The sequence below is a fragment of the Salvelinus alpinus genome, chromosome 20, assembly GCF_045679555.1.
Source record: "Salvelinus alpinus chromosome 20, SLU_Salpinus.1, whole genome shotgun sequence".
NCBI classification, from domain to species: Eukaryota; Metazoa; Chordata; class Actinopteri; order Salmoniformes; family Salmonidae; genus Salvelinus; species Salvelinus alpinus.
The window spans coordinates 7,178,708-7,250,796 of record NC_092105.1 but is presented as its reverse complement, the minus strand read 5'-3'; the positions used below and the strand labels follow the sequence as shown (position 1 = coordinate 7,250,796).

The following is a 72,089-nucleotide window of genomic DNA, read 5'->3' as shown; positions in this document are numbered from 1 at the left end:
ACCGGCTGATATCCCAGTACACACTGGAAGGGGGAGAGGTTAGTGGAAGAGTGGCGGAGCAAGTTCTGGGCAATCTCTGCCCAGGGCACGAATGGCGCCCACTTCCCCGGCCGGTCCTGGCAAGAAGACCTCAGAAACCTACCCACATCCGGGTTTACTCTCTCCACCTGCCCATTACTCTCGGGTGAAAACCCGAGGTAAGGCTGATCGAGACCCCCAGACATTCCATGAACACCCTCCAGAGCATCGACGTGAACTGGGGACCCCGATCAGACACTATGTCCTCATGCACCCCGTAGTGCCGGAAGACATGCGTTAACAAGGCCTCTGCAGTCTGTAGGGCCGTAGGGAGACTGGGCAGAGGGAGGAGACAGCAACTACCAGGATCGTGGTGTTACCCTGTTAGGGAGGAAGATCCGTAAGGAAATCCACCGACAGGTGCAACCAAGGCCGTTGTGGAACGGGTAAGGGGTGTAACTTACCTCTGGGCAGTTGCCTAGGAGCCTTACACTGGGTTCACACCGAACAGGAGGAAACATAAACCCTCACGTCCTTAGCCAAAGTGGGCCAACAGTACTTCCCACTCAGACAGTGCATCGTCCGACAGATACCTGGATGACCAGAGGAGGGTGACGTGTGGGCCCAATAGATCAGCCGGTCACGGACAGCAGCCTAACGTACAGACGCCCAGCGGGACACTTGAGGGGAGTGTGCTCTGCATGTAGCACTTGCTCAATGTCCGCGTCCAGCTCCCACACTACCGGCGCCACCAGGCAGGAGACCGGGAGTATGGGGGTGGGATCCATGGGCCGCTCCGTTGTGCCATACAGCCGGGACAATGCGTCTGCCTTCATGTTCTGGGAACCTGGTCTGTAAGAAAGGGTAAAAACAAAACGGGTGAAAAACGTGGCCCACCTTGCCTGGCAAAGGTTCAGTCTCCTCGCCGCCCGGATGTACTTTAGATTGCGGTGGTCAGTCCAGATGAGAAAGGGTGTTTAGCCCCCTCAAACCAATGCCTCCACGCCTTCAAAGCCTTGACAACCTCCAACAGCTCCCGGTCCCCCACGTCATAGTTTCGCTCCGCCGGGCTGAGCATCCTCGTGAGGAAGGCACAGGGGCGTAGCATCGGCTGAGAGAGCAACGGGTCCTTTCCCAGCGTCGGACGCATCCATCTCCACTATGAATACCAAATAGGGATTTGGATGGGCCAGCACGGGAGCCGAGGTAAACAGAGCCCTCAGGTGACCAAAAGCCCTGTCCGCCTCAGCCGACCACTGCAACCGTACCGGTCCCCCCTTCAGCAGTGAGGTAATGGGAGCCACTACCTGACCAAAACCCTGGTTAAACCTCCGTTAGTAATTGGCAAACCCTAGAAAATGCTGCACCTCCTTTACCGTGGTGGGAGTCGGCCAATTACGCACGGCTGAAATGCGGTCACTCTCCATCTCCACCCCTGAGATGGAAATGCGGTACCCTAGGAAGGAGACGGACTGTTGGAAGAACAGGCATTTCTCAGCCTTGATGTACAGGTCATGCTCCAACAGTCAACCAAGCACCCTGCGTACCAGGGACACATGCTCGGCGCGTGTAGCGGAGTATATCAGAATGTCATCGATATACACCACTACACCCTGCCCGTGCAGGTCCCTGAAGATCTCATCTACAAAGGCTTGGAAGACTGATGGAGCATTCATCAACCCGTACGGCATGACGAGGTACTCATAAGGCCCTGAGGTTATACTGAACGCCGTCTTCCACTCTTCTCCCTCCCGGATAAGCACCAGGTTGTAAGCACTCCTGATATCTAGTTTGGTGAAGAAGCGCACCCTGTGGCGATAAGAGGTAGCGGGTAACTGTACCTCACAGTTATCTGATTTAGGCCTCGATAGTCAATACAAAGGCGCAGACCTCCCTCCTTCTTCTTCGCAAAAAAGAAACTCGAGGAGGCGGGATTGTGAGGCCATTTAAAGTCCTAAGGAGAGTGAACTAGGCTTGTTATAGGTTACAGCTTCCCCCCGATTACCGTATTAACACCTCTTTCCATGTGTCTCTCCTCAGGCCGGTGGTGGCTGGCCCGCTCCAGGAGTCTGAGGTGCAGAAGGTTCCTCCGGCCCCTCTGGACATCGAGGGGGCCCCGGTGTTCTCCGTTCGCTCCATATTGGATTCGAGGTGTCGGGCGAGGGGCCTTCACTATCTCGTGGTGTGGGAGGGGTACGGTCCGGAGGAAAGGTGCTGGGTTCTGGTCGAGGACGTGTTGGACCCTTCAATGCCGTCCTCGTCCGGATCGCCCTGCACCTCACCCTCCAGGTCGTCCCCGAGGCCGACAAGGGGGGGGGGGGTCCTGTCACGACTTCCGCCGAAGTTGGTTCCTCTCCTTGTTTGGGAGGCGTTCGGCGGTCGGCATCGCCGACATCATTGATCCACTTTTCATTTTCCATTTGTTTTGTCTTGTCTTACCCCACACCTGGTTTCAATTCCATCATTACATGTTGTGTATTTAACCCTCTGTTCCCCCCATGTCCTTGTCTGGAATTGTTTTTTGTAAGTGCTTGTGCACATTATGTCTGGTGTGCGACAGTTTTTGTACCCATTGTATTGTTTACTTTGTTTACAGTGATTTTTATTATTAAAACTTCTTATGGCTGCAGGGGCAGTATTGAGTAGCCTGGATAAAAGGTGCCCATTTCAAACGGCCTCGTACTCAATTCTTGCTCGTACAATATGCATATTATTATTACTATTGGATAGAAAACACTCTCTAGTTTCTAAAACCGTTTGAATTATATCTGTGAGTAAAACAGAACTCATTTTGCAGCAAACTTCCTGACAGGAAGTGGAAAATCTGAAATCGATGCTCTGTTCTAGGGCCTGCCTATAAATGTGCTTGATATGTATTAGTATATATGCACTTCATACGCCTTCCACTAGATGTCAATAGGGAGTGAGAGAAGAAATGGAGTGTATAACTTGATCTGAGGTCGAATAAAAGCTCTTGGCATGACGTGACACCAATTTCCTTTTTTCTGGAAGGCGTGTTAGGCGTGTTGCGTTGTCTGAGTTTGTTGATGATGGAGAGCTTCGCGCCACTTCACTAGTGTGCTTGCTAATTCAAGAGAGAAAAATGCCATTCTAAAACCAAACAACGATTGTTCTGGACAAAGGACCCCTTGTACAACATTCTGATGGAAGATCATCAAAAGTAGGACCCATTTTATGATGTTATTTCATATATCTGTCGTACATGTGTACTATTAGTTTGCGCCCAGATTTTGGGCACTCTCTCGCCATAACGTAAGCTGGATGTCGTAATGAAGTTATTTTTAGAATTCTAACACGGCGATTGCATTAAGAACTAGTGTATCTATCATTTCCTATACAACATGTATTTTTTATTAAAATTATGTTATTTAGTTATGAATAGTTATTTGGTCAGAATAGGTGAGTGTCATAAAAATATCCGGACTTTCTGGGAAAAAGCTGCTACGTTAGCACAATGTATAACCACAGATTTCAGCTCTAAATATGCACATTTTCGAACAAAACATAAGTGTATGTATAACCTGATGTTATAGGACTGTCATCTGATGAAGCTTATCAAGGTTAGTCAAAAATTATATATCTTTTGCTGGTTTGTTACGATCGCTAACTTTTGCTGCTGGTAAATGACTTGTGTTTCTGGCTATTGTGGTAAGCTAATATAACGCTATATTGTGTTTTCGCTGTAAAACACTTAAGAAATCGGAAATATTGGCTGGATTCACAAGATGCTTGTCTTTCATTTGCTGTACACCATGTATTTTTCACAAATGTTTTATGATGAGTATTTAGTTATTTCACGTTGCTGTCTGTAATTACTCTGGCTGCTTCGGTGCTATTTGTGACGGTAGCTGTGATGGTAGATGCAATGTAAAACTGATTTATACCTCAAATATGCACATTTTTCGAACAAAACATAGATTTATTGTATAACATGTTACAAGACTGTCATCTGATGAAGTTGTTTCTTGGTTAGTTTGGTTGGTTCTTGGTTAGTTAGGTTGGTTTTGTGCATGCTACCTGTGCTGCGAAAAATGTCTGTCCTTTTTTGTATTTGGTGGTGAGCTAACGTAAATATACGTGGTGTTTTCGCTGTAAAACATTTTAAAAATCGGACATGTTGGCTGGATTCACAAGATGTTTATCTTTCATTTGCTGTATTGGACTTGTTAATGTGTGAAAGTTAAATATTTCTAAAAAATATATTTTGAATTTCGCGCCCTGCACTTGAAGTGGCTGTTGTCATATTGTGCCCGGCTTCGGGCTTGCAGCTCAAAGAAGTTAAACTGCGCCGTTGTAACACAGTTTTTGCTCTCCTGCGCCTGACTTCTCCGCCGCCAGTACGCACCCCTTACACTTAATGTGAGTAGGGAAGGAGAGTTTACAGTCTAACCAGACACCTAGGTATTTGTAGTTGTCCACGTATTCAGAACCTTCCAGAGTAGTGATGCTGGACGGGCAGGCAGGTGCTGGCAGCGATCGGTTGAAGAGCATGCATTTAGTTTTACTTGCATTTAAAAGGAGTTGGAGGCCACGGAAGGAGTGTTGTATGGCATTGATTCTCGTCTGGAGGTTAGTTATCACAGTGTCCAAAGAAGGGCCAGAAGTATACAGAATGGTATCATCTGCATAAAGGTGGATCAGAGAATCACCAGCAGCAAGAGCGACATCATTGATATATACATAAAAAAGAGTCGGCCCGAGAATTGAACCCTGTGACACCCCCATAGAGACAGAGGTCCGCCAGAGGTCCGGACAACAGGCCCTCCGATTTGAACGACTGAACTCTGTCTTAGAAATAATTGGTGAACCAGACGAGGCAGTCATTTGAGAAACCAAGAGTGATGAGTCTGCAGATAAGAATGTGGTGATTGACAGAGTCGAAAGCCTTGGCCAGGTCGATGAATACGGCTGCACAGAATTGTCTTTTATGGATGGCGGTTATGATATTGCTTAGGACCTTGAGCGTGGCTGAGGTGCACCCATGATCAGCTCAGAAACCATATTGCATAGCGGAGAAGGTACGGTGGAATTCGAAATGGTCGGTGATCTGCTTGTTAACTTGGCTATCGAAGACCTTGAAAGACAGGGTAGGATAGATATAGGTCTGTAACATTTTGGGACCTAGAGTGTCTCCCCCTTTGAAGAAGGGGATGACCGCAGCAGCTTTCCAATCTTTGGGAATCTCAGATGATACGAAAGACAGGTTGAACAGGCTAGTAATAGGAGTTGCAACAATTGCGGCGGATCATTTTAGAAAGAGAGGGTCTAGATTGTCTACACCAGCTGACTTGTAGGGGTCCAGATTGTGCAACTCTTTCAAAACATCAGCTATCTGGATTTGGGTGAAGGAGAAATGGGGGACGCTTGGGCAAGTTGCTGTGGGGGTTGCAGGGTAGGGGTAACCAGGTGGAAAGCATGGCCAGCCACAGAAAAATGCTTATTGAAATTCTCAATTATCATGAATTTATCAGTGGTGACAGTGTTTCCTAGCCTCAGTGCAGTGGGCAGCTGGGAGGAGGTGCTCTTATTTTCCATGGACTTTACAGTGTCCAGGAGCTTTTTGGGAGTTATTGCTACAGGATGCAAATTTCTGTTAAAAAATGCTAGCCTTTGCTTTCCTAACTGCCTGTGTATATTGGTTCTTAACTTCCCTGAAAAGTTGTGTATCGCGGGGGCTATTCAATGCTTTTTCAGTATGCCACAGGATGTTTTGTGCTGGTCAAAGGCAGTCAGGTCTAGAGTGAACCAAGGGCTAAATCTGCTCCTGGTTCTAAATGTTTTTATTGGGGCATGCTTATTTAAGATGGTGACAAAAGCACTTTTAAAGAATAACCAGGCATCCTCTAATGACGGAATGAGGTCAATATCCTTCCAGGATACCTGGGGCAGGTCGATTAGAAAAGCCTGCTCGCTGAAGTGTTTTAGGGAGCGTTTGACAGTGATGAGGGGTGGTGGTTTTACCGCAGAACAATTACGGACGCAGGCATTGAGGCAGTGATCGCTGAGATCCTGGTTGAAGACAGCAGTGGTTTATTTAGAGGGCAGGTTGGTCAGGATTATATCTATGTTAACAAATTTGGGGTTGTACCTGGTTGGTTCATTGATCATATGTGTAAGATTGAGGGCATCTACCTTAGATTGCAGGACGGCTGGGGTGTTAACTTCTTGTGAATAGGGGGGCGCTGTTTTCACTTTGGAAAAAATCGTGCCCAAATTAAACGGCCTCGTACTCTGTTCTAGATCATACAATATGCATATTATTATTACTATTGGATAGAAAACACTCTGAAGTTTCTAAAACTGTTTGAATTATATCTGTGAGTAAAACAGAACTAATTTGGCAGCAAACTTCCATATAGGAAGTGAAAATTCTGAAAATGAGGCTCTGTCACGGCCTGCCTATTCAACTGGCTTTTATTTATGGATCTGTATGCACTTCATACGCCTTCCACTAGATGTCAACAGGCAGTAGAAGGTTGAATGGGGTGTCTAGCTTGATGTGAGGCCGAATAAGAGCTTTTGGAGTGACAGGTCCGGTCTTTTGTCAGTTTTCAACTACGCGCCGGGGAACCTCACATTGTCTTCTGAAAAGCGTTCGGTATACACGACGAATTGCTCCGGCTCTGATTTTATTCGATTCATATGAGAAGAACATCATAAAGTAGGATTTTCAACCGAGTTTGACCAGTTTATTCGACATTTATTGGGAATTTTGGAATTTTTCGTTCCAGGCGCCAAGAGTTGATGGGCATGTTCGCGCCACAATGCTAGCCAAAGTTGCTAATTCGACAGAAGAAATGGACATTCTAAAACCAAACAACGATTTATTCTGGAAATAGGACTCCTTGCACAACATTCTGATGGAAGATCAGCATAAGTAAGAGAATATTTATGATGTTATTTCGTATTTTTGTGTAATATGTTGGCTCCAACACGGCGGAGAATAGGTGAGCGCTGTCTCACAATAATGCATGCTGTATGTTGTAGTAAAGTTATTTTTTTTTAAATCTAACACAGCGGTTGCATTAAGAACCAGTGTATCTTTCATTTGCTGTACAACATGTATTTTTTAGTAAAGTTTATGATGAGTTCTTTGGTCAGATTAGGTGACTGTCCAAAATATCTCCGGACATTTTGGTGAATTGTTGCTACGTATTCACAATGTATAACCACAATTTGCAGCTCTAAATATGCACATTTTCGAACAAAACATAAATGTATTGCATAACATGATGTTATAAGACTGTCATCTGATGAAGTTGTCCAAAGGTTAGTGATTCATTTGATCTCTAATGCTGGTTTTTGTGAAAGCTATGTTGGCGGTGAATAAATGGCTTTGTGTGTTTGGCTATTGTGGTAAGCTAATATAATTCTATATTGTGTTTTCGCTGTAAAACACTTAAAAAATCGGAAATATTGGCTGGATTCCCAAGATGTTTATCTTTCATTTTCTGTACACCATGTATTTTTCATAAATGTTTTATGATGAGTATTTATTTATTTCACATTGCTCTCTGTAATTATTCTGGCTGCTTTGGTGCTATTTGTGATGGTGGCTGCAATGTAAAACTCTGGTTTATACCTCAAATATGCACATTTTCGAACAAAACATAAATGTATTGTATAACATGATGTTATAAGACTGTCATCTGATGAAGTTGTTCAAGGTTAGTGATTCATTTGATCTCTATTTCTGGGTTTTGTGAAAGGTACCTATGCGGTGGAAACATGGTGAAAACATGTTGTTGTGTGTTTGGCTATTGTGGTTAGCTAATATAAATACATATTGTGTTTTCGCTGTAAAACATTTTAAAAATCAGAAATGATGGCTGGATTCACAAGATGTTTATCTTTCATTTGTTGTATTGGACTTGTGATTTCATGAAATTATATTATATGATATCCCTGTCCCGTTAGGCTAGGCTATGCTAGTCAGCTTTTTTGATGAGGAGGATCCCGGATCTGGGAGGGAGACTCATTAGATTAAGCATGTCCCAGTTTAGGTCACCTAACAGTACGAGCTCTGAAGATAGATGGGGGCAATCAATTCAAATTTAGTGTCCCAGGCACAGCTGGGGGCGAAAGGTGGTCTATAACAAGCGGCAACGGTGAGAGATTAGTTTCTGGAAAGGTGGATTTTTAGAAGTAGAAGCTCGAATTGTTTGGGCACAGACCTGGATAGTATGACAACACTCTGCAGACTTTCTCTGTTGTAGATTGCAACTCCGCCCCCTTTGGCAGTTCTATCTTGTCGGAAAATGTTATAGTTAGGATGGAATTTTCAGGAGAGCGCCTGGGGAATGGGAGTGGAGCTAGGTGCTGCAGGGCCTGGTTTAACCTCTACATAACCAGAGGAACAGAGGAGGAGTAGGATAAGGGTACGGCTAAAGGCTATAAGAACTAGTTGTATAGTGCGTTCGGGAACAGAGAGTAAAAGGAGCATGTTTCTGGGCGCGGAAGAATACATTCAAGGCATAATGTACAGACAAGGATATGGTAGGATGTGAATACAGTGGAGGTATACCTAGGCATTGAGTGACGATGAGAGAGGTTTTGTCTCTAGAGACACCATTTAAACCAGGTGAGGTCACCGCATGTGTGGGAGGTGGAACAAACGGGCTAGCTAAGGTATATTGAGCAGGACTGGAGGCTCTACAGTGAAACAAGACAATATCCACTAAACAAAACAGCAATATACAAGGCAAATTGACATTAGGGAGAGGCATGCGAAGCCGAGTGATCATAGGGACCAGTGAGTAGCTAGGCAAGACTTGGCGATTTAGACAGCTAGTGGGCGGGGCTAGCAAGCTAGCAAAAGGGCCTTAGGGGACGTCGTAATGGAAGAGTCTGTTGTAGCCCCCTCGGACGGTTACGTCGGCAGACCAGTCGTGATGGATCGGCAGGGCTCCGTGTAGGCAGTAAAAGGGTCCAGGCCAATTGGCAAAATAGGTATTGTAGCCCAACTTATTGGCTGGCTAGCTGCGATGATCCAGGTGAAAAGGTTCAGAGCTTGCGGTAGGAATCCAGAGATTTGAAGAATTAGTGGAGAAAATGCAGTCCGGTATGCTCTGGGTTGAATCGCTCTGTGCAGACTGGCAGTAGTTGACCGGGCTAAGGTTAGCTGATGACCGCTAGCAGTGGCTAACTGACTTCTAGCTATTAGCTAGTTAGCTGGCTAGCCTCCGTTGGGGGTTCCATTTCTAAAGTATAGAAAATAGCAGATCCATACCACATTAGGTGAGGCGGGTTGCAGGAGAGTATGTTGAAATTGAGGTTAAAAATATAAAAAATGTGTACGAAATATATACAACGAAAAAAAAGATATATACACGGGACATGACAAGACAAAGACAAAGACGTCTGAACTGCTACGCCATCTTGGATACAAATAGCCTCAAGTGGTTTGTGGTCAGATTGAACTCTGACCGGAACCCCATAGACATACTGATGAAACCTCTTCAGGGCGAACATGATTGCCGGGAGTTATTTTTCTATTTGGGCACAATTTTGTCTGCCCCAGACAGAACTCTGGATCCACTGTATTACCTTGTCCAGGTCCTTAGGATCCACTGTCTGGCCTTGTTCATGTCCTTAGGTTCCACTGTCTGTCTTTGTTCAGGCTGGCTTTGTTCAGGTCCTTAGGATCCAAAGTATGGCCTTGTTCATGTCCTGAGGTTCCACTTTCTGGCTTGTTCACGTCCTTAGGATCCACTGTATGAATGTATCGTCATTCATTACAGGAATCAGGCCAGCAGTTTTAAATCTGGCATTCCGGAATCAGATGTTTGTACTACTGTACATGTGTCTGACAACATGGCTATACTCATAATCATATCCGTAAATTGACTGTCACGCTCTGACCATTGAGAGCCCTTGTTTCTCTATGGTGTAGTAGGTCAGGGCGTGACTAGGAGGGTGTTCTAGTTGACATTTTCTATGTTGGTGTTTTGAATGGTTCCCAATTAGAGGCAGCTGGTAATCGTTGCCTCTAATTGGGGATCACATTTAAGTAGCCAGTTTTCCCACCTGTGTTTGTGGGATAATGTTTTGTGTTTGTGCATGTGCACCACGTAGTCATGTTTAGTTGTTAGTTTATTGATTTATTGTTTTTCATTAAGTTTCACTTTGCAATAAATATGTGGAACTCAACATCCGCTGCGCCTTGGTCCCGTTCTTACGACAACCGTGACATTGACAGTTGATATCGAATTGGATCGGATGATATTCGTGATCGGAAAAAAGGAAGTTTTTTAAAATGCCTAAATAGATGTTGGCAGAATACCTCCCTGCACACTGAAACAAAAAGCTGCAGACTAGGAGCCCAGCGCTGAGGGATGAGTGTGTCCTCAACTTGCAGCCAAATTTGCTTTTACAGTCAGAATGCACATCAGCGTTTCATATTTTTTTCCTTACCTTTGCCCCACTTGTTAGATATTAAGCACATTGATAGCTTGATAGCAAACGTCCTCGCCATGTGTTTTATCATAGTAGCAGGCAGCAGGAACCTAAATGATCTGACTGAAAACATGCGAGGAAAACTGATTGGGTGAAATTATGAAGCCAGTGGATGGAGAAATACAGCTTCACTCTATCCAATCAGAGCAGCGGGAACAACATACAGCCCGCCCTTCTCTTTACAGAGTTATTTAGACAAGGTAGAACCTCGTGCATGACTGACTGACATGAGAAAGATACGTGATGGCACCTGACTATTGGGAGGGGATCACGGAAAATTACCAAAAATACTCTGATCTTAATCGTATCCAGAAAATGTAGTATATCCGTTACGATACTCGTTTTGATTGGCTACTCGGCACACCCTTAATTTAAACAATCACCTGAGAGGAACTTTCTCTGAACAACACACGATGAACCGCTGAGTCTTACCTCTCCCAGAAGAGCCCCAAACTTTATATCGAACCACTGAACAAACTTTATTCATGTGAACTGAACCGAGAAAGAACAGAGCCTATACTTGAGCTCCGACGAGTGAGAAGCTTCTTCAATCGAAAGCTCCAAACGTGGGGACCACAGACCTTTTTCCTGGCCTGCCACTCTGCCATCTCTCCCAACTGGACCAGCCAACACTAAAATGCATGTAAATATATCTTATTGCAATGAATTCCCCTTTTGTGTGACACTGTCTGTGTAAACGTGTATTGTAAAAGACAGTAAGTCTTAATTATATATCACAGTGAATATTGCATTGTAACCATTCGTATGCGAACAGATAGCCTAGCCAATGACGACCCCTGGTGTAACCTGACTAATGTAGCCTCTCTTTAAAAACTCCTGTTTGCACAAACAAGAATTTCCCATTCTTCTAAAATCCAGTTACAGTGTCAAATCTGCAGATGAGTCCGTAAGTCTATTCAGTTGATCTATAGTGTTTCCCATGCCAATGATTGCACTGCATTACATTTGTATCTTGTCTAATAAGAGAACTGTCACTAGGGGAGAGCCGGGACGAAAGTAACAGGGCGATTGTAACACGCTGTAACGAAAGTCATTTTCTTCCTCCTCCTCGGACGAGGAGAGGCGAGAAGGATCGGACCAACACGCAGAGTGGTTAGTTTCCATAGTGATTTAATATATAACAAAACAATATGCGATACAAAATAACAAAATAACTACCGTGACAGTCCCGTGTGACACAACTACTGACACGGAAAACAAACACCCACAAAACACATGTGAAACCCCGGCTGCCTAAGTATGATTCTCAATCAGGGACAACGATTGACAGCTGCCTCTGATTGAGAATCATACCAGGCCGAACACACAAAATCCCAACATAAAAATCACACATCGACAACCCACCCAACTCACGCCCTGACCATACTAAATAAATACAAAAACAAGGGAAAACAGGTCAGGAACGTGACACACGCCCGTTTTCTCAGTTAAAACACAGAAGCTAGTGAAATCACCACGTTCCTAATGTGGAGTACGACCTCCCTGCAGAAAACAGCCAGTCTGACCATGTTCCTAATGTGGTCTACTTCCTCCTTGCAGAAAAAACCCAAGTCTGACCACGTTCCTAATGTGGTCTACGACCTCCCTGCAGGAAACAGCCAGTCTGACCATGTTTCTAATGTGGTATACGACCTCTCTGCAGAAAACAACCAATGGCGTTTCCCTGCAGAAAGTTATCAAAACCGTTTTTTTTTTGTGTGATTTAAGAAAGGAAAAGTTCCCATAAATAGTTTTGGGTTGTTTAAAGTTCCAAACATAAGTCATTTTCTAAATGTAATTAAATGACAGCATACATTTAAAGTATTATGTTAGATAGTCTTGGGTGTTAGCCTTGGAGAAGTTACAGGAGAGACGGGTAGGACGAAGCAACACAATGTAAACTGATGACCTGGAATAAAACATTGAAAAGTTTAAGCACAGTCTCATCTTGTTTATATGGCTTTTATTATGTTATCAAAATATCAACAAGTGGCAATATTTGAAAAGTATATACTGTATGACTTGTATTTGACTTAGTTGATGATGCAAGTTCTAGGCCTACTGTTGCTCTGGACGTAAGGCAAAATATTGTGGTTGCTCAACATTGTGATGTTGACGCATGGTTCATTTTCATACATTTTTAACCTATAGCATTAATTGACACAAACATGAACTGATGGCTGATAGTACATTTGTTGAAAGTAAGTAGCATTACAAACCAGAAAAATGGAGGTAAGACAGATATTCTCCACTTCTTACCAGCTGTTAGTTCTGTACCAAGTCTGTGTTAATCCCTCCCTGCTGACAGATACAACAGTAACAGTAGTTCTGTCCCAAGTCTGTGTTACTCCCTCCCCGCTGACAGATACAACAGTAACAGTAGTTCTGTCCCAAGTCTGTGTTACTCCCTCCCCGCTGACAGATACTAAAGTAATAGTAGTTCTGTTCCCGGTCTATTTAATTTTGGCTCATTTACCCTAGAAATTAAATTACATTTGCTAATGGTAGAGGACATATATAAGTTGGTTGTCATAAAATATGGTGTCTCTAGCTCTATCAATCTGTTGAGTAATTAGGAAAAAAACGATGTGTTACTTTCGTCCCGGTACTCCCCTACCTCATTTTCCAACTTATTGAGTCTAGTAAATAAAACATTTCAGTGAATCTTTTGTTGTCTTGAAGTCCTTAAACAAGTGTTTGGATTCTTGAAGTCCTTAAACAAGTGTTTGGATTCTTGAAGTCCTTAAACAAGTGTTTGTATTCTTGAAGTCCTTAAACAAGTGTTTGGATTCTTGAAATCTAAGAGCTCAACGACCTTTCAGAATGCAAATATAGTAACTGACCGTTGATTGTGACTACTGTTGATACAAGTATTAAAGGTAAAACAATTTAGTTATAACTATGGTAGAGATAATAGAGGTTAAACTATTTAGTGATATCTATGGTATAATTAATTCAAGGGACCTCTAAAAAATGTTTTTATGGTTCCACTACTTGATTAATTTGGATGGGATAACCAAATTAATTACGATAAATAAGATCAATTATATTCTCCAGTAAGTACTTCATGAATTATCTTGAATAGTAAGGGGAGCAACTTTGTTTGAAGTTTTTTTATCCAATCTGATAAACACTCCAACCAGCCTAGCGACCGCTCGGAGGTGTCCGCATGGTCCTACAGCAAACCAGTGTTTTGTATCACATTCCAATGATAAAACTGGGGGGGACAAAAATGCACTCTCAGAATGTGTGGGGGGGGGGTGGGGGTCATGTCCCCCCCCGTCCACAGTGAATGTTGCGCCCCTGTCCGTAGCCAAAGACCCACAACACAGCGAAGATCACAAATGTTGTTAATGGGGTTACGGAATATGAGGTATTGATGGAGAAAAGCTGGGAAGACTCACTTTAACATGCACTGGCCAATCAATACCTATTATAGGGTTATAAAAGGGCTATGGGTTTCACTGAATTTCATACAGACATAAAATGTTCTGCATCGTATCACTGTCATAACATCATACGGGTCCACTATTATGCTGCATTATACGGTATCAGGCTGTGGGTGTGTCATTAGATGTCGTAAGTCTAGAAAATACTGCAATATCTTTGTCATAACACGATCATTACATATTTATGACAGCTTATGACATGTGTTATGAACCTTTACAACATGATTATAACATGTTCAAAGAAATTGTTACCCAAAATGTTGCTGAGCAATTTCCCCAATGACCAATAATTAAATGGACAGCGTTGGACCATATGTCAGAGCTCACAATGTATTACAGAGCTGCAATTATTCTAAAGAAGAACACACACATTTGAAAACAGACCCCGCCTTTAACCTCTCAGCTCTCTTGTTCAGAAAACACATTTCAGATTTTAAAAAATGACAATATAAAAATTAAATACTGTGATTTTACTGTGATTTAAATACTAGTAAAAAACCTTAGCTGACATGGGCTAGTTGATCTGGAAATTTCTGACAAGTTATAAATGGCTCTCTAAGGTCTGCAATGACTGACATGACAAGAGGAAAACTGGTGATGCACTCCCCAATATTGTTCTGCTATTACAACTTTCAATAATAAGTTGAAAGCCGGACTGAGTTCCTTAAAGGAGTTCCTTTCTAGTCCATTAATTAAATGCACACTTACTTTGAAATCGGTGACGCCTTCGTACAAGTAGGTTGCGTGTTGAGTCAGGGTAGCTTGAGTCTAACACCTTATATAGAAAGTAAAATGAAAGTGAAACGGTGGTCCGGAAAGCATACCATTAAACTCTATATCTTAAAAAGTGCCTAATCACATCTCAGATGCAACCTCATTGGTTCTTAAGGGTCACATGATTTCCTAGAAAGTAAAATGAAACCAAGGCTGTTTCTTAAAGTGCATACTGCGACAAGAACGGATGAAATCCCACTGTGGATGTAATAGACTCTACAATGGGTGAATATTTACACTGCACAGCCTAACCTATGAATTGTGTCCCCATGAAATGGGGTATCTCCTCAGTGACATTCACAGAACACAACTGTGTCGAGTTTACACAAATATTAGCGTTTTAGCTGCAGGACTTTGTGAGAAATCAGTTCACTACACAGCCTAATGTGCATATTGAACATACAGATTGGACTGTACAGTCTAAACTAGAGATTGTGCATTCATGAAATGGGTATCAGCCTACTCAGTGACACTCACAGAACTATGTACAGTTTACACACATATTAGTATCTTCGCTCCTATTGTGCCACACGGCACACTTCACTTCACTTCACTTCACTTCACTTCCCTTCATTGAATGGGGCTCTGTTGTTTCATCGCCCCCAAATGAAAGGCCCTATACATATTGACCAACTACGGTTTGGACCCTATCATGCAGAATAGGTGGTTAGATGACATTGGTCCCCAGTGCAGTGGTGGTGAGTATAGTATTTATAATGTTCTTGTTCCTGTTGAGGTCAGGGACATGAATGATATGAGTGACACTCTAAAGAGACATATGGACGTTGCACTTTGTTTTTAAAATGTGCTTTTTGGTATGAATCATCTGAGGCCACTTACAACGATTTTAACACGTGTAATATTTCCACTCCATCTCACCTGCTCATCCGGGAGGACTTTGTCCTGACTTCAGCACACTGCTTAAAGAAGTGAGTCTTTCTTTGTCATAGACAACAAATTAATCCAGATGCAGTTTGTTTTGTTGCGTCTTGTTACGTCTCTTGAGGAATTATTCTATTTCATTCTATGTCTTGCCACCCTTTTTGTTTTTCTGTTAGTGCTTATCCTTTAACGGTGGTGCTTGGAGCCCACGACTTAAAGAAGTGGAAGAAGAGTTGTCAGAAGATTCAGGTGTCACATTACCATCGGCATCCCTTACATGAGAATGCAACGCAGATTAATTATGACATCATGCTACTGAAGGTAATCTTCAAGACACCCCTAATGTCTCCTTTCTACAGTATATAGTACTTATTTTGTATAAACTTTAAATGAATGCAGGGCCTTATAAGAAGTTTATTCAAGGTTTATTCTGAATTATACAAATAGAATATAATAACTTTCTCATTTTATTGTATTTATTTTCCTCTTATAGTTAAAGACCACAGCTTGTCTAACTGAGAACGTGACGGTCGTTGGACTCCCAAAGGAGGATGAACATATCCCAGCATCCCCCAAATGCTCCGTAGCTGGTTGGGGCAAGACTGTTATGATTTTTAGGAATAATGACTAAATGATGTATACATTTAGCGTAGAACTATAACTAACTGAATTCTACCCTGTTTTTCTATATTGATAAATAATGTTAGTTCATAAGAAAGAGGTTATGTAGCATGTACCTAGGAAGAGAGTAATGTATGTGTGTGCCTAAAGAAAACAAAGTGGATCATTAACCTATGTTTGAACCGACCCGGCTATAACTCTGTGGAGATAAGATAGGACAGGGAGAGCCCCTCCAGATTTCCCGTATCTGGAGGGGACTGGAACTGTCAGCTGTGTGGTAATAAACTGTGGTGAGACTCCAGGAGGTCTTACTTCTTATGGCTAAAGGGGCAGTATTGAGTAGCTTGGATGAAAGGTGCACAGAGGTGCCCGTATTAAACTGCCTGTTACTCAGTCCCAGTTGCTAATATATGCATATTATTATTCATATTGGGTGGAAAACACTCTGAAATTTCTAAAACTGTTTGAATTATGTCTGTGAGTATAACAGAACTCATATGGCAGGCAAAAACCTGAGAAAAAATCCAAACAGGAAGTGGAACTTCTGAGGCTGGTCGAGTTTCAACCAAGATCCCATTGAAATCACAGCGAGATATGAATGAGTTTGCACTTCCTACGGCTTCCACTAGATGTCAACAGTCTGTAGAACTTTGTCTGATGACTCTAATGTGAAGGGGGTCCGAATGAGAGGAGAATTAGTCACCACTGCCATGAGGTGACCATTCTTTGACCATGCGCGTTCACATGAGAGGGAGCTCCGTTCCATCGCTCATCTGAAGTCAATATAATTCTCCGGTTGGAACGTTATTCAAGACTTACGTTAACAACATTCCAAAGATTGATTCAATACATCGTTTGACATGTTTCTACTGACTGTTACGGAACTTTTGGACATTTCGTCAGGTTTTAGTGAACGCGCTTCGTGACTTTGTAATTGTTTACCAAACGCGCTAACCAAAGTAGCTAATTGGACATAAATAACGGACATTATCAAACAAATCAAGCATTTACTGTGGACCTGGGATTCCTGGGAGTGCATTCTGATGAAGATCATCAAATGTAAGGGAATATTTATCATGTAATTTCTGGTTTCTGTTGACTCCAATATGGCGGCTAATTGTATTATATTTTTGAGCGCCGTCTCAGATTATTGCATGGTTTGCTTTTTCCGTAAAGTTTTTTTGAAATCTGACACAGCTGTTGCATTAAGGAGAGGTATATCTATGTGTATAACTTGTATTTTCATCTACATTTATGATGAGTATTTCTATTGAATCGATGTAGCTATGCAAAATCACTGGATGTTTTTGGAACTAGTGAATGTAACGCGCCAATGTTTTTGATATAAATATAAACTTTATCAAACAAAACATACATGTATTGTGTAACATGAAGTCCTATGAGTGTCATCTGACGAAGATCATCAAAGGTTAGTGAATAATTGTATCTCTATTTGTGCTTTTTGTGACTCCTATATCATTGGCTGGAAAAATGGCTGTGCTTATTGTGGTTTGGTGTGACCTTACATAATCATTTGTAGTGCTTTCGCTGAAAAGCATATTTGAAATCGGACACTTTGGTGGGAGTAACAACAAGATTACCTTTAAAATGGTATAAGACACATGTGAGGAATTTTAATTATGAGATTTCTGTTTTTTGAATTTGGCGCCCTGTACTTTCACTGGCTGTTGTCATATCGAACCCGTTACCGGGATTGCAGCCATAAGAAGTTTAAGAGAATAGTATAAAAGGAACGTTTTTGTATATGCACAGCAGAGCTCTCGTAAATAAACACGCTGACTATTGTAGACTGGCCTCTGTCTGTTTCATTTCAATAAGAACCTTACAAATTCTTAGTAACAGACAGAGTAGTTTAATTGAAGTTCAGTTTATGATCATTGAGAACAAAATTCTCTTAACACTAACTCAAACACCCAAACAGGGTTCAGACGTTTTGATGGAAGTGGCTGTGACGCTGGAGGATAACTCTGAATGGAAGAAGGTGTGGCAGAATGACTTTGACAAAAAACAAATGATGTGCATTCGTACTACCCGTCAGGAAGTCCAGCATCCAGTTGCAGAGGGAGGTGTTTAGTCCCAGGATCCTTAGCTTAGTGATGAGCTTTGAGGGCACTATGGTGTTGAACGCTGAGCTGTAGTCGATTAATAGCATTCTCACATAAGTGTTCCTTTTTTCCAGGTAGGAAAGGGCATGTATGACGTTCCTTGTAGTCTGTAAACAATATTTTTTTATTACCATATAATTTTTGTATGTTCTCTATACTTACGTACTTGAAAATTTGCACACATACCGCTGCCATCTGGTGGCGCAAATCTAAATTGCGCCTAGACTCATATCATTTTATGGCCTTTCTCTTGCATTTCAAAGATGATGAAAATAATTATAATTTGAAAACATGTTTTTATGTTTGAGGTGTTATATTCTATTACATTAATTTCATTTCCACAAACTTCAAAAATGTTTCCTTTCAAATGGCATCAATATTATGTATATCCTTGCTTCAGGTCTGAGCTACAGGCAGTTAGATTTAAAAATTCTTAAATCCAAATGGTACTGCAATCAAATGATGGTAAATAAGCTTTTTAGTACCCATGTGGATTGTACTTTGGAAAAAAAGCTGTACTTTAAGGAAACATTTTATATTTTAGTTTTACAGAATATGCAAATGAACTGTCATTTAGCTAAAATAACACTTTTTTAATTAGATTTTTTAGATAACATTATTTATATATCATGATGTTTTGATAAGAATGTTGTCACATGGAATGTGGGGTTTGTTGTCACTATCAGCTCCATTATAACCATATTGTTCCGGAACATTGGAATGTTGTCACATGGAATGTGGGGTTTGTTGTCACTATCAGCTCCATTATAACTATATTGTTCCGGAACATTGGAATGTTGTCACATGGAATGTGGGGTTTGTTGTCACTATCAGCTCCATTATAACCATATTGTTCCGGAACATTGGAATGTTGTCACATGGAATGTGGGGTTTGTTGTCACTATCAGCTCCATTATAACCATATTGTTCCGGAACATTGGAATGTTGTCACATGGAATGTGGGGTTTGTTGTCACTATCAGCTCCATTATAACCGTATTGTTCCGGAACATTGCCACGGCCAGTATACTATGAATCCTTGTATAGGAAAAAGGATGCCATTTAGGAAGCAGACAAATGTCTCCCCATGTTCCTAATAATCAGTGTTATGGTGGCTCTGTCACTAGCCACCACTCTGATAGAAGACATATAGCCTTCGAGGACTATAGTGTGCTGTCATGTACACTTCAAACACTCAAGATTAGCCATATATATATCCACTTCATATGTATATACTGTATTCTAGTCATGGTTCATCCTATTTAACTACTGCTGTCCACTTCATATGTGTATATTGTATTCTAGTCATGGTTCATCCTATATAACTACTGCTGTCCACTTCATATGTGTATATTGTATTCTAGTCATGGTTCATCCTATATAACTACTGCTGTCCACTTCATATGTGTATATTGTATTCTAGTCATGGTTCATCCTATATAACTACTGCTGTCCACTTCATATGTGTATATTGTATTCTAGTCATGGTTCATCCTATATAACTACTGCTGTCCAATTCATATGTGTATATTGTATTCTAGTCATGGTTCATCCTATATAACTACTGCTGTCCACTTCATATGTGTATATTGTATTCTAGTCATGGTTCATCCTATATAACTACTGCTGTCCACTTCATATGTGTATATTGTATTCTAGTCATGGTTCATCCTATATAACTACTGTGTGAGTGGTGCACATACCCACTATACCCCATCCCACAAGTATGGTAGTATAGAAATGCAATGTGGTTGTGTTGCCCTCTAGTGGTTGAGTTAAGTAAGTGCGGTGGAGGAGCAGAGTTTAATTGATGGAACGAGTTGAGTATGAGTTGTGTATCCTACTCTATGTAATAGAGGAGATTGTGTGAAAGGGCTGAGTATTTGGATGAGGTTTGTCCTCCATGTTAATGCTGGATCAACCTTTCCTTAGGTTGTTCTTGTTGTTTCTTCAAAATGATCTAATCATTATTTTCACCATATGTGTTTTATTTATGATCCTGTAGGTGGTGAGGGTAGGTAGCAACACCTCTGCGACGCTGATCCTCAACACTGGAGCTCCCCATGAGTGCGTGCTCAGTCTCCTCCTGTATTCCCTGTTCATCCACGACTGCATGGCCAGGCACGACTCCAACACCATCATTAAGTTTGCAGACGACACAACAGTGGTAGGCCTGATCACCGACAACGACGAGACAGCCTATAGGGAGGTCAGAGACCTGGCCGTGTGGTGCCAGAATAACAACCTATCCCTCAATGTAACCAAGACTACCGAGATGATTGTGGACTAGAGGAAAAGGAGGACCGAGCAAGCCCCCATTCTCATCGACAGGGCAACAGTGGAGCAGGTGGAGAGCTTCAAGGTCCTTGGTGTCCACATCACCAACAAACTAGAATGGTCCAAACACACCAAGACAGTGGTGAAGAGGGAACGACAAAGCCTATTCTCCCTCATGAAACTAAAAAGATTTGGCATGGGTCCTGAGATACTCAAAAGGTTCTACAGCCTAACATTGGCTGCCAGCAGCATACCACCCTGCATACCACTGCTGGCTTGCTTCTGTAGCTAAGCAGGGTTGGTCCTGGTCAGTCCCTGGATGGGAGACCAGATGCTGTTGGAAGTGGTGTTGAAGGGCCAGTAGGAAGCACTCTTTCCTCTGGTCTAAAAAAATATCCCTCTGCCCCAGGGCAGTGATTGGGGACACTGCCCTGTGTAGGGTGCAGTCTATTGGATGGGACATTAAATGGATGTCTTGACTCTCTGAGGTCATTGAAGATCCCATGGCACTTATTGTAAGAGTAGGGGTGTTAGCCCTGGTGTCCTGGCTAAATTCCCAATCCGGCCGTCAAACCATCACGGGCACCTAATAATCCCCAGTTTACAATTGGCTCCTTCATCTCCTCTCCCCTGTAACTATTCCCCAGGTCATTGCTGTAAATGAGAATGTGTTCTCAGTCAACTTACCTGGTAAATTAATGGATAAATAAATAAATATCAAGAGCATCCTGACTGGTTGCATCACTGCCTGGTACGGCAATTGCTCGGCCTCCGACCGCAAGGCACTACAGAGGGAAGTGTGTACGGCCCAGTACATCACTGGGGCTAAGCTGCCTGCCATCCAGGACCTCTATACCAGGCGGTGTCAGAGGAAGGCCCTAAAAATTGTCAAAGACCCCAGTCATAGACTGTTCTCTCTACTTCCGCATGGCAAGTGGTACCGGAGTGCCAAGTCCAGGACAAAAAGGCTTCTCAACAGTTTTTACCCCCAAGCCAGAAGACTCCTGAACAGGTAATCAAATGGCTACCCGGACAATTTGCATTGTGTCCCCCCCCAACCCCTCTTTTTAAGCTGCTGCTACTCTCTGTTTATCATATATGCATAGTCACTTTAACTATACATTCATGTACATATGTACATACTACCTCAAATTGCCCGACCAACCAGTGCTCCCGCTAATTGGCTAGCCGGGAAATCTGTTATGTGTCCCTCCACCCACCACCCGCCAACCCCTCTTTTATGCTGCTGCTGCTCTCTGTTCATTATATATGCATAGTCACTTTAACCATATCTATACATACAGTTGATGTCGGAAGTTTACATACACTTAGGTTGGAGTGATTAAAACTCATTTTTCAACCACTCCAACAATTTCTTGTTAACAAACTATAGTTTTGGCAAGTCGGTTAGGACATTTACTTTGTGCATGACACAAGTCATTTTTCCAACAATTGTTTACAGACGGATTATTTCACTTATAATTCATTGTATCACAATTCCAGCTGGTCAGAAGTTTACATACACTAAGTTGACTGTGCCTTTAAACAGCTTTGAAAATTCCAGAAAATAATGTCATGGCTTTAGAAGCTTCTGATAGGCTAATTGACATCATGTGAGTCAATTGGAGGTGTCCCTGTGGATGTATTTCAAGGCCTACCTTCACACTCAGTGCCTCTTTGCTTGACATCATGGGAAAATCAAAAGAGATCAGCCAAGACATCAGAAAACAAATGGTAGACCTCAACAAGTCTGGTTCGTCCTTGGGGCAATTTCCAAATGCCTGAAGGTACCACGTTCATCTGTACAAACAATAGTACCCAAGTATAAACACCATGGGACCACGCAGCCGTCATACCGCTCGGGAGGAGACGCGTTCTGTCTCCTAGAGATGAACGTACTTTGGTGTGAAAAGTGCAAATCAATTCCAGAACAACAGCAATGGACCTTCTGAAGATGCTGGAGGAAACAGGTACCAAAGTATCTATATCCACAGTTAAACGAGTCCTATATCGACATAACCTGAAAGGCCGCTCAGCAAGGAAGAAGCCACTGCTCCAAAACCGCCATAAAAACAGCCAGACTACGTTTTGCAACTGCACATGGGGACAAAGATTGTACTTTTTGGAGAAATATCCTCTGGTCTGATAAAACAAAAATAGAACTGCTTGGCCATAATGACCATCGTTATGTTTGGAGTGAAAAGGGGGAGCTTGCAAGCCGAAGAACACCATCCCAACCGTGAAGCACGGGGGTGGCAGAATCATGTTGTGGGGGTGCTTTGCTGCAGAAGGGACTGGTGCACTTCACAAAATAGATGACACCATGAGACAGGAAAATTATGTGGATATATTGAAGCAACATCTCAAGACATCAGTCAGGAAGTTTAAGCTTGGTCGCAAATGGGTCTTCCAAATGGACAATGACCCCATGCATACTTCGAAAGTTGTGGCAAAATGGCTTAAAAAACATAGCTGATATGGCTGACTTGCTTAAACAAATGTGGTTTCTATTGACAATTGAGATGTACAAACTATGGCATAAGGGAAAGATGAGGGGATAAAGAGGCAATCCATAATTTCGATTAAGACATCAATGAGCGAGCTAAGACTGACATAGTCAATATACTTGTTCAGCACTTCGAAATGTACAGCGACAGAATTCAGAACATGCGCCGTTCTTACACTTTTCTCCCTGTACACCAAGTCAGAACCCGAAGGATAAATAAAGGTGGCATAGAAGCAGACAATGAAAGCTCTTACAATATTCGATGATGACATTTCTCTAAAACAGGCTATAGGTTAAATGTGCACCACCAAGTCAGAATAGTAGGCTAAGTTATGAGGGGGAAAGGGACCAAATTTTAGGATGAAGCACATGGGCTACTAACAGCATACTACACAACATACACTTAGTATTACTTTCTTAGCTACAGTATACAAATATCCCTGGCATAATGCATCATTTATGCAGCAGCATACAATACATTTTTGGACTCAGTTGTCCTGTGCTCACTTCAACAGGAAGGTGGCGCGGCAGTCCTTCTTGTGGGCAAATTTTTTTCATGAAGCTTTGTCAACGAAGTCCGGCATTCCCTGGATTTATGGTGCTTTCAAGACAGGTTTTCTAGAAAGTAGCCCAAGTTCCCGACTTCGAATTCCGAGTTAGAAGACTGTTCAAAATGTATTTTCCCAGTCGGAGCACAATTTTACCAGTTGTCTTGAACTTACTGAGATTCTGAGATTTCTGAGATTTCCCAGTTCCGAGTTTCCAGTGGTTTGATCACAGCAGAAGTCATGCTGCCTTTTCTGGCCCATGGTGTTGCGTGTCAATGTTTATCCTTTTAAGCTAGGAAAAGGGACCCTTAAACCCTGACATGGGGCGGCAGGTAGCCTAGTGGTTAGAGGGCCAGTAACTGAAAGGTTGGTGGATCGAATCCCTGAGCTGACGAGGTAAAAATCTGTCGTTCTGCCCCTGAACAAGGAAATTTAACCCACTGTTCCTAGGCTGTCATTGTAAATAAGAATGTGTTCATAACTGACTTGCTAGTTAAATAAAGGTTACATTTTAAAAATGAAATGGACCACACACATCATCTACACCAAGAACAGGAAGGGGAAGCAAAATAGGGATTGAAAATGATTTGCCAGTACATTGTCTGGTTGATGACTGGTTGTCTAGCTTGCTAGCTAAGGTTTTGAAAGTACTGATGTTTAAAAGATCATTCCAACCAAAGCGACGGTAGATATAACTTGTTTTGACGTCATTCTACCTGTAGGCAATGACCTTGAGCTTTCTTGGATGGGCACGTCTAATGAAAACTATAATTGTAATAATTGTTTTATTTTCTTAGGTAAACAGTTGGGGCTCTGCCCCACCTGCCCTGAACAACAGGTCGCCACTGGATATAATCAGTTTTAACACAGGCAAGTACCATGGCCTTAACCGCATATGAGGACACCAAGGTCAAGACTTCTGTCATTTTTTTTGCTAATTTAAAGATAATAATGATATACAAATATATTTTTTGGACACAATAAAGAAAATCAAGTCCAGTTCAACATCTAAATAGGCTATTTCTCCCAGCATCGATCAAAACTCAGAACGCTTATATTATTAATCTGACAGAGTTCTCTTACCGCCTGCCTCTTTGTGAATGAGTGGAATAATGAACAGTGGTTTGTGAGTTATGTTTGCCTGCATTCACCACTCTCTCAAACGGTTGAAACGTGAAACAAACTGTCACAGCTCACAGTCGGCTCTGCTGACAGTGTGTTTGCGAGACTCCGGACAAAAGGCCATTTAAAAGCGTCCGGGGTCTCCTGCCGTGTCTACAGATATCCCCCAAACATACAAAAAATGTCTCTTGAAAAATTAGCAGACAACTGATAAATAGTCGCTTATAGATATGCCAGTCAGTCAGGTGACTAGCTGGTGGCAGAGATTGATTGCAGTAACTTGAGAGATCTATTGCAGTAACGTTGAAGGGCTCTGGATAGTATTACTTAGCCAGCTAGAAGGATGAATTAAGAAGCTAACATTAAACGGAGCCTACCTCAACAGGAGCAAAACATATGACACTAAGTTCTCATAATAAAGTTTTTTTAACAGAGTGTAGGCTACTGAGACAGTCATGTGGCACTCTGAGGCATGCTGCAATGCATGCAGGAGGAAGCAGAGGAGACGGAAAGAGAAAGTAAGCAAGCAGAGAGAGTGGTTAGTACCGTGGATCCCAGACTATGTATGGTCCCCTGAGAAGATATGTACTAATCTTATCAAACTTCTTAAAAATAAGATATGTTTCAATATGAACATCTCCACAGGACCTATCTTCCCTATAGGCCGACATTACAATACAACCACTGTATGTTTCAATATGAACATCTCCACAGGACCTATCTTCCCTATAGACCGACATTAAAATACAACCACTGTATGTTTGAAAATAAACATCTCCACAGGACCTATCTTCCCTATAGACCTACATTAAAATACAATCACTGTATGTTTAAATATGAACATCTCCACAGGACCTATCTTCCCTATAGGCCGACATTAAAATACAACCACTGTATGTTTGAATATAAACATCTCCACAGGACCTATCTTCCCTATAGACCTACATTAAATTACTATCAACATGCAATAAATACAGTTCTAGCAAAATGCTTGGCGCACTGAATGAAAAAATTATTGTCAGATATTATTCATCCTAATCAGACAGGTTTTTTACATGGACGATACATTGGAGATAATATAAGACAAGCACTAGAAACAATAGAATAATATGAAATATCGGCGACACCAGGCCTGGTTTTCATAGCTGATTCTGAAAATGCTTTTGATAAAGTACGACTGGAGTTTATATATGCCTAGAATATTCCAATTTTGGGGAGTCTCTTATAAAATGGGTTAAAGTTATGTATCGTATCCCTAGGTGTAAAATAGTAAATAATGGCTAAATATCAGAAAGTTTTAAACTATCTAGAGGAGTAAAACAAGGTTGTCCACTATTGGCATATCTATTTATTATTGCCATCGAAATGTTAGCTGTTAAAATTAGATCAAACAATAATATAAAGGGATTAGAAATCCGGAGCATAAAAACTAAGTTGTCATCGTACACTGAAGATTCATGTTTTCTTTTAAAACCACAATTAGAATCTCTCCACGGCCTCATAGAGGATCTAGATACTTTTGCTATCCTCTCTGGATTAAAGTGTACTATATTACGTATTGGATCACAAAAAAATGCTAATTTTACATTACCATGTAGTTTACCAATTAAATGGTCTGACGGAGATGTGGACATACTCGGTATACAAATCCCAAAAGAAAGAAACAGAAAGTTAGCAAAAATAGATAAGATCTTGCAACCATGGAAAGGAAAATACCTGTCTATTTGTGGAAAAATCACCCTGATTAACTCTTTAGTCCTATCACAGTTTACCTATTTGCTTATGGTTTGCCTACACCTCGTGACCTGCTTCTTAAATTATATGAACAAAAAATATTCAATTTTATTTGGAACGGCAAGCCAGACAAAATTAAAAGGGCCTATTTATATAACAAATATGAATTCGGAGGGCAGAAATGATTAAATATTAAAGCATTAGACCTCTCACAAAAGGCATCAGTCATACAAAAGTTATACTTAAATCCAAGCTAGTTCTCTAGTAAATTGGTAAGAATGTCTCATCCTATGTTCAAGAAGGGCCTTTTTCCCTTTATTCAGATTACACCTTGTCACGCCCTGACCTTAGAGATCCTTCTTATGTCTCTATTTTGATTGGTCAGGGCGTGAGTTTGGGTGGGCATTCTATGTCTGGTGTTCTATGTTGTCCTTGTTTTGTATTTCTATGTGTTTGGCCTGGTATGGTTCCCAATCAGAGGCAGCTGTTAACCGTTGTCTCTGATTGAGAACCATACTTAGGTAGCCTGTTCCCACCTGTGTTTGTGGGTAGTTGTTTCCTGTTTTGTGTTTGTTTCACCATTCAGGACTGTTTCGATTTTCGTTGTTATTTCACTTTGTTATTGTTGTATTTTCGTGTTCTGTTCTATTAAAGTAACATGGACACTTACCACGCTGCGTTTTGGTCCGATCTTTCATATTCCTCATCCGATGAAGACGAAGATCGTTACACACCTGCTCACTTTCGGTTGTTTGAAAAGGAAATAATCTCCAAAACATAGTTATTTTTTAAACAAGTCTTAGAAGGTTGGTTGCAATTTCAGTTTAATCCACCTGAAAAGACAGAATAAATAATACAACAATTATTGTGGTTAAACTCAAATATACTAATTGATTAAAAAAAACATATGTTTTGAAGAAATTTTTAAAAAATGTATAATTTTAGTGAATGATATCATTAATATGACTGGTGGAGTTATGTCACACATGCAGCTAACACAGACATATGGAAATGTCTGCTCTACCCAAAATTACAACCAACTAATTGCAGCATTACCACAAAAATGGAAGAGGCAAGTAGAAAGGGAAAAAAGTCGGCCCTGTTTTAAAGAACATAAATGGTTAAAGAAAAGTGTGATAAATAAAAACGTATATCAATTTCATTTGAGGGCCAGAAAACTGACAGCTGTTCCATATAAATTGCAAAATAGTTGGGAAGAGATTTCCGATGTACCCATTCCATGGCACATGGTTTATGAATTGATACGCAAAACAACGCCAGATTCAAAACTTAGAATTTTTTAATTTAAATTACTATACAAAATTATTGCAACCAATAGAATGTTATATATATGGGGGATACAATCTTCCCAGCTCTGCAGATTCTGTTGTGAGGAGGCAGAGTCATTAGATCATTTATTTTGGTATTGTCCATATGTAGCTCGTTTTTGGTCACAGGTCCAGGAATGGCTGAAGAATTGCAACATTTGCCCAGAACTAACGCTACAGATAGCAATACTGGGTGATTTGAAACGCCATAGTCAATCAATCAATAATATAATAATTATTTTTGAAAACATATATATTTTTCATTTACAATCTGTAGAAGCTATGAGAATAGAAAGGTTCAATTATTTTGTGAGGCATCACAGCACAGTTGAAAAATATATGGCAAATATAAATCCAAAATGGATGATGTTGAGAGATAGATGGGAGGGGTTGAATGGAGCTGAAGGGTGGGACTAATAACAAGATAACCAATGTAAAACATACGGGGTCTGCAAAATGTATATAGGTTCAGACCTTTTGTGAAATAGCAAAGTTGCAAATAGAAATCAAACTGGATGGACATCAGAAATAGAGGAAGGACTAAAAACAAAACAAAGTATAACTATTGTAAAATAGATTGTGTCTGTAAAATGTGTATAAGATGTATAAACTGAAAGTAAAAGCCTATGTGTTTATTAGTTTACTCCAATTGGGGGAAGGGTGGTAGGGTTAGGGGGAAATAATAATAAAGGTATATTCTTTAAAAAAGTATGTATATCTATATAGGTATGTGAATGTATATACTGTATGTGTATATGTATGCATGCGTGTATGTATATAGATGTATATGTTTACCCCAAAAATATGTGGGGGATTGGAAATGATGCAGACAAGTACATTACTGGAAGCAACATTCTTTCTGCAATATTAAGCTGATCCAGCCCTTTAAAAAAACGTATATATATATACTGTATATAAAAATAAATAAAAAATACAGTTCTAAAAATGTCCTACATTTTCATTTCGTCGCTGATCCTACATGTCAGTGTGAATAATTAATCAGATTGCCCCCTTTCAGGAGTATAAAATTACAATTGTTTAGCTAATATACTGTGTGTTTGTAGATGGACTGAGATGAATGAACCTACAGCGATAACGGCTGGGGTCATTTTTGATTGTTTTTGCTGTTCTACAAGTAGCATTTGAATGTGTTTTTATTGAGTAGAAAGGCAGTATAACAAAGTCCTTCCAGACCTCAGTAAAACTCAAACCCTGATTACAGCCCTGGTGAATTATTATGTTCTCCATCTCTGCAGGTGATCTGTCTGGTCAAGGTCATGGATACAGGTACCCCTCCCTCTGGTAATAGATATATAGAGAGCTGGATTCAAATGAAGCCTTTTTTAGATTGGCCCCAGAATACACACCAATACAGCTCAGTGTAGATTTACAGCATATCTGGATTGCAGTTTTCTCTGGTATTTATATCATTAGCAGACTTTTATAGTCTATTTAGAAAGTATTGAGACACTCTTGACTTTGTTACGTTACAGCCTTATTCTAAAATGGATGAAATAGTTTTTGTCCCTCATCAATCTTCACATAAGACCCCATGATGACAAAGCAAAACTGTTTTTAGAAACTTTTGTAAATGTTTTAAAAATTAAAAACACAAATCCAATTTACATTAGTATTCAGACGCTTTACTCAGTACTTTGTTGAAGCACGTTTGGAAGCGATTACAGCCTCAAGTCTTCTTGGGTATGATGCTACAAGCTTGGCACACCTCTATTTGTGGATTTTCTCACATTCTTCTCTGCAGATCCCCTCTGTCAGGTTGGATGAGGAGCATTGCTGCACAGCTATTTGCAGGTCTCTCCAGAGATTTTCGATTGGGAACAATCTTAAAATGATCTACTTTGCTTTACAGACAAGCATCATGAAACCTCGAACAGAATACATTAGTTTGACTTCATGAAAAAATTTGTTTGGACCGAATGTACACAATTTCACTTCAATGTCCAAATGAAGACGTGGGGACACATTGTGCCTTCAAAACGCATCACTAAGCTAAAGACCCTGGGACTAAACTAAACACGTCCCTCTGCAACGTGGATCCTGGACCTCCTGACGGGCTGTCCCCAGGTCGTAAGGGTAGGTAACAACACATCCGCCACGCTGATCCTCAACACGTTTAATAAAACAGGCATCAAGTTATTATAATGCCATCATAAAATTATTCTCTACATTAATGTGCTCTGACCAATCAGAAAATGGATACAACCTACATTTCATTTGTCCCTTTATATAATGTTATCAACCATCTTCACATATTTCCTCAGTACATTTTGAGATGAAAACATATAACACAATGCAGATATGTGATGATATCTGTCACATCATTTTCTGTAAAGCACAATTTTGACAAAATGTAGAGATGCCCATCATATAAAATGTTCTGTATGCTGGTCAAATGTAGGTATAATTATTGCAGGCTTTGTTGGCTACATCTCAGAATTTCTGCATTGACAAATTGTCAACCACAGTCTACTAATCTTGTCATTGGCCAGTCCAAGGCGATCCGCTTGGTCCCGCAACCTTTTACGTTTCCGGCCGACTTCTGGTTCCTCCTGTAGGATTTCACTGGTGTCGTCTGTACAGCATCTCACTGATCTCAGCCGTTCTTATTCATTTGTTGAATACAAATATACAAAATACATCTTATTTTACTCCTTATTTAAAATAAATAGCATTTGGCCTTTAGTGACCTTTCTAAAAATCTCGTTATACTTCTATAAACCGGTTAATTTTTTTTGGCAAGAACTCTGAATTTTGTAACTGACAAGACATCACCTACTCAGAGGCTGCTGATTTTGTCATTGGCCAGTATAAGGCGATCCGCTTGGGCCTGCAACTTTGCACGATACTGTCCGATCTCGGAATCCTCCTGTAGGATGTTATCAGTGTCATCTCTGTGTAGCAGATCCAGCATTTCACTGCACACAATCTTGGCTGACTGCTTCAGGATGAAGTAACGGATCAGCATGGGCACCTGGTCAGCCAGTCTTTGCACCACAATCTGTGAGAGAGGGGAGGTGGGATGGAGAGTGAGGGCTAGAAGTGATGAGATGGCCACAAAGCAACCAAAATATTACCAAACGACAACAAATTATCAGCAAGGTGAACATATAGACTTCAGAGTTGGATTGGTCTGCAAAATGCAATATACCATAACGCAACCCTGCCACAACAATGTGTGTTTGAAACATTTGTCAAAAAGCTTTAATTACAGATCTGATCATCCCATTGATGATGTCATGGATTCATAGTACATGCTGGAGCAGAGCTATATAATGTACACTACCGTTCAAAAGTTTGGGGCCACTTAGTTTTTGACATTTTTTGTCCATTAAAATAACATCAAGTTGATCAGAAATACAGTGTAGACATTGTTAATGTTGTAAATGACTATTGTAGCTGGAAATATCTACATAGGCGTACAGAGGCCCGTTATCAGCAACCATCACTCCTGTGTTCCAATGGCACGTTGGGTTAGCTAATCACAGTTTATCATTTTAAAATGCTAATTGATCATTAGAAAACCCTTTTGCAATTATGTTAGCACAGCTGAAAACTGTTGTCCTTATTAAAGAAGCAATACAACTGGCCTTCTTTAGACTAGTTGAGTATCTGGAGCTTCAGCATTTGTGGGTTTGATTCTACAAATTTGTCGAAGGCCCTGATGAGAAAGTGTGTGAGTTTGTCTATAAGCACACTACATAAAACGTCAGTTTAATGTTAGCTGAAGGTTTAGTTAATTAGATTTTATTTCTGGAACATTCTATACATACTGCCCAGTAGATGTGTTGCATTGTACCTCATAGTATGCCTTGAGCAGCCCAGGGTACTTGCTCCTGGTGTCTTGCTCTTTGTCTTCTGCTATTTCCCCCTCCTCTAGCATAACTTTGTTGAAGATTTCATCCTGTGTGTAGACCTGCATCTCCATCTCAAACTGCTCCACGATCCTCTCCTTCACTATGTTTGACTGCTGTTCCTGGATTGTTTGAATGTTTTTCTGAGTAAAAAAAAAAATGAAGATACCATGAGGACATAAAGAATCTTGGATGCAGGGAGGCAGTGAAATAGTGTTACTGTTTCAGAACAAAGTTCAGTTCGACATGCTCTAAGTATCTTATGGTGTTTTATTTTGAACATTTCAGGCTACAATTCTACAATGGACAATCTGTAAAGTGGAATTCTTAATTAAAATAAATTGTGATTTTTAAGTGGTACTTTGCCTCATGTTTTCCTGCCTTCTTGCTAATGCCACTAACTAAGATTTCCATTTCAGCCTAAAATCACAGAATTGAGAATTGCATGATTATCATGTCAGAGCGCTTAACAGTTTACAATTGTCATACCTTTGAGACCAGATGAAGATAAGGAAAGTTCTTAAAGCTCTCTTTGGACAAATGATCAAATTGCTTCTGCACCATGTCTGAAAAACCAAAACAAATGTATTTGGTAAATAGATATTCCACAAAATGTTTTTATTTAAAGGGCTATTACAGCCAAATTACAAGGCAATGGTCCAAATATTATAATTTGTTTGTGCTTCATGTCCAAACAATCATTGAGTCACTTAATTGAGCTACAAAATCAATTTCATTTGGACATGAAACGTGAAAAATGGAAACAGTGTCCAGGTAAATTAAACCAAAGCGTGGATTGATGTCACACCTTGTCCATAGACTGCTTACAGCGTAAGGAAACCAATATGTCATTTTGTAATTTGATTTAACTATTCCTTCAACATGTCCTATTTAGTTAATTAAAGTTAATGGCACATGCAAAAGTACAATGAAATGCCGTTCTTACAAACTCTAAACCCAACAATGAAGCCCGACAAATAACAATGTAGAACAAAAACACTAGAGAAATAAGTACACAAGTAAGTAAGCTATATATCTGGACAGTTCCAGGGTCAGTAGCTATATATAGGGACAGTTCCAGGGTCAGTAGCTATATATAGGGACAGTTCCAGGATCAGTAGCTATATACAGGGACAGTTCCAGGGTCAGTAGCTATATATAGGGACAGTTCCAGGGTCAGTAGCTATATACAGGGACAGTTCCAGGGTCAGTAGCTATATATAGGGACAGTTCCAGGGTCAGTAGCTATATATAGGGACAGTTACAGGGTCAGTAGCTATATATATGGACAGTTACAGGGTCAGTAGCTATATATAGGGACAGTTCCAGGGACAATAGCTATATACCTGGACAGTTCCAGGATCAGAAGCTATATATATGGACAGTTCCAGGGTCAGTAGCTATATACATGGACAGTTCCAGGGTCAGTAGCTATATACATGAACAGTTCCAGGGTCAGTAGCTATATAGCTGGACAATTCCAGGGTCAGTAGCTATATAGCTGGACAATTCCAGGGTCAGTAGCTATATAGCTGGACAGTTCCAGGGTCAGTAGCTATATATAGGGACAGTTCCAGGGTCAGTAGCTATATACAGGGACAGTTCCAGGGTCAGTAGCTATATATAGGGACAGTTCCAGGGTCAGTAGCTATATACAGGGACAGTTCCAGGGTCAGTAGCTATATATAGGGACAGTTCCAGGGTCAGTAGCTATATACAGGGACAGTTCCAGGGTCAGTAGCTATATATAGGGACAGTTCCAGGGTCAGTAGCTATATATAGGGACAGTTCCAGGGTCAGTATCTATATACAGGGACAGTTCCAGGGTCAGTAGCTATATACAGGGTCAGTTCCAGGGTCAGTAGCTATATACAGGGACAGTTCCAGGGTCAGTAGCTATATACAGGGTCAGTTCCAGGGTCAGTAGCTATATACAGGGACAGTTCCAGGCTATGTTCCATTACCATATGTACAATGTGCAGGGTTACTGAAGTGGTATGCTTAGATACTGTATGTATAGGGGTAAGTTGATTGGGCATCAGGATATATGACAAAACAGAGTAGCATCTGTGTATATGATGATTGCGTGTGAGTGTGTGTGTTTAGAGTCTGTATAAATGTGTGTAAATGTTATATGGTTGAGCAAATGAAGTGTGTGTGTGTGTGTTTGTGTGTGTGTGTTGGAGTGACACTGTTCGTGTGTCTGTAGAGTTCTGACAGTGTGCATAGAGACGGTGCAAAGATACAAATAAATAAAGGGGTCAACTCAGATAGTCCGGTAGCCATTTTGTTAGCTATGTTCAGGAGCCTTTTCAGGAGCCGTTTGTCATGCAGAAGCAGAGAGAACATTCTATGGCTTGGGCGGCTGGGGTCTTTAACAATTGTCCGGTCCTTCCTATCATACCGCCTGATATAGATGTCCTGGATGGCAGGGAGCTCGGGCCCAAGTGATGTACTGGGCTGTCCGCACCACCCTCTGCAAAGCCATACGATTGAGGGTGGTGATTTTGACATACCAAGCAGTGATGCAGCTAGTCAAGATGCTCTCAATGGTGCAGCTGTAGAACTCTGAGGATTTGAGGGCCCATGACAAAGCTTTTCAACCTCCTGAGGGGGAAGAGGCGCTGTCTCACCTTCTTAATGACTGTGCACATGTGTGGACCATCTTAACTCATTAGCGATTTGGACACGGAGGAACTTAATGCTCTCGACCCGCTCCACTTCAGCCCTGACGATGTGGATTGGGGTGTGATTCACCAAAACCTGCTTTCTGGGTGCTTACTGCTTAATATAATAGGCATGTTTGTCTTGTCAGAAGTACCATAGAGACCCATGCATGATGTTCAATAAAGGAGCTTTTGGAAAATCACATTGAATCTAGGGCTGTAACGTGTACTCTAATAAATTGGGAAGACAGAACAGGAAGTGAATTTAATAAATAAACTAAAATGAAACAAAACAAGAAACACGATTAGTGTACAGAACACAGAACATAAACAATAAGTTGTGTGTAATGATGGTGACAGGTGTACGTAATAATGAATAAATTGGCGACAGCGAGGGGGAGCGGTAGTAGGCGTGACAGTACCCCCTTCCTGACGCGCTGCTGTGCAGTGACAGATATAGGGGAGGTAATCAGGAAGGTGATGGAGTCCAGGTGAGTCTCATGAGGCGCAGGTGCTCGTAACGATGGTGGCAGGTGTGCGTAATAATGAATAAACTGGTGACAACAAGCGCCAGAGGGGGAGAGATAGAGTAGACAAGACAAGGGGTTTTGGTCACTTACCTCTGATTGTCTTTAGTGTCATCATAGCTGGTTTCTTAAGTTTAGACACTAGTTTCTGAACAACATGTTGAAATACCCTGTAGTTACTGAATCCTGGCAGCTCACTTCCCCTGTGCTTCTCATCATATTCATCCACCACTTGTTGCACTACTTCGTGGTCTAAATTCAGGAAAACAATGTTAATAATGTATTGGAGAGTATAATCACTGTTGTATGACATAACTATTGGTAGTATATTAACTATATCAGTAAATATTAGGGATATTTAGAAACAGAAATATTTATTGGTTAGACATGGTAGTATGATGAGCAATACCCGGGGTATTCAAAATTGTACCTACAATGTGATTTGGCATTTTTCAGACATTCCATCCACTCTGTAAATTCCTTTCGCATGAGCACAAATAGATTCTCCTCAACGATAATATCCCCTTGGGACAGTTGGGTAATCTGCTCATTGAAATCTGTTATTACCTGAAGATGGAAACATATCACAATAAAACATACCTGTTTAAATGTTTAATATTTAGTCCTTTTAGATTAATGTTAAATGAAATGGCTCCACAAGACCCATCCATCCTTACGTCTTCTACAGATATTAAACAAGAACTATCTTACAGTGGCTTGTCCAAGTGTTTTTGTAAAATCAGCTGTCAAGGTAAAGTATTGTTTATGTCATGTTTTGTCATTTATTTTCATGTCTTGTCCCTGTGCTTCCCTCTGCTGGTCTTATTAGGTTCTTTCCCTCTTTCTCTCTCTCTCTCTCCTCCTCCCTCTCTCCCTCTCCCGCTCTCTCTCTCTATCGTTCCGTTCCTGCTCCCAGCTGTTTCTCATTCTCCTAACGACCTCATTTACTCTTTCACACCTGTCCCCTATTTTGCCCTCTGATTAGAGTACCTATTTCTCCCTCTGTTTTCCGCTTCTGTCCTTGTCGGATTCTTGTTTGATGTTTGCTGTCCTGTGTCCTTGTTCCGCCCTGTCGTGTTTTTGCCTGGAATAAAGACTCTGTTTCTTTAAGTCGCTTTTGGGTCCGCATTAATCAGCATAACAGAAGAATCCGACCAAGAATGGACCCAGCGACTACGGATTCTCGCAACACTGCCGTCGAGTTCCAGGGAGCAATGCTCGGCAGACACGAGCAGGAATTGTTTGCTGCTCGTCATGCCGTTGAAACCCTGGCCGCTCAGGTCTCCGATCTCTCTGGACAGTTTCAGAGTCTTCGTCTCGTGCCACCAGATACTTCCTGGTCTTCCAAGTCTCCGGAACCTAGGGTTAATAACCCACCTTGTTACTCTGGGCAGCCCACTGAGTGTCGCTCCTTTCTCACCCAGTGTGATATTGTGTTCTCTCTCCAGCCCAACACGTACTCAAGAGAGAGAGCTCGGATCGCTTACGTCATATCACTCCTTACTGGTCGGGCTCGGGAGTGGGGCACAGCCATCTGGGAGGCAAGGGCTGAGTGTTCTATCGATTATCTGAGCTTTAAAGAGGAGATGATACGGGTTTTTGATCGTTCAGTTTTTGGGAAGGAGGCTTCCAGGGTCCTGGCTTCCCTATGTCAAGGTGATCGATCCATAACAGATTACTCTATAGAGTTTCGCACTCTTGCTGCCTCCAGTGACTGGAACGAGCCGGCGTTGCTCGCTTGTTTTCTGGAGGGACTCCACGCTGAGGTTAAGGATGAGATTCTCTCCCGGGAGGTTCCTTCCAGCGTGGACTCTTTGATTGCACTCGCCATCCGTATAGAACGACGGGTAGATCTTCGTCACCGAGCTCGTGGAAGAGAGCTCGCGTTAACGGTGTTTCCCCTCTCCGCATCTCAACCATCTCCTCCCCCCGGCTCAGAGACTGAGCCCATGCAGCTGGGAGGTATTCGCATCTCGACTAAGGAGAGGGAACGGAGAATCACCAACCGCCTTTGCCTCTATTGCGGTTCTGCTGGACATTTTGTCATGTCATGTCCAGTAAGAGGCCAGAGCTCATCAGTAAGCGGAGGGCTACTGGTGAGCGCTACTACTCAAGTCTCTCCATCAAGATCCTGTACTACCTTGTCGGTCCATCTACGCTGGACTGGTTCGGCTGCTTCCTGCAGTGCCTTGATAGACTCTGGGGCTGAGGGTTGTTTTATGGACGAAGCATGGGCTCGGAAACATGACATTCCTCTCAGACAGTTAGGGAAATCCACGCCCATGTTCGCCTTAGATGGTAGTCCTCTTCCCAGTATCAGATGTGAGACACTACCTTTAACCCTCACAGTATCTGGTAATCACAGTGAGACTATTTCATTTTTGATTTTTCGTTCACCTTTTACACCTGTTGTTTTGGGTCATCCCTGGCTAGTATGTCATAATCCTTCTATTAATTGGACTAGTAATTCTATCCTATCCTGGAACGTTTCTTGTCATGTGAAGTGTTTAATGTCTGCTATCCCTCCTGTTTCTTCTGTCCCCTCTACTCAGGAGGAACCTGGTGATTTGACAGGAGTGCCGGAGGAATATCATGATCTGCGCACGGTCTTCAGTCGGTCCAGAGCCAACTCCCTTCCTCCTCACCGGTCGTATGATTGTTGTATTGATCTCCTTCCGGGGACCACTCCCCCTCGGGGTAGACTATACTCTCTGTCGGCTCCCGAACGTAAGGCTCTCGAGGATTATCTGTCTGTTTCTCTCGACGCCGGTACCGTGGTGCCTTCTTCCTCTCCCGCCGGAGCGGGGTTTTTCTTTGTTAAGAAGAAGGACGGTACTCTGCGCCCCTGCGTGGATTATCGAGGGCTGAATGACATAACGGTTAAGAATCGTTATCCGCTTCCCCTTATGTCGTCAGCCTTCGAGATTTTGCAGGGAGCCAGGTTCTTTACTAAGTTGGACCTTCGTAACGCTTACCATCTCGTACGCATCAGAGGGGGGGACGAGTGGAAGACAGCGTTTAACACTCCGTTAGGGCATTTTGAATACCGGGTTTTGCCGTTCGGTCTCGCAAATGCTCCAGCTGTCTTTCAGGCATTAGTTAATGATGTACTGAGAGACATGCTGAACATCTTTGTTTTCGTTTACCTTGACGATATCCTGATTTTTTCACCGTCTCTCGAGATTCATGTTCAGCACGTTCGACGTGTACTCCAGCGCCTTTTAGAGAATTGTCTCTACGTGAAGGCTGAGAAGTGCGCCTTTCATGTCTCCTCTGTCACATTTCTCGGTTCTGTTATTTCCGCTGAAGGCATTCAGATGGATCCCGCTAAGGTCCAGGCTGTCAGCGATTGGCCCGTTCCTAAGTCACGTGTCGAGTTGCAGCGCTTTCTCGGTTTCGCTAATTTCTATCGGCGTTTCATTCGTAATTTCGGTCAAGTGGCTGCCCCTCTCACAGCTCTGACTTCTGTCAAGTCTTGCTTTAAGTGGTCCGGTTCCGCCCAGGGAGCTTTTGATCTCCTCAAGAAGCGTTTTACATCCGCCCCTATCCTTGTTACTCCTGACGTCACTAAACAATTCATTGTCGAGGTTGACGCTTCAGAGGTGGGCGTGGGAGCCATTCTGTCCCAGCGCTTCCATTCTGACGATAAGGTCCATCCTTGCGCTTACTTTTCTCATCGCCTGTCGCCATCGGAACGCAACTATGATGTGGGTAACCGCGAACTGCTCGCCATCCGCTTAGCCATAGGCGAATGGCGACAGTGGTTGGAGGGGGCGACCGTCCCTTTTGTCGTTTGGACTGACCATAAGAACCTTGAGTACATCCGTTCGGCCAAACGACTTAATGCACGTCAAGCTCGTTGGGCGTTGTTTTTCGCTCGTTTCGAGTTCGTGATTTCCTATCGCCCGGGAAATAAGAACACCAAGCCTGATGCCTTATCTCGTCTCTTTAGTTCTTCTGTGGCTTCTACCGACCCCGAGGGGATTCTCCCTGAAGGGCGTGTTGTCGGGTTGACTGTCTGGGGAATTGAGAGACAGGTAAAGCAAGCACTCACCCACACTGCGTCGCCGCGCGCTTGTCCTAGTAACCTTCTGTTCGTTCCTGTCTCTACTCGTCTGGCTGTTCTTCAGTGGGCTCACTCTGCCAAGTTAGCTGGCCACCCCGGCGTTCGGGGTACGCTTGCTTCTATTCGCCAGCGGTTTTGGTGGCCTACTCAGGAGCGTGACACGCGCCGTTTCGTGGCTGCTTGTTCGGACTGCGCGCAGACTAAGTCAGGTAACTCTCCTCCTGCCGGTCGTCTCAGACCGCTTCCCATTCCTTCTCGACCATGGTCTCACATCGCCTTAGACTTTATTACCGGTCTGCCTTCGTCTGCGGGGAAGACTGTGATTCTTACGGTTATCGATAGGTTCTCTAAGGCGGCACATTTCATTCCCCTCGCTAAGCTTCCTTCCGCTAAGGAGACGGCACAGATCATCATTGAGAATGTGTTCAGAATTCATGGCCTCCCGTTAGACGCCGTTTCAGACAGAGGTCCGCAATTCACGTCACAGTTTTGGAGGGAGTTCTGTCGTTTGATCGGTGCTTCCGTCAGTCTCTCTTCCGGGTTTCATCCCCAATCTAACGGTCAAGCAGAAAGGGCCAATCAGTCGATTGGTCGCATATTACGCAGCCTTTCGTTTCGAAACCCTGCGTCTTGGGCAGAACAGCTCCCCTGGGCTGAGTACGCTCATAACTCGCTTCCTTCGTCTGCTACCGGGCTATCTCCGTTTCAGAGTAGTCTTGGGTACCAGCCTCCTCTGTTCTCGTCCCAGCTCGCCGAGTCCAGCGTTCCCTCCGCTCAGGCTTTTGTCCAACGTTGTGAGCGCACCTGGAGGAGGGTCAGGTCTGCACTTTGCCGTTACAGGGCGCAGACTGTGAGAGCCGCCAATAAACGTAGGATAAGGAGTCCTAGGTATTGTCGCGGTCAGAGAGTGTGGCTTTCCACTCGCAACCTCCCCCTTACGACAGCTTCTCGCAAGTTGACTCCGCGGTTCATTGGTCCGTTCCGTGTCTCTCAGGTCGTCAATCCTGTCGCTGTGCGACTGCTTCTTCCGCGACATCTTCGTCGCGTCCACCCTGTCTTCCATGTCTCCTGTGTCAAGCCTTTTCTTCGCGCCCCCGTTCGTCTTCCCTCCCCCCCCCCGTCCTTGTCGAGGGCGCACCTATTTACAAGGTACGGAAGATCATGGATATGCGTTCTCGGGGACGTGGTCACCAGTACTTAGTGGATTGGGAGGGTTACGGTCCTGAGGAGAGGAGTTGGGTTCCATCTCGGGACGTGCTGGACCGTTCGTTGATTGATGATTTCCTCCGTTGCCGCCAGGGTTCCTCCTCGAGTGCGCCAGGAGGCGCTCGGTGAGTGGGGGGGTACTGTCATGTTTTGTCATTTATTTTCATGTCTTGTCCCTGTGCTTCCCTCTGCTGGTCTTATTAGGTTCTTTCCCTCTTTCTCTCTCTCTCTCTCCTCCTCCCTCTCTCCCTCTCCCGCTCTCTCTCTCTATCGTTCCGTTCCTGCTCCCAGCTGTTTCTCATTCTCCTAACGACCTCATTTACTCTTTCACACCTGTCCCCTATTTTGCTCTCTGATTAGAGTCCCTATTTCTCCCTCTGTTTTCCGCTTCTGTCCTTGTCGGATTCTTGTTTGATGTTTGCTGTCCTGTGTCCTTGTTCCGCCCTGTCGTGTTTTTGCCTGGAATAAAGACTCTGTTTCTTTAAGTCGCTTTTGGGTCCGCATTAATCAGCATAACAGTTTAACCTGGTGACAAACATAATCAGGGGAAATTAAGAAAGGAGAGTGGAGGACGTGGGAGTGGAGAACATTATAATGCTGTTTTATGTATCTTTCTGGACAGTGCGTCTACTCTTACACCTGTGTTGCAAATCTGACCAATCCAAATGGCAGAGGATGTGCAACAGAGCTGATGCCTTTACACCAGGTACCATTGCCCAAATTCTCTATAGGACATTCTCCTGACAATAGACCAAACCATGACAATAACACACCTGAACTACTGTGCAACAGTATGGCTTCCAACCCTACATCATTCATTTTTATAGACATTTTGTACAAAAGAATAAGTTTACGAAGCTGAAAGATGGAAAGGTGAAAGATGTACTCACCTGAATGAGGTACTTCCTCTTCTCTTCAGGTTCCATTGGAGGCCCGCCCTCTATTTGACTCAATAAATGCTTTACCTGCCCCAGCTGCTCCTTTATCTTCTCTGACATCTGGGGCAGATATTTCTGATCAGGAGCAAACATACAACAAGTTAACTTCTCTCGTGTATGTGGGACGCTAGCGTCCCAACTCGACCACAGCCATTGAAATAGCAGGGCGCCAAATTCAAAACAGAAAACTCAGAATTCAAATTTCTCAAACATACAAATATTATACACCATTTTAAAGATAAACTTCTCGTTAATCCAACCACAGTGTCCGATTTCAAAAAGGCTTTTCGGCGAAAGCATACCATTAGATTATATTAGGACAGCGCCAGTACAAGAAAAACCACACAGCCATTTTCCAAGCAAGGAGAGACGTCACAAAAACCAGAAATACAGCTAAAATGAAACACCAACATTTGACAATCTCCTTCAGATGACACTCCCAGGACTCAATGTTACACAATACATGTATGTTGTGTTCGATAAAGTTCAAATTTATATCCAAAAACCTCAGTTTACATTTACGTATTATGTTCAGAAATTCTTTGCCTCCAAAATTCTCCGGTGAAACTCCAGAGAGCCACATCAAATGACAGAAATACTCATCATAAACGTTGATAAAAGTTTTAAGTGTTTTACATGGAATTAAAGATAAACTTGTTCTTAACTTCTCTCAGGTAGGGGGCAGCATTCGGAATTTTGGATGAAATGCATGCCCAAATTAAACTGCCTGCTTCTCGGGCCCAGAAGATAGGATATGCATAAAGCTGGTAGATTTGGATAGAAAACACTCTAAAGTTTCCAAAACTGTTAAAATGGTGTCTGTGAGTATAACAGAACTGATTTAGCAGGCGAAAACCTGAGAAAAATACATTCAGGAAGTAGGTCTTTTTTGGGGTTTTGTAGTTTTCTATTCAATGCCATTACAGTATCCATTGACTTAGGACTCAAATTGCAGTTTCTATGCCTTCCACTGGATGGTAACAGTATTTAGAAATTGTTTCAGGCTTGTATCCTGAAAAATGAGGAGGTAAGAGCAGTCTGAATGAGTGGACCCTAAAGTGTCACAGAGCTGTTTCATGCGCGAGACGGAGAGAGTGCGTTTCTTGTTTACCTTTTAAATTGACAACGTTATTGTCCGGTTGAAATATGATTGATTATTTAGGCTCAAAACAACCTGAGGATTGAATATAAACATCGTTTGACATGTTTCTATGAACTTAACGGATACAATTTAGATTTTTTTGTCTTCCTGTTTTGACTGCGTTTGAGCCTGTGGATTACTGAAGAAAACGTGCGAACAAAACGGAGGTTTTTGGATATAAAGAGACTTTATCGAACAAAAGGAACATTTATTGAGTAAATGAATGTCTGCTGAGTGCAACCATATGAAGATCATCAAAGGTAAGGGATTCATTTTATCTCTATTTCTGACTTTTGTAACTGTTCTACTTGGCCGGTTACTGTTTGTAATGATTTGTCTAGTGGGCTATGTTCTCAAATAATCGTAAGGTATGCTTTCGCCGTAAAGCATTTTTAAAATCCTGGATTCACAGGAAGTTAGTCTTTAAACATATGTATAATATGCTTTGTTTTCTGAGTTTTTATAATGAGTATTTCTTTATTTGAATTTGGCGCCCAGCAGTTTCACTGGCTGTTGAAGAGGTGGGACACTAACGTCTCACGTACCCAAGAGAGGGTAATGCATCCGCTGTGTCAGATTTCAAAAAAGCTTTGATGCGAAAGCACATTGTTCAATATTCTGAGTACAGCGCTCAACAATCAAAAGCAAGCCATACAGTTACCAGCCATGTTGTGGAGTCAACAAAAGTCAGAAACAACATTATAAATCTTCACTTACCTTTGCTGATCTTCGGCAGAATGCACTAGAAAAACTACCAGTTCCACAAGAAATGTTTGTTTTCTTTGATAAAGTCCATATTTATGTCAAAATACCTCCGTTTTGTTCGGGTGTTTCCTTCAGTATTCCAAATGCACCAGACACGCTCATGAAGACGAAAAGTCAAAAAAGTACCATCAAAGTTCGTAGAAACATGTCAAACGTTGTTCACAATCAATCTTTAGGATGTTTTTATCTAAATTCTTCAATAACAATCAAACCGGACAATTGCGTATTGATTACAGAACAAAAAGAAAGTAAGGCGAGCTTCACGGGAGTGCGCGAGAGTGCACTAAGGTTCTTCAGGCAGCCCCCTCTTCAAACAGCTCTTATTATCTCATTTTTCCCAATAGAAGCCTCAAACAACGTTCTAAAGACTGTTGACAAGTGCAATTTGACCCCATAGAGACAACATATTAGTAAGGCATTCACTTGAAAAACTACAACCCTCAAAATCTCCCACTTCCTGATTGGATTTTCCTCAGGTTTTTGCCTGCCATATGAGTTCTGTTATATTCACAGACATTATTTTAACAGTTTTGGAAACTTTAGAATGTTTTCTATCCAAATCTACACGTTATATTCATATCCTATCTTCTGGGCCTGAGTAACAGGCAGTTTACTTTGGGGACGCCTTTCATCCAAATGTCCCAATGCTGCCCCCTATCCTAGAGAAGTTAATCAGGTACCAGACCACATGTTTTCCAGTGTGCATTGGGTGTAGGAGGAACAGACAGATAACCATAGGGTATGTGGTTGAACTAACTTTGATCTGTTTGACCAGGGCATTGCTGAGCTTGGTGGCAAGGCACTTGGTGGTTGCCTTCTCCTCACGCAGGAGGGATCTATACATTGAAAAGTAGAGAAGTATAACAAACACAGTATTTCATCCCAAAAATTGGCGAACACATTTTACACCTAAACATGGTATAATCATAGGCCTACAATGGTCACGCCCCCACATATATCTAATTAACATAATATAAAATAAAAATAAAATCAATCTGTTTAAGTTAGAGATATGTGCTAAGCTAACGTATGGAATTGTTTTATGATCATACCAAGGATCATTTAGCTATTTGATTTTGAATGTTAAAAAGTACAATTTGCAGAAATGTAAGAGAAGGGAGGAGAGGGACACTAATTCATCAACACTATATGGAACTACTCTCAAAGGATATCTGGTAAAATATACTTTTTTCATAAAATCCTGAAACCAACAGTTTGGGGCCCTGAACATTTTCAGATGTGAAGCCATCAAAAACAAAGATGCAAGTTACTTAGCACATGGCAAGAACACATTTTACCTGAAGTGCTCGTGATTTCGGAAGAATTCCAACTCCTCCTCAATCGCACGAGTTATTGACAGGTTTTCATCAATTTGCTTCTGTCCACGACATTTCACAATGACATAACCCATATTGAGAAAGATGACTCTATTGTGGACAATTTCCAACACATTCTTCTCTGCTCCCGGGTCTATCAGGTCTGGCTTTGTCAGAATGGCTTGAAGACAAATGAAAAGCATAATGATAACTTTACTAATACAAAAAAAAAACATTTAAAAATAAATGTATCTATATAATTTCTTTACCCAGAGTTCTTGTGCCGTCAGGATCCACTTGTTGTGCCATTTTCAGGGCCTCTGTTGTTGCTATGTCAACATTACATGGTACAACCACCAAAATAATGGTTCTTTTCTCCTTTATGAATTTCGAAATGAGATTCTTGATCTAGTAAAAAAGCAAGAAGAATGTGACAAAGCAGTCAGGATGTAAGCCTTTGATCGAGTTATTTGATTAATCTACGAGAGGGTATCAAACCGCTTGTTACTGTGATATCGCCCTGTGTGGGGCACTCTGTTCTTCATGGTTCTGAAGCTCAATCTTCCTCAAAGTCAACACATTCAAAGTACCTTTCACCAGAATCAACCATTATAGCTACATGCACCTTGCTAGAAATTATGGGAACTTGTCTGTACACCTGGCTAAAACAATTCATCATTAGTGAATCATGAGAGGAGAACCAAGAGTCATGAGAGAACCAAATAATGTACTGGACAAAGTCCAAAAGCTATACACTAACGACAGACCTACTTGGACTCCAATGTCTTCTGGTTGTCCTTTCACAGCCACCCTGGTGATCCCTGGTAAGTCAATCAGACTGAGGTCACACACCGTGGAGGATGTGATCTTTAGAGTGATCAGGTCTTCACATATCCCCACTCCCTTTCCAGCTAACACGTTCTGAGCTGTTAAATCAATGGGAAAATATTGATGTGTTTATTATTTGTTTGTTTGTCTGTCTTATACCCTGACAGAACTCTTCCTATTATAATATACATTCTGTAGTTGTCTATGGTAAATACCATACAAACTTTTCCACAATAAATTATAATAGATATGTCAATGTCAGTGGCAGTATGTTCCGTTTAAGATAAGGAAGAACAATATATTTTTATGAGCATGGCCTTATTTCCATTACAGCATATTGGATGACTGTCATTCATATTCCATTCACACAGCTCAGTGTAACATCAATAGGTTTAGGCTGCTACATGATACTAGTACATCATACTCATCATACTACAACCTAACCACGAATGAAAGTTTACAACACAGGTGCAAAAGTTTAGAGAATTTAAGGGTAATCAAGTAGACAGACACCGACACATTCAATACCACCTTACACACTCTGGCTGCATCATGTTGATCTAGGGTGTAATCATTTAGTCCAAAATTTGCAAACGAGAGTTTCTATTGGACAAATTCAGGTATGTTTATCCCTGTTTTGTTCCGCTTGCTTCCGTTTAAGAAACATTTTTCTACAGAATTGGTGGAATGAATACACCCCTGATCACAAGCAATCAAAGCTCACTTTCATAGCAGCCACATACAAACAGTATGATCTCTTTGATCAGTGCACAACCCATCAGCTGTCTGTTACCAGACGAAAAAACCTTTCCAAGCCAAACCTTCATATCAGCTCTACACACAGCCGACATCGCTGTCACCATATTATATCATCATAGTCAACATAGCTAATAGAGCTAACACTTTACTAAACCTGCTACAATCATGCAGTACAGTGTTCAGTCAGCAGCAAGCAGTTTAGCAGTTACACCGGCGGGCCCCAGTGGCTAACAATTTATAAAACCTAAAAACTTACCTTGACTTGGAAGTGTTCCTTCGTTGGATAGCCATAGCCATCCCTCTCTGTTTGAGCTGGTGTCTGAGTGGGCTAAACTAGCCAGCTAACTTCGCAAGCTAAGCAAGTGAAAGTGAAAATAATATGAAATATAGCTAGCTCTCTTTTCAAAATTGTTCCTATTGTCTTTCTCTCTATTTGAGTAACCTACCCACCACATGTTATGTCTTGCAGGGCTAGCTAGCTGTAGCTTATGCTTTCTGTACTAGATTAATTCTCTGATCCTTTGATTGGGTGGACAACATGTCAGTTCATGTTGAAAGAGCTCTGATAGGTTGGAGGACATCCTCCAGAAGTAGTCATAATTGCTGTGTAAGACTATGGAAGGCAGGGAACCACGAGCCTCTTAGATTTTGTATTGAAGTCAATATACCCAAAGGAGGACGGAAACCAGCTGTCCTCCGGCTACACCATGGTGCTACCCTACAGAGTGCTGTTGAGGCTACTGTAGACCTTCATTGTAAAACATTGTGTTTTATTCAATTATTTGGTCATGTGAATATATTTAGTATTGTTTTAATTAAAAAATATAACTTTTTAAATGTTTTGCTATTTAAATCTTACTGAAATTCACAGAGGAGGATGGTCCTCACCTTCCTCATCTGAGGAGCCTCCACAGGTTAATGTACTGTATAGAATAATATGTCCGTGTGTTTGTTCCCATCTCACCTTGTTCAACTTGTCTCACGACTTCTGAAGGTTCGTCAAATTCATATCTGAATTTCCCTCCGTATGAGATGACAGCCTCCCATTTCACTGTCCTGTCGTTACAGAGTTTAAGTAGCAGTGGGCACCTGGTGACAATACCTGGAAACAAGGAAGTACCAATGACAGATCGTTATACTGTAATACTGAACAATCAATACAACACAATATGACAGTACAGTCAACAACGGACCGGGACATGAATTTCATGGAAAATATATAACTTCTGTAGGCTACAGACACACTGAGGTTGCTCTAATGTTCAGAAAGCATGTCAGACATTTACAGTGTCTGAATAAATGGTTAGAGAACTCATGTACAGTTAACATTTTTTATAAAGGTTTGCTGTGGTAATCTAGAACGGTTCTAAACATTGTCTCTGTGGTCCTATTGTACTGTCTGTTTCCTGACCTCGTCTATGGACTTTGGGTGATTTGGGTAAAATGCTAATATTGATTTTAATTGTTTTTTGTATGTTCAGGTAACAATACAGAATCTCACCAGTCCCTCTGGGCAGCGCCACCCCAGAAAGGGTCTCAAGCACAGAGCTCTTTCCTGAACTCTGGTCTCCCACCACAGCAATGGTTGGCAGTGGCAGCTCCTTATCTATCCCTATGGATCTCATGTAGTCTATTAAGTCTATGAAGGGTCGGACCTTCTCCGCTAGCTGCTCTTGGAACATCCTGGGGGTATGTGAGGGGTACAAAACAATGCCATTATGAATGGTTCATTTGATGATAGACATTCATGGCTAAATTCATTATTTTACACAGTTTTTCTACTTAGTAACTAACTATAATTTGGCGTACATGGGACAAGAAAATGTATTAGCCCCCCAAAAATATAAACTGCACCATGTGTAACAAAAACTACAGCGTAAATAATCACCATCACCATTATTGTCTGAATATTAGCATTATAGTATTGTGGTACAGCGTAGTACAGAGTAGTACTGCGAGTGTGCAATAACAACTGAAAAATGGAGTTCATCATTTAAAAACCGAAAACTGAAGTAATGTTGTCCCACCTCGGTCCATCTTCCTGAGCCATTTCTTTCTCCTCCTGAAATAAAAGAGAATGAAAGCTAAACCATTTAGATGACAATACAGAATAACAGCAATTTAACTATATTTTGAACTAAAGTTATTATAATCTAAATCATAACATCACTATAACATAGGAGGAGATACAGTCTCACATGCCCAGTTCAGAACCTTACAATTTGCCAACTGTAAAACACTGGGTATTCCAAACATTAAGAACAACTTCCTAATGTTGAGTTGCTAGATGAGAATCTAGTAAAATTAAACTGTAGGGTAGAAACTGAATAAGTCAAATAATTGTATGATGTTATAGATTAGACTAGACTATTAGATTAGAATGTATTTTTTCCCTAGGTCAATGGAGTATAACTTGGTACACTATATATACACAAAAGTATGTGGACACCCATTCAAATTCGTGGATTCGGCTATTTCAGCCACACCCATTGCTGACAGGTTTATAAAGTCAAGCACACAGCCATGCAATAACCATAGACAAACATTGGCAGAAGAACGGCCTTACTGAAGAGCTCAGTGACTTGTTGGAAAGGATGCCACCTTTCCAGCAAGTCAAGAACAAATCAGTTCGTCAAAGATGTGTCCTAAGAACAGCCAATAGCCGTTGTATTTTCGCCATATACCACACCTAATCGGGCCTTATTGCTTAATCATTGCAGTCAAAAAAACGAAAATGGACACTGATGGAAAATGATTTGGCGAGTTTAATAAGGGCTAATTATATTTTCTATTGCGACATATTCTTGAACTCGCAATAATTATTATTTTGATGGAAATAATCGTACTGTAGGCTTTTGCTAATTCCGTCGATATTCCTTCTTAATTCACTCAATAACATTATGAAAAAATAATTTACTGGTTAAACGACTCCTCTCTTGCTGCGAAAAAAAAAATGTGGGTTACTTTTCAGGCCTTGTTGGCAGGTTTTGAAAAGTCATTGGGCTAGACATTTTTTGCTAGATGTGGCAACCCTGCTATCAAGGTTATTACTTTGGATTGTGGGGCAGTTAGGTCACATATTTCATCACAAATAACTACACTCAGACTAGCTCACCTTAATTAATTAATCTTCCTACTAGAATAACTGTGGTAGTTAATTTCTTCCCTATCAAATGAGGAGAGACAAACTTATCACACAAGTCAGAGTTATACTTAAACTAAATCTGTAATAATGTATGAATAAATCTTCTTAGGGCTAGGCGTGACAACTTTCGGGTGAAACTGGAGGGCGCGCAATTAAAAATATATTAAACATGTAGCTACATACAACTGTCTTATATCGGTTGAAAGCTAAAATTCTTGTTAATCTAACGGCACTGTCCGATTTACAGTAGCCATTACAGCGAAAGCAAGCCATGTGATTGTTTGAGGATGGCGCACCACATCAAAATATTTTCATAAATTCATAGAGTTTCATAAATTCACAAATAGCGATTAAATATTCAAAAACTTTTTAAAATCTTCCTCTGATTTGTCATCCAAAGTGTCCCAGCTATAACATGTAGTGTCGTGAAGTTAGATAAAATCCTTCTTTATAGCCCAAAATGGCTGTTTAGTTAATGCCATCAATTTGAGTAATCCACTCATTCAACATGCAGACGAAGGAATCTAGAAAATCTACCACTAAACTTTGTTTCAACAAGTCAAAATACATTTATATTTACTCCCTAAAATGTAATCAAACTATAATATATATTTCAGAAAGAAGTATGTTCAATAGGAAACCGATTTTAGCAGGTGCACAACTTCATCATTACGTGCGATGGCACGGATTTTGAGAACTGTGTCCTCATACAAAAACTCTTATTTCTTATTCGTTTTTTGAAGTTAGAAGCCTGAAACTTTGAACATAGACTGCTGACACCCTGCGGAAGCCATAGGAATTGGGAGCTATTTTACAATATGAGCTTTCTCTTGCATTTCTAAGAGGATGTTCTTTCCCCCCCAAAAAATTGGGTTGATTTTTCTTTGGATTTTCTCCTACCATATTGTGTTACATTCTCCTACATTATTAAAAAAATTCTACAACCTTCAAAGTGTTTTCTTTCCAATGGTGCCAATAATATGCATATCCTGGCTTCAGGGCCTGAGCTAAAGGGAATTTGCTTTGGGTATGTCATTCTGGAGGAAATGGAGAAAAAAGGGGCCTATCCCTAAGAAGTTTTAACATTCTTTGCGAATGATAGTTCCTCAGTATTTAAAAAAGTATTTGAAATGTAATTCCAATACTCCCAGCCTCGATAATCACCAAGCCTCGGGGTGAAAGAGCAAAATATCATGATCTGATGATCCCATATATCCAGTGCCCATTGGCACAAAAAAAACAGCTGTCTATCCCCAGCTCACTGGCGGAGGAAACTCTGAGGTGCCCGGAAGAGGCTAGTTGATACAATGTTGCAAGTTCGCTAGCAAAAGCTCAAGTCAAGTCAGACAGGCGGAGTAGAGAGATGCATGTGATTGAAAGTACCAGAATTTTCATCAGGATATTTTCTACTGTTCATATTTGTGACCCGATTCAGGAAACTAGGCGTATGCCTCAAGACACTTCACAGGAGAGCCGTTTGAATGTAAAAAATATTTTGGAGGGGCAGAAATGCCTTATCGAACATGTGAACTTTCATGTGCCTTAATAACAAACTTGTATGCCATCAGTAAATACGAATGAAATTGTTAAATTACGAGCCTTGTTGGTTAAGCCACAGAAAAAGTTAACGACCTTCCCACTAGCCATTATTGGCTGAGGAAATGAGTGGGCTGGACATGCCGAGAGAGGAGTTCGGATTGGTCTGCCATATTGAAGGCCTCTGTCTATTTGAGCTCGTCAGTCTGTGTTAGTAATCCTGTCCAACGCAGCTTTTTTAATGTATTGTGTAGTGGAGCTGCATCAGTGTTGCTCTCCACGTTCTGGAGGTTCACGTTTTGAAATCAGTGGAATTAGAGTATGATAGCTAAAGAGATGGAGAAAACACCTGTCTCCGGATTACATCTTCAAACTAAGAGCAAACGTGGTATTGCATTCCTGACAGGGAAATGCGTTCATCTTGCATCATGATGTATACATGTATACATCAATTTGAGATATTACGTTTCTAATTTTGACAGAAAAGTGGTTTCATTTCACGCTAAAGTGTACTTCAGCTAGCTAGCTAACATTAGCTGGCTGGCTCCCTAGCGGACGTTATTATTTGTTTCCCAGAGCTGTTTGCTTTTCTAGTTAGAGCCTAACGATAGGCATTGTTGGCATTTTGTTCATTGTCGGCACTTTGTTCATTGTTGTATAATTAGCTAACGTTATCTGGCTGGCTCCTTAGCTAACATTACGTGTGTACAACACCCATTGAATATGGCCGGTGTCAGTAAAAGTCTGCAAAAAAGAGTAATGAAATTGTTGACAGCAGAGCTGGTTAGGCTGTTTTCATGTTAATCCAGGGGGTAAACAAATCAACGACCAGAGCGTCAAGTGTGCCCCCGAGAACGAACCGAGATGGGTGGGGCTAAAGCTTAAGAGGGTGTGAACGACACTGAATGGGTGTAGACAAAGAAGTGCTCTTCACTAGATACCAAAACATTCAAAGGCGATTTTTCAAAAAATGTAGATTACTAGTTGATCAACTTTCAAAGCAGAATTACTTTCCCATTGTTCCTCAAATGCAGTGTATGTTATATCATTTTGTAGCTCTGAGTATGAGTCAATGTAAAAAACAAAATTTGACATTTTGCTACATAAGACCGAATCCAGGTGGTGAGTCACATTTGTCGGCTTTAGGCCTATGTATTTTACTTAGTTGATGATGCAAGTTCTAGGCCTACTGTTGCTCTGGCCTATAGGCTATCTCTGAGTTCTATGTTTTTATTTCTTCAGCCGCCAATGGATCACAGTGTATCAATGTGTCCATATGCAAGAGGCTGGTGCTCACGCCGTAGTTGTATTTAATGTTTTAGATTTTTATAATTTTACTTCAGATTTTTATGATTAACCACGTAACAATGATTTTGAGAAAGGGAAACGTTCAGTTTGAAATTAAACTGTTCCATGAAAATGAGAATATAAAAATAATCATCACTGGCACGCAGATCGGTACAAATAGTAGGATAAGTTGTAAGCTTCCCCAAACTTGAAATTCACAAGTTGCTTATTACACCAGCAAAAAACGTGCACACAAATCCCGTGAAAAACATGTCCGCCTATGGAAATCAAAGGCCCGTCCAACTGATTGGTTCTGGCTCCGGTCCTGGTTAATTCTATCAAGACAGGAGAAGCGCGCATGACAAGGACAGCTAGAGCGTACCTGATTGGTTGGGCTAAGCATGAATAGTCATTGAAAATTGTAAAAACATCTCCTACTGGATTTCCATTAAGGTGAGAAGAGAAAATGATGGTTAATGTAGCTATTATGTCATCCATTTTAGTCTGATTAATATTGTAAGGCAAAATATTGTGGTTGCACAACATTGCGATGTTCACACATGGTTAATTTTCATACATTTTTAACCTTTAGCATTAATTGACACAAACATGAACTGATGGCTGATAGTACATTGGTTGAAAGTAAGCAGCATTAGAAACCAGAAAAATGGAGGTAAGACAGATATTCTCCACTTCTTATCAGCTGTTAGTTCTGTCCCAAGTCTGTGTTACTCCCTCCCTGCTGACAGATACAACAGTAACGGTAGTTCTGTCCCAAGTCTGTGTTACTCCCTCCCTGCTGACAGATACAACAGTAACGGTAGTTCTGTCCCAAGTCTGTGTTACTCCCTCCCCGCTGACAGATACAACAGTAACAGTAGTTCTGTCCCAAGTCTGTGTTACTCCCTCCCTGCTGACAGATACAACAGTAACGGTAGTTCTGTCCCAAGTCTGTGTTACTCCCTCCCTGCTGACAGACACAACAGTAACGGTAGTTCTGTCCCAAGTCTGTGTTACTCCCTCCCTGCTGACAGATACTAAAGTAACGGTAGTTCTGTCCCAAGTCTGTGTTACTCCCTCCCCGCTGACAGATACTAAAGTAACGGTAGTTCTGTCCCAAGTCTGTGTTACTCCCTCCCTGCTGACAGATACAACAGTAACGGTAGTTCTGTCCCAAGTCTGTGTTACTCCCTCCCTGCTGACAGACACAACAGTAACGGTAGTTCTGTCCCAAGTCTGTGTTACTCCCTCCCTGCTGACAGATACTAAAGTAACGGTAGTTCTGTCCCAAGTCTGTGTTACTCCCTCCCCGCTGACAGATACTACAGTAACGGTAGTTCTGTCCCAAGTCTGTGTTACTCCCTCCCCGCTGACAGATACTAAAGTAACAGTAGTTCTGTTCCCGGTCTATTCGTGTTACTTTCGTGCCGGTGCTCCGCTACCTCATTTTCCAATGTATTGAGTCTAGTAAATAAAAGCTTTTAGACTTCAATAATCCAACCACTTGTTTAAGGACTTCAAGGTAACAAAAGATTCACTTAGAGCTCAACAACCTTTCAGAATGCGAATATAGTAACTGACCGTTGATTGAGACTACTGTTGATAAAAGTATTAAAGGTTAAACTATTTAATGATAACTATGGTAGAGATAATACAGGTTAAAGTATTTAATGATAACTATGGTAGAGATAATACAGGTTAAAGTATTTAATGATAACTATGGTAGAGATAATAAAGGTTAAACTATTTAATGATAACTATGGTAGAGATAATAAAGGTTAAACTATTTAATGATAACTATGGTAGAGATAATAAAGGTTAAACTATTTAATGATAACTATGGTAGAGATAATAAAGATTAAGCTATTTAATGATAACTATGGTAGAGATAATAAAGGTTAAACTATTTAATGATAACTATGGTAGAGATAATAAAGGTTAAACTATTTAATGATAACTATGGTAGAGATAATAAATGTTAAGCTATTTAATGATAACTATGGTAGAGATAATAAAGGTTAAACTATTTAATCATAACTATGGTAGAGATAATAAAGGTTAAACTATTTAATGATAACTATGGTAGAGATAATAAAGATTAAGCTATTTAATGATAACTATGGTAGAGATAATAAAGGTTAAACTATTTAATGATAACTATGGTAGAGATAATAAAGGTTAAACTATTTAATGATAACTATGGTAGAGATAATAAATGTTAAGCTATTTAATGATAACTATGGTAGAGATAATAAAGGTTAAACTATTTAATCATAACTATGGTAGAGATAATAAAGGTTAAACTATTTAATGATAACTATGGTAGAGATAATAAAGATTAAGCTATTTAATGATAACTATGGTAGAGATAATAAAGGTTAAACTATTTAATGATAACTATGGTAGAGATAATAAAGGTTAAACTATTTAATGATAACTATGGTAGAGATAATAAATGTTAAGCTATTTAATGATAACTATGGTAGAGATAATAAAGGTTAAACTATTTAATGATAACTATGGTAGAGATAATAAAGGTTAAACTATTTAATGATAACTATGGTAGAGATAATAAAGATTAAGCTATTTAATGATAACTATGGGAGAGATAATAAAGGTTCAACTATTTAATGATAACTATGGTAGAGATAATAAATGTTAAGCTATTTAATGATAACTATGGTAGAGATAATTCAAGGGTCCTCTAAAAATAATGGTGCCCCTACCTCATTAATTTGGAGAGGATAACCAAATAAATTACAATAAATTAGATCAATTAACTACTCCAGTAATAACTTCATAAATGATCTTGAATATCCATAGTCAGGGGAGCAACTTTGTTTTAAGTTTTTTTTATCCAATCGGATAATCACTCCGAACAATCTAACAACCGCTCGGGGCAGTCCGCATTTTCCTGAAGCATACCGTTGCCTTAATAATGGGCTCCCAAGTAGCGCAGTGGTCCAAGGCACTGCATCACAGTGCAAGAGGCGTCACTGCAGTCCCTGGTTAGAAAATAGGCTACATCACATATGCCGTGATTGGGAGTCCCATGGGGTGGCACACAAGTGGCCCAGCGTCGTCCGGGGTAGGCCGTCATTGTAAATACTATTTTTTTTTTACTGACTTGCCTAGTAAATTAAAGGTTTAATAAAAAACGTTTTAAAAAACTCGGGGGGGGGACCAAAAATGCCATTTCAGAATGTGGGTTGGGACATGTCCCCCCATCCCCAGTGACAGGTCTGCCCCTGTCCATTGCCAAAGACCCACATCATAGCCAAGATCCCACATGTTGTTCAGGAATACTGAGTATTGATGGAGAAAAGTGGGGAAGACTCACTTTACCATGCACTGGCCGATCTAAACCTAATATAGAGGTGACTATAATAACAAGGCTTATAAAAGGGCAATGGGTTTCACTGAATTTCAGACAGACATCAAATGTTCTGCATCGTAACACTATCATAACACTATCTTAACATCGTATTAGGTCCACTATTATGCTGCATTATACGGTATCAGGCTGTGGGTGTGAGCTGTCATAAACTGTCATAAGTCTAGAAAATACAGCAATATCTTTGTCATAACACGATCATTACATATTAATGTCAGCTTTTGACATGTGTTATGAACCCTTATGACATGTTCAACGAAATTGTTACCAAGAATGTTGGTAAACAATTTCCCCAATTACCAATCAAATGTACAGCGTACATGTACACTTTCAATAGGTTGATTCAAATATTAGCTAAAAATAATGATCTGGACATGTCTGACAAGTTAAAAATAGCTCTCTAAGGTATAAAATGACTGCCATGACAAGAGGAAAACTGGTGATGCTCTCTCCAATACAATTTTACTATTACAACTTTCAAGAAAGAATTGAAAGCCAGACTGAGTTAATCAAAATAAATGCACTCCTCCGCCTAGTTTGGAAACCACCAGTGGAGTAAAAAGTACCCAATTGTCCTACTTGAGTAAAAGTTTAGATACCTTAATAGAAAGTTACTCAAGTAAAAGTGAAAGTCACCCAATAAAATACTACTTGAGTAAAAGTCTAAAAGTATTTGGTTCTATATATACTTAAGAATCAAAAGTAAATGTCATTTCAAAAAAATACTTAAGTATCAAAAGTAAAAGTAGAAGTATGAATAATATAAAAATACTTATTTTAAGCAGAGCAGTCGGTTCTATTTTCTTGTTTTTAAAATGTGTGGATAGCCAGGGGCACACTCCAACACTCAGACATCATTTACAGAAGATGCATGTGTGTTTAGTGAGTCCCCCAGATCAGAGGCAGTAGATGACCATGTGTTGTCTCGATAAGTGTGTGAATTGGACCACTTCCTGTCCTGCTAAGCTTTCAAAATGTAACGAGTACTTTTGGGTCCCAGGTAAAATGTATAGAGTAAAACGTACATTATTTCCTTTAGAAATGTAGTGAAGTAAAAGTAAAAGTTGTTAAAAATATAAATTGTAAAGTACAGATACCCAAAAAACGACTTCAGTAAAAATACTTTAAAGTACTACTTAAGTACTTTACATCACTGGAAACCACTGGAATAAATGGGGTCCATTATTTCTACAGTTTATTTGGTTTTAGGTTTTAGTCCTTTCAATGTAGATTGAGGCAACCCTGCCTTAGATTATAACACCACCACTTCCAATGGAACTGCACAGGCCTAAGGATCTAATCCTGGGGTCTTAAACTTTTTCAGCTCAAGACCCAAATTAGAAATTGACCATCATCCCATGACCCAAATCATCCTCCAAACGACTCAAACTAGGAAGAAATAGTGTTTGATTATATATTAATTTTAATATCTTGCGACTCACCTCTCACTCGCTCACGGCCCACTTTGAGTCCCGACCTAAAGTTTAAGAAACCCTGATCTTGTCCTTTTAAATGCACACTTACTTTGAAATAGTTGACACTTTCAGACAAGCAGGTTGTGTGTTGAGTCAGGGTCACAGAGCAGTATAGGTCTACAGCTTGAGTCTATCACCTTTCATGGTAGCAAAATGAAAGTGAAACGTTTTGATGGTCCATTCTGGGAAATCATACCGTTTTTCTGCATCTGTTACACAGTGCCTAATTAAAGTTCAGATACAACCTCATTGGTTCTTAAGGGTCACATGATTTCTCAGAAAGTAAAATGAAATCAAGGTTGTTTCTCAAAGTGCATACTACCACAGACACAAAACAACGGATGAAATCCCATTGTGGATGTGATAGACTTCACAATGGGTGAATATTTACACTGCACAGCCTAACCTATGGATTGTGTCCCCATGAAATGGGGTATCTCCTCAGTGACATTCACAGGACACAACTGTGTAGAGTTTACACAAATATTAGTGTTTTAGCTGCAGGACTTTGTGAGAAATCATTTCGCTACACAGCCTAATGTGGATATTGAATATACAGATTGGACTGTACAGTCTAAACTAGAGATTGTGCTCCCATGAAATAGGTATCAGCCTACTCAGTGACACTCACAGAACTATGTACAGTTTACACACATATTAGCTGACCGGGGACGCAGATACACAGCAGCGGGATGACATGGAAACATAGACACAGAGGTATCCACTGAGAGCTAATTCCCTACTGACAGCGACTTCAGCTACCATCACACACCAACTTTTTTTTTCTGTTGCCCGAAAGCAGCACAACAAGGATCCACGAAAGAAAATAAACGATGTAGGAGAGGCAAACGGTCAAAGAGGGGACCAGGAACACAGGCCATGGACACTGAGCTATAGCAGGTCGTGGTAATTAACCTCTCCAAAAAAGAGATTACTGACGCGCAAGTCTGTCTTATCTAAGGGCCTCTCTTTGGTACCTACGTGTACAGACAAACAATGTGATACGAAAGTAGATCTGTTTAAATGATTTTGCAAGATTACATTTATATAGAAAATAAACGGACAGAAATACTCTATCACAGGTGGAGAGCTTCCACACTGAGCCATTAAAAACAGGACTTCCAAGATGCCAGTTCTTCAAACTGCGCTGTATATGCCACTCCAGAGAGGACTACCTAGAAAAAGAAGCGGAGGTGCGCAACAGGTTTCTAAGAAGTGGCTACTCTCCATAAAGTGTGGATGAAGCTTTTAATTTGGCATCGGGGAAAACACTAGATGAACTGCTACAACAAAGACCCACTAGATCTAAAGACCCCTGTGTAATGTTCACTACCACATATACTTTGACCTCGCGAAAAGTGGGAGATGCTGTCAAGTAACACTGGCATGTTTTATCATCAGACCCAGCTTTGCCTGCTGAATTTAAGAATCCAGCACTTATTTGAATATAGGAGAGGTCGCAATTTACGCGATAAATTTGTCCACGCCAACTGCCAGTCACAAAAGAAAATCAGCCAGGCTCTTTTACACCCTCTTCCTGAATGGCAGCTATACATGCTTAGGTTGCGCACAATGCAACAATATGAAGAGGGAATATTTCTACCACCCACATACAGGAAAACGGTTCCAAATAAATGACATTATTACGTGCTCCACCACCCATGTTATTTACATTATTAAATGTCCATGTGGGCTGTGCTATGTAGGTAAAACTCTCGTTCTCTCAAACAGAGAATCAGTGAACATAAATTAAATTAGGAGAAACGACAAGGATTATCCAGTCGCAGTACATTTTAATGACCTAAACATAATTCTACTTTTAGATTTTGTGGCATAGAGAAAGCTAAGATATCAGACAGGGGAGGTGATATTAATAATACTCTGAGTAAAAGAGAATGCTTTGAGATTTTCACCCTCCAGACATTATTTTCCTAAAGGTCTTAATGATGAAATGCCTATATATGTTATGTTGTAAATGTGAACATGAATTATGCCCCTATTTCCGATTACTCTGTGTCACGATTGTCGAAATGAGCGGACCAAGGTGCAGCGTGAGTTGAGTTCCACATATTTTAATACAAAGTGAAACTACAAAAAAAAAACTATTTAAACGTGTTAACCCTCGCAAGGCTGCAGGCCCAGACGGCATTCCCAGCCGCGTCCTCAGAGCATGCGCAGACCAGCTGGCTGGTGTGTTTACGGACATATTCAATCAATCCTTATCCCAGTCTGCTGTTCCCACATGCTTCAAGAGGGCCACCATTGTTCCTGTTCCCAAGAAAGCTAAGGTAACTGAGCTAAACGACTACCGCCCCGTAGCACTCACTTCCGTCATCATGAAGTGCTTTGAGAGACTAGTCAAGGACCATATCACCTCCACCCTACCGGACACCCTAGACCCACTCCAATTTGCTTACCGACCCAATAGGTCCACAGACGACGCAATCGCAACCACACTGCACACTGCCCTAACCCATCTGGACAAGAGGAATACCCATGTGAGAATGCTGTTCATCGATTACAGCTCAGCATTTAACACCATAGTACCCTCCAAACTCGTCATCAAGCTCGAGACCCTGGGTCTCGACCCCGCCCTGTGCAACTGGGTCCTGGACTTCCTGACGGGCCGCCCCCAGGTGGTGAGGGTAGGTAACAACATCTCCACCCCGCTGATCCTCAACACTGGGGCCCCACAAGGGTGCGTTCTGAGCCCTCTCCTGTACTCCCTGTTCACCCACGACTGCGTGGCCATGCACGCCTCCAACTCAATCATCAAGTTTGCGGATGACACTACAGTGGTAGGCTTGATTACCAACAACGACGAGACGGCCTACAGGGAGGAGGTGAGGGCCCTCGGAGTGTGGTGTCAGGAAAATAACCTCACACTCAACGTCAACAAAACAAAGGAGATGATTGTGGACTTCAGGAAACAGCAGAGGGAGCACCCCCCTATCCACATCGACGGGTCAGTAGTGGAGAAGGTGGAAAGTTTTAAGTTCCTCGGTGTACACATCACGGACAAACTGAATTGGTCCACCCACACAGACAGCGTCGTGAAGAAGGCGCAGCAGCGCCTCTTCAACCTCAGGAGGCTGAAGAAATTTGGCTTGTCACCAAAAGCACTCACAAACTTCTACAGATGCACAATCGAGAGCATCCTGTCGGGCTGTATCACCGCCTGGTACGGCAACTGCTCCGCCCACAACCGTAAGGCTCTCCAGAGGGTAGTGAGGTCTGCAGAACGCATCACCGGGGGCAAACTACCTGCCCTCCAGGACACCTACACCACCCGATGTCACAGGAAGGCCATAAAGATCATCAAGGACAACAACCACCCAAGCCACTGCCTGTTCACCCCGCTATCATCCAGAAGGCGAGGTCAGTACAGGTGCATCAAAGCAGGGACCGAGAGACTGAAAAACAGCTTCTATCTCAAGGCCATCAGACTGTTAAACAGCCACCACTAACATTTAGCGGCCGCTGCCAACATACTGACTCAACTCCAGCCACTTTAAAAATGGGAATTGATGGAAATTATGTAAAAATGTACCACTAGCCACTTTAAACAATGCCACTTAATATAATGTTTACATACCCTACATTACCCATCTCATATGTATATACTGTACTCTATATCATCTACTGCATCTTGCCATCTTTATGTAATACATGTACCACTAGCCACTTTAAACTATGCCACTTTATGTTTACATACCCTACAGTACTCATCTCATATGTATATACCGTACTCTATACCATCTACTGCATCTTGCCTATGCCGTTCTGTACCACCACTCATTCATATATCTTTATGTACATATTCTTTATCCCTTTACACTTGTGTGTGTATAAGGTAGTAGTTGTGGAATTGTTAGGTTAGATTACTTGTTGGTTATTACTGCATTGTCGGAACTAGAAGCACAAGCATTTCGCTACACTCGCATTAACATCTGCTAACCATGTGTATGTGACTAATAAAATTTGATTTGATTTGATCAAGAGCAGTGATACTATCCAGAGCAGTGATACTAGCCAGAGCAGTGCTACTATCCAGAGCAGTGATACTATCCAGAGCAGTGATACTATCAAAAGCAGTGAGACTATCAAGAGCAGTGAGACTATCAAGAGCAGTGATACTATCCAGAGCAGTGATACTATCCAGAGCAGTGATACTATCCAGAGCAGTGATACTATCCAGAGCAGTGATACTATCCAGAGCAGTGATACTATCCAGAGCAGTGAGACTATCAAGAGCAGTGATACTATCAAGAGCAGTGATACTATCCAGAGCAGTGATACTATCCAGAGCAGTGATACTATCCAGAGCAGTGATACTATCCAGAGCAGTGATACTATCCAGAGCAGTGAGACTATCAAGAGCAGTGATACTATCCAGAGTAGTGAAACTATCAAGAGCAGTGATACTATCCAGAGTAGTGAAACTATCAAGAGCAGTGATACTATCCAGAGCAGTGATACTATCAAGAGCAGTGATACTAGCCAGAGCAGTGAGACTATCAAGAGCAGTGTGCAGGTTTCCTCTTTTTTCTCATTTTATTCAACTGTTACCAGGCACCTGCAAAAAAGATAGCTCAGATGTGCGAGTGCCTTTTGAATTTTGAACTACCTTTTAATGTGAAAGCTTTCAAGACCGTCATGCTTGATTGGCTTACAAGACCGTCATGCTTGATTGGCTTACAAGACCATCGTGCTTGATAGGCTTACAAGACCATCGTGCTTGATAGGCTTACAAGACCGTCATGCTTGATTGGCTTACAAGACCGTCGTGCTTGATTGGCTTACAAGACCATCATACTTGATTGGCTTACAAGACCATCGTGCTTGATTGGCTTACCAGACCGTCATGCTTGATTGGCTTACAAGACCGTCATGCTTGATTGGCTTACAAGACCGTCATGCTTGATTGGCTTACAAGACCGTCATGCTTGATTGGCTTACAAGACCGTCATGCTTGATTGGCTTACAAGACCATCATGCTTGACTGAGCAATTTGTCTTGTAGTAATGTTGTGCCTCTATTTCCTTAAACTTTTTAATTTAGCAATATATTTTTTTGGTCAGTAGGTGCCCAACATAACAGGTGGTGGTGTGTTGGACACAGTCACTCATATACAGTCTAGAGCCTGACTGCATTCCTGATTTATGTAACCGTTAGCTTACCTGTGTAATATTGACATAAGCTCAAAAACATTTACTTTGCAAACAACTCTGGTGGACATTCCTGCACTCAGCATATCAATTGCACGCTCCCTCAACTTGAGACATCTGTGGTATTGTGTTATGTGACAAAATTGCATATTTTAGTGTGGCCTTTTATTGTTCCCAGCACAAGGTGCACCTGTGTAATGATCATGCTGTTTAATCAGCTTCTTGACATGTCCACATCGCTGATCCTCAACACTGGGGCCCCACAAAGGTGCGTTCTCAGCCCCCTCCTGTATTCCCTGTTCACCCACGACTGAGTGGCCATGCACGCCTCCAACTCAATCATCAAGTTTGCAGATGACACAACAGTAGCGGACTTGATTACCAGCAACGACGAGACAGCCTACAGGGAGGCGGTGAGGGCACTCGGAGTGTGATGTCAGGAAAAAAAACTCTCACTCAAAGTCAACAAAACAAAGGAGATGATCGTGGAATTCAGGAAACAGCAGAGGGAGCACCAGCGTATCCACATCAACGGGACAGCAGTGGTGAAGGTGGAAAGTTTTAAGTTCCTCGGCGTATAATGTATAATGTGTGTATAATGTAGTTGTTGTGATTTGTTAGATTACTTGTTAGATATTGCTGCACTGTCAGAACTAGAAGCACAAGCATTTCGTAACACTCGCATTAACATCTGCTAACCATGTTTATGTGACAAATAAGATTTGATTTGAGGTGGATGGATTATCTTGGCAAAGGAGAAATTGTCATCAACAAGGATGTACATATTGTAGAGAAAAAAGATTTATGTGCGTATGGAACATTTCTGAGATCTTTTATTTCAGCTCATGAAACATCTGACCAACACTTTACATGTTGCGTTTATATTTTTGTTCAGTATATATAGAGAGAGGTCTATAGAACCTGTCTGCATTCCTGATTTCTTCAACAATTAGCTAACCTGTGTAATATTGACATAAACTCAAAACCACGTTGTCCTGTTTTATGAATTGCTGTGCTGATCAATGGGCAGTTCATTACCTCTGTCAGATGAACATGGAGCTTAAAGTTTATATTTGTATTTATTTTTTGCAGTAAAGATAGTGACGCTACTATTATACACATTTACAATAGGCCTATAGATACACTAATGCATACGTCCTAATGATGTATAGATATTTTAATAACCGGACATTGTAAAGTCCATTATTCAACTGAAGAGTATGAATTCGGCTGTTTGAGAAGGTTTGAATCCTAAGCAACCTGCCTACACATTGTTTGAAGTACAATAGACCAACATAGCTGCTGTAGTAGGTCAAAGTTGTGTGCTGGAAAAACTTGGTAGAGCATTTGGTGGAGTAGGCATTTGGCTTCGGACTCCCTAACTCAGTCATTTTTCGTGTCTTCAATTCCATGGTTTTTGCACCTGCTGATTTGTCCTTGTCTTTTGGCTAGCTCCTCAAGAAATGCTGACGACCATGACAGAAGCCAAACGTGACTTGGCTTGGGGGTGTGGTTTGATTTGGGTGTTTCTTGAAACCCAAGTGCCAGGTCTCTCTCCATTCAGAGACATCAGTATCAGAGACATCAGTATCTAGCCTGTCTGTCAGAGTGTCAGGGCTCTCTCTATTCAGAGACATCAGTATCAGAGACATCAGTATCTAGCCTGTCTGTCAGAGTGCCAGGTCTCTCTCCATTCAGAGACATCAGTATCTAGCCTGTCCGTCAGAGTGCCAGGTCTCTCTCCATTCAGAGACATCAGTATCTAGCCTGTCCGTCAGAGTGCCAGGTCTCTCTCCATTCAGAGACATCAGTATCTAGCCTGTCCGTCAGAGTGCCAGGTCTCTCTCCATTCAGAGACATCAGTATCAGAGACATCAGTATCTAGCCTGTCTGCCAGAGTGCCAGGTCTCTCTCCATTCAGAAACATCAGTATCAGAGACATCAGTATCTAGCCTGTCTGTCATAGTGCCAGGTCTCTCTCCATTCAGAGGCATCAGTATCAAGCCTGTCTGTCAGAGTGTCAGGTCTCTCTCCATTCAGAGACATCAGTATCAAACCTGTCTGCCAGAGTGCCAGGTCTCTCTCCATTTAAAGACATCAGTTTCAAGCCCGTCTGTCAGTCTGAACTTCATCACATCATCGTACAAGTCTCCATGTGTTGGCTCCATACATGTTTCTTTGAACACACACACACACACAGTCACTGTTCTATTACCAATGGCAGTTAGGATGGGAAATATCTGACACACATGGCAGTTACTATGTTGAAGTTTGAACAGGTCAGATAAAACCTACCCAATTATGGTCTCCCCATCGACGACCATTAGTGAGCAGACAAGAGGTGAGGCTGGAGGAGCCCCATTGGTATATCAGTGTAGATCAGCTCCTGGCCCCTCATTAAATATACCGGTCGGTCACAAACACACAAATGATGCTGATGATTGCCCTCTTGCTGGTTCTCTCTATGCTGCATGTTTGGCTGCAAACTTGACATCTCTCAAACAACTACATCAGGCAATATTATAAGGCGGTGACTGAGAGGTCCTGTGACTGGGGGGTACAGTAGACAAGTGGTCAATTGCATTTTGTTGTAAAGAAAGGACTAAGCTTTTTGCTAATGCACTTCACAGCAAAAATGACTCTACTAGTTGTATCTGCTTGGCTGGGGATTAGCCTACTAGTTTATCAAAGCAGGTATTTTTCAACACAACCTTTCAAATATACACAACCAGATTCATAACCATCAGTCTATGGTCTAGCTACCGGTATACTCACCACCACTGCACTGGGGACCGATGAACTCTAACCACATATTCTGCATGATAGGGTCCAAACCGTAGTTGGTCAACATGTATAGGGCTTTTCATTAGGGGGCGCTGAAACAACAGAGCCCCATTCAATGACAGGAAGTGAAGTGTGCGGAGGGGCATAATAGGAGCTAAGATACTAATATGTGTGTAAACTGTACATAGTTCTGTGAGTGTCACTGAGTAGGCTGATACCCATTTCATGGGAGCACAATCTCTAGTTTAGACTGTACAGTCCAATCTGTATGTTCAATATGCACATTAGGCTGTGTAGTGAACTGATTTCTCACAAAGTCCTGCAGCTAAAACACAAATATTTGTGTAAACTCGACACAGTTGTGTCCTGTGAATGTCACTGAGGAGATACCCCATTTCATGGGGACACAATCCATAGGTTAGGCTGTGCAGTGTAAATATTCACCCATTATAAAGTCTATTACATCCACAGTGGGGTGTCATCTGTTTTCTTGTGTCTATCTGTGGTAGTATGCACTTTGAGAAACAACCTTGATTTCATTTTACTTTCTGGGAAATCATGTGACCCTTAAGAACCAATGAGGTTGTATCTGAACTTTAATTAGGCACTGTGTAACAGATGCAGAATAACGGTATGATTTCCCAGAATGGACCATCAAAACGTTTCACTTTCATTTTGCTACCATGAAAGGTGATAGACTCAAGCTGTAGACCTATACTGCTCTGTGACCCTGACTCAACACACAGCCTGCTTGTCTGAAAGTGTCAACGATTTCAAAGTAAGTGTGCATTTAAAAGGACAAGATCAGGGTTTCTTAAACTTTAGGTCGGGACTCAAAGTGGGCCGTGAGCGAGTGAGAGGTGAGTCGCAAGATATTAAAATAAATATATAATCGCACACTATTTCTTCCTAATTTGAGTCGTCGGAGGATGATTTGGGTCATGGGATGATGGTCAATTTCTAATTTGGGTCTTGAGCGGAAAAAGTTTAAGACCCCCTAAGAATCCTTAACTCTGTTCAGTTCCATTGAAGGTGGTGTTGTTATAATCTAAGGCAGGGTTACCTCAATCTACATTGAAAGGACTAAAACCAAATTAATTTGTAGAAACAATGGTCAACATTTATACCAGTGGTTTCCAGTGATGTAAAGTACTTAAGTAGTACTTTTAAAGTATTTTTATTTAAGTCGTTTTTTGGGGTATCTGTACTTTACAATTTATATTTTTGACAACTTTTACTTTTACTTCACCACATTCCCAAAAAAAAATAATGTACTTTTTACTCCATACATTTTACTTGACCCCCAAAAGTACTCGTTACATTTTGAAAGCTTAGCAGGACAGGAAGTGGTCCAATTCACACACTTATCGAGACAACACGTGGTCATCTACTGCCTCTGATCTGGGGGACTCACTAAACACACATGCATCTTCTGTAAATGAGTGTTGGAGTGCCCCTGGCTATCCATACATTTTAAAAACAAGAAAATAGTTGCATCTGTTTTGCTTAAAATAAGGAATTGTACATTTTTCATACTTCTACATTTACTTTTGATACTTATTAAGTATTTTTTAGAAATGACATTTACTTTTGATTCTTAAGTATATATAGAACCAAATACTTTTAGACTTTTACTCAAGTAGTATTTTATTGGGTGACTTTCACTTTTACTTGAGTAACTTTCTATTAAGGTATCTAAACTTTTACTGAAGTAGGACAATTGGGTACTTTTTCCACCACTGGTGGTTTCCAAACTGTGGGGCGGGGCGGTGGAGGAGTGCATTTATTTTTATTAACTCAGTCCGGCTTTCAACTTATTATTGAATGTTGTAATAGTAGAATAATATTGGAGAGTCATCACCAGTTTTCCTCTGGTCATGGCAGTAATTCTATACCTTAGAGAGCCATTTATAACTTGTCAGAAATGTCCAGATCAACTAACCCATGTATTGAATATTTGTGTTTTTTTTTATCTGAACATTTATTTTCTGAACAAGAGAGCTGAGAGGTTAAAGGCGGGGTCTGTTTTCAAATATTAAAGGCACTTTTTTAGAACAATCGCAGCTCTGTAATACATTGTGAACTCTGTCATAAAGTCCAACGCTGTACATTTCATTTTTGGTCATTGGAGAAATTGCTTACCAACCTGTTGGGTAACAATTTCTTTGAACATGTCATAAGGGTTCATAACACATGTCATAAGCTGACATAAATATGTAATGATCGTGTTATGACAAAGATATTGCTGTATTTTCTAGCCTTATGACAGTTTATGACACACCCACAGCCTGATACCGTATAACGCAGCATAATAGTGGACCTATTACGATGTTAAGATAGTGTTATGACAGTGTTACGATGCAGAACATTTGATGTCTGTCTGAAATTCAGAAAAAACCCATAGCCCTTTTATAAGCCTTGTTATTATAGTCACGTCTATATTAGGTTTAGATCGGCCAGTGCATGTTAAAGTGAGTCTTCCCCACTTTTCTCCATCAATACTCAGTATTCCTGAACAACATGTGGGACCTTGGTTGTGGGTCTTTGGCAATGGACAGGGGCAGACCTGTCACTGGGGACGGGGGGACATGTCCCAACCCACATTCTGAAATTGCATTTTTGCCCCCCCCCCCCGAGTTTTTTTATTTAACCTCTAATTAACTAGGCAAGTCAGTTATGAACAAAATCGTATTTACAATGACGGCCTACCCCGGACGACGCTGGGCCACTTGTGTGCCACCCCATGGGACTCCCAATCATGGCTGTAGATCTGTTGGGGCGGTATGCAAATTGGGGTGGGTCTAGGGTTTCTGGGATACGGGTGTTGATGTGAGCCATGACCAGCCTTTCAAAGCACTTCATGGCTACAGACGTGTGTGCAACAGGTCGGTAGTCAGTTAGGCAGGTTACCTTAGTGTTCTTGGGCACAGGGACTATGGTGGTCTGCATAAAACATGTTGGTATTACAGGGAGAGGTTGAAAATGTCAATGAAGACACTTGCCAGTTGGTCAACGCATGCTCGCATTACACATCCTGGTAATCCGTCTGGCCCTGCGGCCTTGTAAATGTTGACCTGTTTAAAGGTCTTACTCACATCGGCTGAGGAGATCGTGATCACACAGTCTTCCGGAACAGCTGGTGCTCTCCTGCATGTGTCAGTGTTATTTTCCTCGAAGCGAGCATAGAAGTAATTTAGTTCGTCTGGTAGACTCGTGTCACTGAGCAGTTCTCGGCTGTGCTTCGCTTTGTAGTCTGTAATGGTTTGCAAGCCCTGCTTCATCCAACGATTCTATCTTGATCCTGTATTGACGCTTTGCCTGTTTGATGGTTCATCTAAGGGCATAGCGGGATTTCTTATAAGCTTCTGGGTTAGAGTAGCGCTCCTTGAAAGTGGCAGCTCTAGCGTTTAGTTCAGTGTGGATGTTGCCTGTTAATCTATGGCTTCTGGTTGGGATACGTACGGTCACTGTGGGGATGACGTCATCGATGCAGAAAATGACTGATGTGGTGTACTCCTCAATGCCATCGGAGGAATCCCGGAACATATTCCAGTCTGTGCTAGCAAAACTACCCTGTAGCTTATCATCTGCTTCATCTGACCACTTTTTTATTGATCGAGTAACTGGTGCTTCCTGCTTTAATTTTTGCTTGTAAGCAGGAATCAGGAGGATAGAATTATGGTCAGATTTGCCAAATGGAGGGCGAGGGAGAGCTTTGTATGTTTCTCTGTGTGTGGAGTAAAGGTGGTCCAGAGATTCTTTCCCTCTGGTTGCACATTTAAAATGCTGATAGAAATTTGGTAAAACGGATTTAAGTTTCCCTGCATTAACCTGTCTAGCCCCGGGAACTCCCCCCACATTCCACTGAAAAGGAAGCGCGCGAAATTCAAAAGATATTTTTTAGAAATATTTAACTTTCACACATTAACAAGTCCAATACAGCAAATGAAAGATAAACATCTTGTGAATCCAGCCAACATGTCCGATTTTTACAATGTTTTACAGCGAAAACACCACGTATATTTATGTTAGCTCACCACCAAATACAAAAAACCACTGACATTTCTTTCACAGCACAGGTAGCTTGCACAAAACCCCCAAATAGAGATAGAATTAGTCACTAACCAAGAAACAACTTCATCAGATGACAGTCTTATAACATGTTATAAAATAAATCTATGTTTTGTTCGAAAAATGTGCATATTTCAGGTATAAATCATAGTTTTACATTGCAGCTACAATCACAAATATCACCAAAGCAGCTAGAACAATTACAGAGACCAACGTGAAATACCTAAATACTCATCATAAAACATTTATGAAAAATACATGGTGTACAGTAAATGAAAGACAAACATCTTGTGTATCCAGCTAATATTTCAGAGTTTTTAAGTGTTTTACAGCGAAAACACAATATAGCATTATATTAGCTTACCACAATAGCCAAACACACAACCGCATTAATTCACCGCAAAGGTAGCGATAGCGAAAAAACCAGCAAAAGATATTCACTAACCTTGACAAACTTCATCAGATGACAGTCCTATAACATCATATTACACAATACAGGTATGTTTTGTTCGAAAATGTGTATATTTAGCGGTACAAATTGTGGTTTTACAATGTGAATACGTAGCCAAACTGCACAAAATTATCCGGATATACTTCTGACACTCACCTAATCTAATCAAAGAACTCATCATAAACTTTACTAAAAAATACATGTTGTACAGCAAATGAAAGATACACTAGGTCTTAATGCAATCGCCGTGTTAGAATTCTAAAAATAACTTTAGTACGACATACAGCTTACGTTATAGCGAGACAGCGCCTGCAATGATGGCGGAAAATAGTACTAAACATTTTCCACAGAAATACAAAATAACATCATAAATGGTTCCTACTTTTGCTGAGCTTCCATCAGAATCTTGTACAAGGGGTCCTTTGTCCAGAACAATCGTTGTTTGGTTTTAGAATGTCCTTTTCTCCTGTCGATATTAGCAACCAAAGATAGCCAAGTGGCGCGAAGCTGTCCATCTTCACCAAACGCAGAGAACGGAAACCGCCAAAACTCCCAATAAACTTTCAATAATCTGATAAAACTATATTGAAAAAACATACTTTACGATGATATTACCACATGTATCAAATAAAATCAAAGCCGGAGATATTAGCCGTCTATAACGAAAGCTTTTCAGAACGCAATCCAGGGTTCCTTCCCGCGCCTTGCTGAACAAAGGAAATAGTGGTCACGTCATTCCAAGAGCTCTTGTTCGACCTCAGATCAAGCTAGACACCCCATTCCACGTCTCACTGCCTCTTGACATCTAGTGGAAGGCGTATGAAGTGCATGTATATCCATAGATTTCAAGCAAATGAATAGGAAGGCCCTGGAACAGAGCCTCGATTTCAGATTTACCACTTCCTGACAGGAAGTTTGCTGCAAAATGAGTTCTGTTTTACTCACAGATATAATTCAAACGGTTTTAGAAACTTGAGAGTGTTTTCTATCCAATAGTAATAATAATAAGCATATTGTACGAATTAGAATAGAGTACGAGGCCGTTTAAATTGGGCACGATTTTATCCCACAGTGAAAATAGCGCCCCCCTATCCCAAACAGGTTTTAAAGTCCCCGGCTACTAGGGTGAGCGTTTTGTTGTATTCTTATGGCGGAATACAGCTCATTCAATGCGGCCATCAATGCGGTCATTCAATGCGGTCAATGCGGTCATTGAAACAGCAACGGAAAAAAAGATTAAAACTCTCTAGGTAGATAGTGTGGTCTACAGTTTATCATGAGGAACTCTACCTCAGGCGAGCAATAGCTCGAGACATCCTTAGATATCGTGCACCAGCTGTTATTTACAAAAATACATAGTCCTCCACCTCTTGTCTTACCAGACGCCGCTGTTCTATCCTGCCAGTGCAGCGTATAACCAGCCGGCTGTATGTTGATAGTGTCGTCGTTCAGCCACGACTCAGTGAAGCATAAGATATTACAGTTTTGAATGTCCCGTTGGTAGTTTAATCTTCCACGTAGGTCATCTATTATATTGTCCAAAGATGCAGCACAATGGAAGGAAGTGGGGGTTTATTCGATCGCCTACAAATTCTCAGAAGGCAGCCCCGCTCTTTGGCCCCTTTTTCTCCTCCTTCTCTTCCCGCAAATCACAGGGATCTGGGCCTGTTCCTGGGAGAGCAGATTATCATTCTGTAAAATCACAGGGATCGGGGCCTGTTCCTGGGAGAGCAGATTATCATTTAGTAAAATCACAGGGATCTGGGCCTGTTCCTGGGAGAGCAGATTATCATTCTGTAAAATCACAGGGATCTGGGCCTGTTCCTGGGAGAGCAGATTATCATTTAGTAAAATCACAGGGATCTGGGCCTGTTCCTGGGAGAGCAGATTATCATTTAGTAAAATCACAGGGATCGGGGCCTGTTCCTGGGAGAGCAGATTATCATTCTGTAAAATCACAGGGATCTGGGCCTGTTCCTGGGAGAGCAGTATATCATTCTGTAAAATCACAGAGATCTGGGCCTGTTCCTGGGAGAGCAGATTATCATTCTGTAAAATCACAGGGATCTGGGCCTGTTCCTGGGAGAGCAGATTATCATTCTGTAAAATCACAGGGATCTGGGCCTGTTCCTGGGAGAGCAGATTATCATTCTGTAAAATCACAGAGATCTGGGCCTGTTCCTGGGAGAGCAGATTATCATTCTGTAAAATCACAGGGATCTGGGCCAGTTCCTGGGAGAGCAGATTATAATTTAGTAAAATCACAGTGATCTGGGCCTGTTCCTGGGAGAGCAGATTATCATTCTGTAAAATCACAGGGATCTGGGCCTGTTCCTGGGAGAGCAGATTATCATTCTGTAAAATCACAGGGATCGGGGCCTGTTCCTAGGAGAGCAGATTATCATTTAGTAAAATCACAGGGATCTGGGCCTGTTCCTGGGAGAGCAGATTATCAGTCTGTAAAATCACAGTGATCTGGGCCTGTTCCTGGGAGAGCAGATTATAATTTATTAAAATCACAGGGATCTGGGCCTGTTCCTGGGAGAGCAGATTATCATTCTGTAAAATTACAGGGATCTTGGCCTGTTCCTGGGAGAGCAGATTATCATTCTGTAAAATCACAGGGATCTGGGCCTGTTCCTGGGAGAGCAGATTATCATTCTGTAAAATCACAGGGATCTGGGCCTGTTCCTGGGAGAGCAGATTATCATTCTGTAAAATCACAGGGATCTGGGCCTGTTCCTGGGAGAGCAGATTATCATTCTGTATATCATTCAGGAAGGTATTCTTAATGTTTGGTAGTGTTTTACAGTTGGCAAATTGTGAGGTTCCGA

General features: G+C 41.3%; 3 protein-coding genes across 4 annotated transcripts in view; 1 reads left to right on the top strand and 2 right to left on the bottom strand.

The window, feature by feature from the left end:
* The window catches only part of LOC139546246 (interferon-induced GTP-binding protein Mx2-like), a 31,550-nt gene extending 16,775 nt beyond the window's left edge, over positions 1-14,775 (bottom strand). The window contains exon 1 of the mRNA XM_071354391.1: positions 14,652-14,775. The gene's annotated coding sequence lies outside the window, so the exon portion shown is untranslated. The remainder of the gene's footprint in view (positions 1-14,651) is intronic.
* Positions 14,776-29,974: 15,199 nt separating this feature from the next.
* On the bottom strand, positions 29,975-56,965 carry LOC139546248 (interferon-induced GTP-binding protein Mx-like). Its single transcript, XM_071354394.1, has 14 exons — positions 56,831-56,965; positions 47,972-48,006; positions 47,446-47,627; positions 46,909-47,046; positions 45,129-45,283; positions 44,627-44,765; positions 44,340-44,538; positions 43,799-43,877; positions 41,088-41,210; positions 35,360-35,492; positions 35,019-35,177; positions 32,222-32,298; positions 31,678-31,875; positions 29,975-30,879 (listed from the first exon to the last, which is right to left on the bottom strand). Exons 2-14 carry the CDS (start codon positions 47,992-47,994, stop codon positions 30,658-30,660), a joined length of 1,827 nt encoding a protein of 608 aa, XP_071210495.1. The 5' UTR covers positions 47,995-48,006; positions 56,831-56,965; the 3' UTR covers positions 29,975-30,657.
* An 8,417-nt stretch (positions 56,966-65,382) lies between these two features.
* The window catches only part of LOC139546247 (interferon-induced GTP-binding protein Mx-like), a 16,505-nt gene continuing 9,798 nt past the window's right edge, over positions 65,383-72,089 (top strand). The window contains exon 1 of one of the 2 annotated variants that reach the window (XM_071354393.1): positions 65,383-65,511. The gene's annotated coding sequence lies outside the window, so the exon portion shown is untranslated. The remainder of the gene's footprint in view (positions 65,512-72,089) is intronic. The other variant, XM_071354392.1, reaches the window with a different exon arrangement.

Excerpts from the sequence above, each read along its gene's own strand:
- LOC139546248 (XM_071354394.1), bottom strand. The coding sequence starts at position 47,994 with ATGGCTCAGGAAGATGGACCGAG. Across the intron at positions 35,493-41,087 it reads AGAGGAAGTACCTCATTCAG|GTAATAACAGATTTCAATGA; the intron begins GTGAGTACATCT and ends TTCCATCTTCAG. Across the intron at positions 31,876-32,221 it reads ATCTTCATCTGGTCTCAAAG|AAAAACATTCAAACAATCCA; the intron begins GTATGACAATTG and ends TTTTTTACTCAG.